The sequence below is a fragment of the Homo sapiens genome, chromosome Y (assembly GCF_000001405.40).
Source record: "Homo sapiens chromosome Y, GRCh38.p14 Primary Assembly".
Taxonomy (NCBI): Eukaryota; Metazoa; Chordata; class Mammalia; order Primates; family Hominidae; genus Homo; species Homo sapiens.
This window is the reverse complement of record NC_000024.10, coordinates 18,265,689-18,337,777: the sequence shown is the minus strand read 5'-3', so window position 1 is coordinate 18,337,777 and position 72,089 is coordinate 18,265,689. Positions and strand designations below refer to the sequence as shown.

General features: G+C 43.2%; 1 long non-coding RNA gene and 2 pseudogenes across 1 annotated transcript; 1 reads left to right on the top strand and 2 right to left on the bottom strand.

The window, feature by feature from the left end:
- Window positions 1–6,950: 6,950 nt before the first annotated feature.
- FAM224A (family with sequence similarity 224 member A) lies at window positions 6,951–11,245 on the bottom strand. Its single transcript, NR_002161.1, has 3 exons — window positions 11,088–11,245; window positions 8,470–8,587; window positions 6,951–7,134 (listed from the first exon to the last, which is right to left on the bottom strand). It is a non-coding gene; the product is annotated as a family with sequence similarity 224 member A (long non-coding RNA).
- CLUHP2 (clustered mitochondria homolog pseudogene 2) lies at window positions 55,633–56,194 on the bottom strand (annotated as a pseudogene).
- Window positions 60,283–61,498, top strand: TAF9P2 (TATA-box binding protein associated factor 9 pseudogene 2; annotated as a pseudogene).

The following is a 72,089-nucleotide window of genomic DNA, read 5'->3' as shown; positions in this document are numbered from 1 at the left end:
GCAACAACCACAGGAAGCCAGAGCAAAGGTGCCCGCTGTGTCAGAGGACCCCACCAATCTTCTTGAAGTCACGAGGCTCAAGGCGTGAGGGCAGCGAGGTCACCGCAAATTCCCTGCCCCATGCCTCCCAACACACTACCCGTGAGTGGGGAAGAGAGACAAGGGGCCCGACAAGCAGAAGAAGAAGAACTCTTCCATTAACTGTGTATTTCCATCCTTTGCTTCTCGTGGCTTACTCCCAGCCTGGGAGAGCGTAAAGTCACCACATCCATCGTGAAAAGCCCAATAATGGGCGGTGGTTGAGCTGGGGTCAGTCTTGAAGAAACTGATGAGCATAACAGCCCAGCCAGGCTCACTCCGGGATAGGGACAGCAGACAATTTAAGGTGGAATGCCTGACATTCACAGCGAAGAGCCAACAGAGTGGGGTTGTTCTGACCACCCTGTGCCCGCAGCCGGGAGCACACTGGTCACGGGAGCCCGAGCTGCCTTCCCTGCCAGGGTCAAAGGCCCAGAAACCTGGGGCACCACGGACAGTTATGACACTAGGATGCGTGAGAGCAGGCACACAGGTCCCAGCAATCAGCTAAAACTGGAACAGGGCCGGTTAGCTGGGTTACCAGTATACCAGAGCTTCACACGCATCTAGAGGCCCAATGTAATTGCCAGGCAGCGTGTCAGCAACAACCTGGTGGCCCAAAATGTCGACTCAGAGTGAAAGATATACCTTGCCTGGTGGAGGGGTGTCGAGTCAGTGACCACACCACCTGAGCAGAAACGCGTGACCTGGACATCTTTCCCAAAAAAAGGCCACCATGGCAGCCAGACACGGAACACCCAGGGCCCTCTGGTTGACCCCAGGACACACACAGGAGCAGCACTGGGCCAGGGACAAACTCCTGGTTACCCGTACAATGCAGGGGCTGGCCCATTTTTCCAGAGCTAGACTGGGAGTTATTTTTGGCTGGCCCCTAGCATGACTGGATCACATGAGGGACCAAAGCCTGGCCAGGTGCCACCTCTTGGACCACATGCATGCTCAGGGACCGCTCTCCAACTCTGCATGGGGACTTCAAAAAAAAGATCAGGGCAGAGGGACTAGGGCTTGGCAGGTGCATCAGACCTGCACTGGCCTGCCACTGGGCCGGGAAGGGCATCCCCAGCCACCAGCGCCATGCCCAATACGTCCTTGTGGATCTCGGGCCAAGCCTCAGGAGTTGTGGCATGCTGTTCGACCAGCCAGGGCAGCCCCACACTGCCCTGGGGCACGGAAGCACCGCGACAGCCTCCCCCAGCAAAGCCCTGGACTGCCAGCTCTGACTCACAAGTGACGCGCCAGAGTCCCAGATGGCAGGGCAGCCCATGACTGGGAAACCCAAACCATGAGTCGAAGTCTTTTTGAGGCCGAAAACGCAGCCCCTCCTCCCCAACTTCACAGAAACCGTTCTCCAAACGTGTCTCTGCATAGACTGCGACTGAGTCAAAAGACAACCCGTGGCGCATGAGAGTTTGAAGATGCATCTCGGACTGAGAAAGAAGAAATGGGACTTGGTTGCAGGTCGGTTAGGACACAGTAAGATACAGAATGAGGAGAGTCTTCTAGAATCCAGACAAAGACGGAGGAAGGGAGGGAGAGAGGGAATGGAGAAAAGAGACAGACGGAGGAAAGCAAGGAGGGAGGGAAGGGAGCAGCGAGGGAGGGCGGAAAGAAGGAAATGAGAACCAGAGAGAGAGAGGATTTTTAAAATCTAGACAAAGAAATATAAAGAAAGAGAGAGGCCGGGCGCGGTGGCTCACGCCTGTAATCCCAGCACTTTGGGAGGCAGGGGCGGGTGGATCACAAGGTGAGGAGATTGAGACCATCCTGGCTAACAAGGTGAAACCCCGTCTCTACTAAAAATACAAAAAAATTAGCCGGACGCCATGGCAGGCGCCTGTAGTCCCAGCTACCCTGGAGGCTGAAGCAGGAGAATGGCGTGAACCCGGGAGGTGGAGCTTGCAGTGAGTAGAGATCCCACCACGCATGCCACTGCACTCCAGCCTGGGCGACAGAGACTCCGTCAAAAAAAAAAAAAAAAAAAAAAAAAAAAAAGAGAAAGAGACATAGCAAGGGAAGAAAAATGAAAGAGATGAAGAAGGAGGAAATAAATGAAGGAAAGCCAGGCGGAAAAAACAGAGAGAGGAAAGAAAAAAGAAAGAAGAAAATGTAAAAGAACAAAAGACAGAGAAGAAGAATGAAAGAAAAAGAAAGAAAGAAAGAAAGAAAGAAAGAAAGAAAGAAAGAAAGAAAGGAAAGAAAGAAAGAAAGAAAACTGGAGAAATAAACTTTAAGAAAGAAATGAAAGGAGAAAGATAGATGAAAAAAACTAAAAAAATAGTAAAACTATTTTTCTAAAAAACTCTAAAAAACTCTAAAAAAATAGCCGAGGGCGGTGGGGGGCGGGGTGGGTGGGGGATCGGTGGCTATGATGCACTTTCCACTTTACCAATATGCTGGCTGGGGAAAGACAAATATTAAACATAACTTAACGGTAAAAACTGACTATGGCGGCTTAGCCAAGGTACTTGAGTTTCCCTAAGGAGGGAGGGAGAGAGGAAGAGGAAAGCTGCCGGCATGAAGGAGAGAAACCGAGGTGAGGGGGAGGGGACAAAACAGGACGGGGAAGGGAAGGAGGCACAGTAGTTCACTCTGGAATGTTTTCTAGCCTGGGGTGGGTGGGGGGACACGGAGGGCAACTCAGGAAACAAGCTGATTCTGGAAAAGACACCGAATTCATAGTGTTGCCATCCCTGCTTTGAAAGGTGTGAAGTGCATGCTGCTTCCTCCACACTCATTCAGTTAATCCTGAGAAATGTCTTTTAGTCCCAAACGCCTGACATCTACCTGCTTTCACAACATCTGGGGAGAATCAGAAAAGTCCCCACTAAAGAAAAGGCCTAGGGTGGAACTGCCGTCTGTAAAACCCAGGCAGAAGAGTCCACGCGGGTCAAACACACAAAGAATAGGAAGCAACTGATGAAGAAGATCAACAATCTGGCCCAGCCAGAATCTCCAGAGGTTTTCTAGGCAACGATGGAGGGGATGAACGGATGGAGGTAGGGCGGGCCTCTGAGGGTTGGGGTAGGACTGAGGGGAGCAGAGAGAAGACACACTCACCCCTTACCATGGGCGGGCGGCCACGGCATCCTGTGAGCCTCCTAGACTTCAAAAACGGTGACAGCTAGATGACACGAGACGACAACGGATGGAAGTGTCAGCCCGGCGCCCTTTCAGGAGCTCCCAACAACTAATCCACCACAGCCCTTGCGGGGGAAGAAGCACCATGGCTCGGGAAAACATGGAGAAACACATGTGCCTATGCACGTGCACACGCACACCATATCCCACAATATAGACACGTTTATACCGTGATAATGAGAGAGCCCATTTCTAGTGCAAAAGAAGCAGTCTGGGCTTGGCGGCCCAAGCCAGTAACCCCAGCACTTTGGGAGGCCAAGGCGGGAAGAACACCTGAGGTCAAGAGTTCCAAACCAGTCTGGTCAACATGGCAAAACCCCGTCTTTAAGAAAAACGCAAAAATTAGATGAGCATGGTGGTGGGCACCTGTAATCCCAGCTCCTCAGGAGGCTGAGGCAAGATACTCACTTGAACTCAGGAGGTGGAGGTTGCAGTGAGCTGAGATCTCACAACTGCACTCCAGCCTGGGCAACAGAGGAAGACTCCATCGCAAAAAAAAAAAAAATAATAATAAATAATAAATAAATAAATAAATAAATTGATTCCACCTTTAAATGTATGCACTGTTAAGATTACGCAGATAGCTTAGAAGGTATATAAGCTTTATACACATTTGTAATTTTGAGTCAATCTGGTGATATTATCAGGCCGTCTCCCTGTAAGTGGTCACAGAAATAAAAACTCCCTTTTTTTAGTTCATCTGTATGTCATTATCAGGTCGGGAGAATAAGCAGCCCCACCCTCAGTTTGGTCTGGGAACAATTACACTCCAGCCTGGGTGACAGAGGGAGATTTTGTCTCAGAAAAGAAACAAGAAAACCATTTTTTAAAAAATCGAAGATAATTAGCGGGGCATTGTGCTGTGCTGTGGCTCATTCCCATGCCTGTAGGCCCAGCTACTCTGGAGGCTGAGGCAGAGGAATATTGCTTTGAGCCTAGCAGTTCAAGGTCACAGTAAGCTATGGTCCTACCACTGCATTCCAGCCTCGGCGACACAGGAAGGCCCCGTTTCTAAAAAATACATGAATAAATGAATAGATGAATGTAAAAAAATGCAAGGAGGTGGCAGAGCACGGGAAGGCTTGACTCATTCCTAAACACTAGAGCAGAAAAACAGGACCATCCATGTGAGACATAAGCTATTCCAAATCACAGTGGAATAAGCAAGTGGAAGAGCAAGGCCCTGCCATTATCTGCAGATAACCATTCTTTCTATCCAGCTAGCCTCTGGCTATTAGTAGAAACCAAATGCCCAACCATGGGGCCACGAAGTTACCATGTGAGCTGAGCCGCTCATCACACACTGGGCGTAAGTGGGTGTGCACAGCAGCACTCCAGCATGACACAGAAATGCTGTGGACCTGATTGGGTCCGAACAGATCCTGAAGCACAAGTAAGTTCCATGAGAAAGTGGCCCAAATGCCCATGATGCCTAGTCAAGAAATGAGCCGAGTTAAGAAATTACACATAGCCGGGCGCAGTGGCTCATGCCTGTAATCTTATCACTTTGTGTTGGGGAAACCAGCCCTACACCAGCCAGCAGGTACCACGAGTCCAGCAGAGACAAAGGAGTTGTAAAGAGAAAAAAATAAATGTTTAAAAGGCGGGTCCAGGGGACCGGAGCATCTGAGGCTTGTTCACAGCCCAGAGCTCTCGAGCTCTGCTGAATTTGTTGGTTTACAAGCTCTTTGTTCTTAGGGCAGATGGGAGGGGTAGAAAGGGATAAGGTAGAGGATTAATCAGTGTCACTCAATAAGATGTGTAGCAGCAGTTTTTTGTGAATTTCCTTGAGCAAAGGCGTGTGTCTAAACTACTCAAGATCTTTAACTTATCAGGACTGAAATGGGTGTGAGTGGGTTTCAGGAGGAGCCAACACGTTTGGTTATACTCCACTGCTTCAAAGGAGGTATCTCCCTTGCCAACCTGTGGAATGCCTCTGAGCTGTTATGCTTTCAGGGCATAAAGACATGAAGGCAATAAGGAGATATTTCTCCTCAGAGGCCACCCATGGCTCCACATGGATGTCTCATACAGGGGAGACCAACCCATCTGGCACCCCAGAAACTCTCACACTTTGAGAGGCTGAGATGGGTGGATCACTTGAGGTCAGGAGTTTGAGACCAGCCTGGTGACCACAGCAAAACCCTGTCTCTACTAAAAATACAAAAATTAGTCAGGTGCAGTGATGCCAGCCAATAGTCCCTGCTACTCGGGAGGCTAAGGCAGGAAAATCGCTTGAACCTGGGAGGTAGAGTTTGCAGTGAGCCACAAGTGCACCACTGTGCTCCAGCCTGGGTGACACAGTGAGACTTTGTCTCAAAACCAACAAAAACTTAATTTAATTTAATTAAAAAAAGAAAGTACACGTAAAATTATACATAGCTGGGTGCAGTGGCTCACACCTGTAATCTCAGCAATTAGGGAGCCTGAGACAGGTGGATCAGTTTGTAGCATCATTGCTGCCTTGAAAGGACAGAGAAGTATGTTTATGTCACTGTTGGTTTTATTTTTTTTTCCTTTTTTACCGGAAACACTTACTTTTTATATTATTATTATTATTATCATTATTATTATTTTGGATAGGGAGTTTCGCTCTTGTTGCCCAGGCTGGAGAGTAACGGTGCAATGTTAGCTCACTGAAACCTCTGTCTCCCGGGTTCAAGTAATTCCCTTTCCTTGGCCTCCCGAGTAGCTGGGATTACAGGCAAGTGCCACTATGCCCAGCTAACTTGGTATTTTTAGTAGAGACAGGGTTTCTCCATGTTGGTCAGGCTAATCTCGAACGTCCAACGTCAGGAATGTCCGGTGATTCGCCTGCATCAGACTCCATAAATGCTAGGATTACAGGCATCAGCCACTGCATCTGGCCTCTTTTTTTTTTTTTTTTAAGATGGAGTCTCACTCTGTTGCCCAGGCTGGAATGTAGTGGTGCTATCTCAGCTCACTGCAAGCTTCATCTCACAGTTTCAATCAATTCTCCTGCCTCAGCCTCCCAAGTAGCTGGGATTACAGGCGCACACCACCATGCCTGGCTAATTTTTTGTATTTTTAGTAGAGATACGTTTTCACCACATCGGCCAGGCTGGACTTGAACTCCTGATCTCTTGATCCACCTGCCTCTGCCTCCCAAAGTGCTGGGATTACAGGCATGAGCCACAGTGCCCGGCATGTATATTCATTTTTTTAACTGATCAAAGAACAATCAGAACCACTCATCAGGGTGGCAATTCCCTTGGCAACAAGGGAGGGAGAAACTTGGAGGTGGGGGTGGGGGCAGTGGAGAAGACACAGCTGCCTTGGGCTGTGCCCAGGTGCCATGAGCTTTCTTCCTCCTTGAGGCCTCGGTTTTCAGAGTAACAATGGCTGCTAGGTGATGCCCATTAGGTGAATAGGGTGGCATATGCCAATGAGAGTGTCAGCCCGCAATGAATTGGCATCACCCGGAGTGGGGAAAGGAGGGGAAGGATGGAAGTCCCCACAGTACACTGGGTCACAGCACCCTCGCAGGCAGTCCCCATAACTAATCAACCAGGGCCCCTGGGGGGGGGACACAGCCTAAGTCCCCACCCATCAGATCATCTGGAACTTCCATCCAAATACCGACTGGAAATTCTCTCAGTCAAGCTCCAAACCTAAAAGAATCACTGCCACACCCACCAGGACTAACACAACTTTTAAAAGAATCATTTCTGTGTTTTAGGTGCATCCGTGTATTTCTGTACAACAAAATTATTTATTTTAAATGTTACTAGTTTTTTGCTTCTTACGTGTACAGTCTCATGATAGATAGACAAGGGGACTCTTCAGTCCAGAGTCCATGAGGCCAGAAGCTGACATCCTCAGTTCTTATTCAGAATGAATTTAAACAAGCCAGCCAAGCGCCCTGCCATGAAACTCCTGGAAAGACAAGCGATTAAGAAAAGAAAAGAAAAACAAAGTAAAAAACAAACAAACAAACAAAAAACAATGCCGTCAGGAGCAGTAGCTCATGCCTTTAATCCCCGCACTTTGGGAGCCTGAGAGCGGGTGGATTCCTTGATTCCAGGCAATCAAGACCAGCCTTGGCAACATGGTGAAACCTCATCTCTTCAAAAATACAAAAATTAGCTGGCTTCATAATTTGGACTCAAAATTAATAAATAAATAGTTTGAAATTTAAAATGTAAAAATATCTTAATTGCTGTATTCTGTTATTTTTGCATCCTATCGTGAGAAGGACATAATATAGGTATTATCTGTCTCTCTGTTTGCAACAGGGTCTCGCTCTGTCTGTAGCCCAGGATGGAGTGCAGTGACATCATCATGGCTCACTGCAGCCTCAACCACCCCAGGGTCAGGTGATTCTCCCACTTCAGCCTCCTGAGTAGCTAAGACCCCAGGCATGCACCTCAGGTTTTGGCTGTGTTGTCCAAGGCTTGTCTCGAGCTCCCAGGCTCAAGAGATCCTGCCGCCTTGGCCTCCCAAAGTGTTGGGGTTTCAGGCTTGAGTCGCCGCACCCAGCCTGACTTAATACATCTGGTCTCACTACGTCCTGACTACATGCCCTTGAAGAACTCAAGAGAGTTAGCAAGAGACTTTCAGCATTCTCTCCATAAACCAGTGAGGTGGATGGCGGCTGAGTGTCCTGGGCTCCTGTGGTTTTAGGTGGCCATGCGTAGAGGATAGATTTCAAATGTTTCCAGAGAGGTGGGAGCCACAGTCATTCGGGGCATCCAAGCTTGGGATACAGTTTCTGACAGCATCTTAAGGGCCAGGAAGGGCCAGGATCTGCCAAGGCTGGTGTTCCACGGTGGGGACAATGGAACCCAAGGTAGAGGGAGCCATCCATCCACACTGAGCTCCAGCCCTAGACCCCACCATGCAGATTAAGTCAGAAGGAACAGTCCTTCCTCCTACACGCCACATCCCTCCACTCAACTTGGGAGCAGATCTGTTTTCCAAACATGAGGTGACTCTCTGTTTGAAATGAATCACAAGGGGCCCAGCTTTCTTGAGTCGGCAGGATAAAGAAGTCATTCTGTGACATAGAATGAGATATGCCTCGAATCTAGACTCTCCAGTTAAAACCAATGATGGTGGCCAGGTGCAGTGCCTCATGACTGTCATCCCAGCACTTCGGGAGGTCAAGGCTGGCAGATCACGAAGTCAGGATTGTGAGATCAGCCTGGCCAATATGGTGAAATCCTGTATTTACTAAAAAAACAAAGGTTAGCTGGATAGGGTAGCACGCACCTGTAATTTCTGCTACTCGGGGGGCTGAGGCAGGAGAATCGCTGGAAGCAAGGAGGTGGAGATTGCAGCCAGCCGAGACCATGCCACCGCCTTGGCGACAGAAGGAGACACCATTTACCTAGAGGGATAAAAGAACAACAGGGTCCGCACCAGGATGGAAGTTCCCTAGGCAGTGAGGGAGAGAGGGAGGGGCCTCCAGAAGGGAAGGAGAGAAAGCAGTTGCCCCAGGCTCTGTGAAGTGGCCAGGCGGCCCTCAGTGCCACCTTTAAATAACAGTGGCCACTTTCAATAACAGTGGCCTTTCAATAACAGTGGTCACTAGGTGATGACCTACTTTTAAAAAAAGCAAAACAAAACATTTATTTTGAAAAATTGCAATTTAGGCTGGGCGCGGTGACTCACACCTGTTATCCCAGCACTTTGGGAGACTGAGGCAGGCAGATCCCTGAAGGTCAGCCTGGGCAACATGGTGAAACCCTGTCTCTACTAAAAAAACAAAAGTTAGGTGAGCAGGGTGGCATACACCTGTAATCCCAGCTACTCAGGAGGCTGTGGCAGGAGAATTGCTGGAACCAGGGAGGTGGAGATTGCAGCCAGCCAAAAAAACCCCACAGCCTGGGCTACAGAACAAGACTCTATTTAAAATAAATTAGTAAATAAATAAGTGAACGAATATATGTAAAAAGAAAAATGCAAGGAAATGGCGGAACTCGGGAAGGCTCCCCTCATTCCTAAAGACCAGAGCAGAAAAACAGGACCATCAAGTTCAGACACAGGCCATTTTGAATCTGTTGTCACCATGCTCAATTGGTGCCAAAGAAGGGTAGGCTTCTGTGCCACCCATCTGTCATCACCACCCTTGTCAAATATAATTGCAGGGTCACGACTGCACAGAGATCTCTCAACCCACTGAATGCATCCGTATTTTTATGAGCCCCGTTGGGAGAATAAACAGGATATTTAGAAAAGTACTCATCGTGCGTTATTTGGTCTCCCATGTCTCTTGTGAAACCAAACAAATTTATGGGCCATTTTTTTTTCTTTCCAGCACTTGACCATCCATACAGTACCTAAATAAAAGAAGAATGAATGCATTTTATGAAACAAGGAGAAAAACAACGAAGCGAAAGTCTCAGAGGCTTGTGATACACAGGGGTATACAGAATGAGGAGACTTCCAGAATCCAAACAAAGACAGACGGAGGGATGGGAGGAAACGAATTGAGAAAAGAGACACACAAAAAGATGAAGAAAAATAAATGCAAAGAAAAAGAGACAGAGATGTAAAGGGAAGAAAGATAAAGAAAATAGAAAGACAGAGAAACAGAAAAAGAGAATAAGAAATGACAGAAAGAAGGGAGGAAGAAAAAGAGAGAGAAGAAAGAGAAAGAAAAGAAAGAAAATGAAAGAAAGAAAGAGGAAGAAAAAAGAAAAATAAAGGAAATAAAAAAGAGAGAAGTGCATCAAGGTTTACACCTGTAATCCCAACACTTTGGGAGTTTGACATGGAAGAATTGTTTGAACCCACCATTTTGAGACCAGCCCTGACAATACAGTGAGACCATGCCTCTACTTAAATAAAATAAAATAAAATAAAATAAAATAAAATAAAATAAAATAAAATAAAATAAAATAAAATATAATAATGTTAGCCGGGCATGATGGCAGGCGCCTGTACTTTCAGCTCCTTTGGAGCCTGAGGTGGGAGCATCCCTTGGGCTCGGGAGGTGGAGGCTGCGTTGGGCCTTGGTCAGGTAATGCACTGCAGCGTGTTGTCCAGGCTGGTCTTGAACTCCTGAACTCTAGCCAACTGCCTGCCTCAGCCTCCGAAATTGCACCTGCCATATTCAACGGCCCTGGGGGTATCAGTGACAGACTTTAGTAAGCATGGTTGTTATGCCATATTGCCCAGGTTGGTCTTGAACTTGAACCCGGGAATTTGAGGCTACGGTGAGCCAAGGTCATGCCACTGTACTGCAGTCTGGGTGATAAAGCAAGACCCCATCTCTAAATATCTAATTAATAAAAACAATAACAATAATATAAACAATAATACAAATAAATAACAAACAACAGCAATAATAATAAACAAACTAGTGAGAGTGAAAAATATAAAAATAAAAAAGGTAATTTAGATCACAATTAATTGCAGTAATTTCAAGGAGTTATTTCTTTAACCTGTCTCTCTTACTTTCTGAAACAGGGTCTTTCTCTGTCACTCAGGCTGGAGGGCAATGGCGTGATCATGGCTCACTGCAGCTTCGACATCCCAGAATCAAGCTATTCCTGCAATCTCAGCCACTTGGAAGGCTGAGATGGCAAGAACACCTGCGGGAGCCCAGGAAGGTTGAGGCTGTGATGAGCCGAGAATGCAATCTCACACTCCAACTTTTCAAAAAAAAGAAAAGAAGAATTAGAAGGAGAAGAAGTAAACATAAAACAACAGCAACTTCAGTGTGTAGAAAGGGGAGTAAGAAAAGTAAAAGGAAAAAGAAAAACAAAATGAAGAGCAGCTGAAAATACTGTGGAAACAGTTGGAGAGGAAGAAATGACGTGGTGAAAGAGCAGCCTCTAGTGGATGCAGGTGGTAGTGCTGCTGACCAGAGTTACCCGTTCTACCTTAACAATCCCAAGTTGACGGTCAAGTCCAGCGCTCGCCGATGACATCTTATGGACCCAGGGCTCGCGGAAGGACCCAGTTGGAACTTTATCACACCAAGCCGGCCCACCTTTGCTGCCATCTAACTCCGCCGACCTGCCCGCAGTTCCCCACTCTCCGCTGGTTGACCGGGGCAGCGGAGAGAGGAGGAAAGCACAAAGGCAGTGACTGGTTCATATCCCATCGCCGCGCGCCTGGGGTGGGGAGAGGGGCCGTGACCCCATCGGCCACCACTGGGCACGCGTGAACACTACTCGGACAGGAACCGCAGGGCACACCCTCGGACAACCACTCCTGAGTCATTCTCACCAGGCTCGGTGAATCCAATCTCAGCCCCTGGAGGAGTTCCCAGCGGGGTGCGAGGAGGAGGTGGAATCGGAGAGGTGGAAGGAGGAGCAGGGGAGCCACCTCTACCTCAGCAACCCCTGGCGCGGCACCTTGGAAAGCCCGAGGGTGGGGACGTGAGCCTCCCAATGCACAGCGGGCGCCGATGAGCTCTCGCGAGAGACACCCACTGCGTGATCCGGGGCTCAGGGGTGGGTGGGCATGAGCGGGCCAGGGAAGAGGTTCTCGGGAACAGGAGAAAGGAAGGAAGGTATATGTCAAGGGCTGAATTACACAGGACACACCACATCACACACCACATCACCAGGTCCTCCGCACACGGGTGCAGAGAGCCTTGTGTGGAGGTCTGACTTTCAATAGATAGCAGCGAGGGAGCTGCTCTGCTCCATGGAAAACCCTGACCCAGAAGCAGGACGTCTGCGAATAGTTTAGCATCAGGTTCCCCACAAACACGTTATGTGATGGGTCAGGGGGTGACCGCCTTTCTGGCAGCAGCCCGTTTCCCAGGATGGGGGTTTCTCTGCACCGGATCCCGGTTTCCGGAGCACGGCAGGACATGCGCCCAGCGCGGGGCGGAGCGGCACACCGGAGGGGACTGCAGAAGACTGCCTACCCGAGGCCAACAAAGGTTCCGTGGCGCTGCCTTATCATTCCTCATGGGCGGGATTCTTAGAGTCCTTCAGTCCTAATCCCGCTTATAGTAGCTTTACCCCATTGGCTCCTCAGACAAGGACATACACCAAATGTCTGAACCTGTGATTTCTCTACTAATGAGCAGGATTACCATGGGAACAACACATGGGCAACAACACATGGGGAACACACGCAGTAAAACTAACCTGTCTCACATGGGTCTAACCATAATGCTTTCCAGGGCATGCGCACCGCTCTCAGGTGAATCCATTCCAGTCTGCCTTGTCCTTCGCAAAGAAAAGAGAGCTCTGCAGGGGCGGTGGCTCATGCCTGTAATCCCAGCAATTTGGGAGGTTGAGGAGGGCCGATCATCTGAGATCAGGAGTTCAAGATCAGCTTGGCCAACATAGTGAAACCCTGTCTCTATAAAAATACAAAAATTAGCCGGGCATGATGGCGGGTGCCTGTAATCCCAGCTACCCAGGAGGCTGAAGTGGGAGAATCGCTTGAACCCGGGGAGGCGGATGCCTCCCGCTTGAACCCGGCAGGCGCACATGCCACCATGCTGGGCTAATTTTTGTATTTTTAGTAGAAACAGGGTTTCACCATGTTGGCCAGGCTGGTTTTGAACTCCTGACCTCAAGCAATCTGCCTGCGTTAGCCTCCCAAAGTGTTGGGATTACAGGCGTGAGCCACCGCACCCAGCGTATGTGTATAGAGCTCCTCGAGAGGAAAGCCTCTATTATTACCATTGCAACAGTAGAAAAAGTAAAGCTTTTTTTTTTTCTTTTGAGTAAGAGTTTCACTCTTGTTGCCCAGAATGCAGTGCAATGGCCTGATCTCAGCTTACTGAAACCTCTGCCTCCCAGGTTCAAGCTATTCTCCGGCGTTGGCCTCTCAGGAAGGTGGGATTACAGGCATGTGCCACCACACCTGGCTAATTTTGTATTTTTAGGAGAGACAGAGTTTCACCATGTTGGTCAGGCTATTCTCGAACTCCTGACCTCAGGTGATACACCTGCCTCGGTCTCCCAAAATGCTGGGATCACAGGCATGAGCCACTGTGTCTAGCTTTTTTTTCTTTTCTTTTTTTTTGAAATAGTGTCTCCATCTATTTCCTAGGCTGGAACACAGGGACATAATCCTAGTTCACTGCAGCATCAAACTCCTAGAGCTCAAGCAATCCTCCAGTCTCAGCCTCCCAAGGGCTAGGATTATAGGTGCACGCCACTACACCTAGGTATTTTTTGTTTTTTGTTTTTTTTCTTTTTCTACACAAAAATGTCTCAACATGGATTTTTTTTTTTTCTTTTTTGGCAGAGATGCTGTCTCACTATGTTGCCCAGGGTGGTCTCAAACTCCCCGCCTCAAACCATCCTTCCACCTAAGCCTCTATAAGTGCTAGGATTACAGGCATGAGCCACTGAACCCAGCCCCAATAATTTTTATTTTATTTTATTTTATTTTATTTTATTTTTTTTTTGAGGCAGAGTCTTGCTCTGTCAACCAGGCTTGTGTGCAGTGGTGTACTCTCAGCTCACTGCAACCTCTGCCTCCCAGGTTCAAACAGTCCTCCTGCCTCAGCCTCTTGAGTAACTAGAATTACTCACGCATGCCACCACACCTGGCTAATTTTTTTTATTTTTAGTAGAGACGGGGTTTCACCATGTGGGCCAAGCTGGTCTCAAACTCCTGACCTCAAGTGATCCACCTGCCGTGGCCTCTCAAAGTGCTGGGATTATGGGTGTGAGCCACCACACGTGGCTCCCAAGAACTCTCTAAAGGCACCTAGTGTCACAAGAACAGATAGCTAAACTGTATCTGAAAAAGTGGCTCAAGTGGGGAAATTTTTGGCAGATTTGGGGAAACTTAGGGCAAATTTTAAACATGAGGCCTTTTGTCAGATCACCTACATTCTTTGGATTCAATGTGGGTTTGTCACAGATGCTTGGTGTGACAAATTGCATGGCTTCTACCACTTCATTTGATCAGCCTCCTATTGACTTTCAGCTAAGTGCTGCAGAATTGCTTCTCAGATTGTATCTTTCCGCAAGACAAAGCTATTTCACAGTCTCTAACTGTCCCATTTTGTGGCTGTTAATTTATACTTACATGTTTTTCAACTACTTATTCTGGTTTTCTGTTTATGAAAGCTTTAACCTGTGCTATTTTGAGGGAAATACTGATGCATATCTAAACTTTAAGAGTGTTTTTCACCCTGGCTGCAGACACTTGGTGAATAATTTTTCAGGTGATAGAAAAACCCATCATCATGAGAATGTAGCAACTTTTATTTTGCAGTAACTGTTAAAACTGTAGCTGTGGTGCTCAGTAAAATGGGACCTTTCCCTTGTAGGTGTTTGGGGAGGAGTGAAGTCCTGTCCTCCATTTTGTTAGTAACCTGCTTATGGGTGGGCCATTATCACCCAGAAAGGAAAGGGATACCATGGTATGCAGTTACACGGAGCTGCAGCAAGAGCAAAAAAAAGAAATTCCCTCATGTCTCCAATGCAGAGCTGGCATTTATACCTCTAACCCAGGCAGGGCCCACAAATCTCTGGCAGCTGTGAGCACCTGTTTTGTTTCTGCCTTCTTCCAGTTGGCAATTTTGGCTTTTGGGTTTTGGGTTTTTTTGTTTTTTTCTTTTTTGAGACAGAGTCTCACTCTGTTGCCCAGTCTGGAGTGTAGTGTAGTGATCTGGGCTCACTTCAAGCTCTGTCTCCCGGGTTCACGCCATTATCCTGCCTCAGCCTCCTAAGTAGCTGGGACTATAGGCACTCACCACCACGCCCAGCTAATTTTTTTTTTTTTTTTTTTTTTTGTATTTTTAGTAGAGACGGGATTTCACCATGTTAGCCAGGATGATCTCAATCTTCTGACCTCATGATCCACCTGCCTCAGCCTCCCAAAGTGTTGGGATTACAGGCGTGAGCCACTGCACCCAGCCTTTTTTTTTTTTTTTTTTAGACAGACTTTCACTTCGTCACCGGGCTGGAGTGCAGTGGTGTGATCTTGGCTCACTGCAGCCTCTGCCTCCTGGGTCCAAGTAATCCTCTTGTTTCAGCCTCCCAATTAGCTGGGATTAAGTTGCGCACCACCACAGACAGCTGATTTTTGTATTTTTAGTAGAGATGGGGTTTTGCCGTGCTGCCCAGGCTAATCTCGACTTCGTGATCTCAAGTGATCCGCCCACCTCAGCCCACCTCAAAGTGCTGTGACTACAGGTGTCAGTCACCTTGCCTGGTCTGTTGACAATATGGGGGGCATGTAAAATATCTGCAGCCCTTTAGCCAGTAAAACACAGAAGACTGTAGTATGTGGCTTCTCCATTCTCCCTCTTTCTCTGCTCTCCTAAATATTAAAGGGTTCTCCTTTTGCCAAGCCCAGTGGCAAAGCCTCAGGAAGGGTGGAGGTATCAGAAGCATCCAAAGGGATCCCATCAAGTAGCTCTAAGTCACTCTCATTCACCCCATTGGAAGTTCCTGCCATCCTGTATGCCCTGGAAGCTTCCTAATGCAGGCAGATAATATCCTTGGTGTGCTGTTAGTGTGGAGACTCCCTCATCTTTGCTCTTCTGCTTGAGAAAAAAAACTGACTGGTTACGGTGGCTCATGCCTGTAATCTCAACAATTTGGGAGGCCGAGGCAGGTGGATCACTTAAGGTCAGGAGTTCGAGACCAGCCTGACCAACATGGTGAAACCCCATCTCTACTAAAAATACAAAGGTTAGCCAGGCATGGTGGCAGATGCCTGTAATCCCAGCAACTCAAGAGGCTGAGGCAGAAGAATCACTCAAACCCGGGAGGCAGAGGTTGCCATGAGCCAAGATCACATCACTGCATTCCAGCCTGGGCAACAGAACAAGACTCTGCCTAAAAATATATAGAAATATAATATAACATACAAATATATTATATTTATATATATAAATTTTTAAATAAATGAATAGAATTCATCACCTAACTTCTAAAGCTACTTCTCTGGATGAAATTCTGGGCACTTAGGAGTCAGCAGTGGTATATTGAGTGTATGGCTCTTGCTCACAGGTGCTTCTTTTCTGTCCCATGGCAGGCAGCACAAAATGAAGGCTCCTGCAAAGCTAAGAGCTCCTTTTGCCCACGGATCAGGAGCAAAGTTTGCAGCTACACTGTCGGCTGTGTTTGGATGTTAGCAGTTAGTTTAGCTTTGCGTCTTCAGAACGATTGTTCTTAGCTACTTTAAAAAAAAAAAAAAGAAGAAAATGAAAGAAAAGAAAACTTAAAATGTTCTTCATTGATCATTCAGGAGCATACTGTTTAATTTCCATGTAATTGTACAATTTCAAAAGTTCGCCTTGTTGTTGACTTCTAGTTTTATTCCACTGTGGTCAGGAAAGATACTCAATATAATTTCAATAATTTTAAATTTGTTGAGACTTGTTTTGTGGCCTAACATATGGTAGAATAGACCAGAATAGGGAGAATATCTCTTGTGCTGATGAAGGAATGTGTTTTCTGCATCTGTTGGATGAAATGTTTTGTAAATATCTCTTTGTTAGCCTAAAATGTAGTTGCTTTTTTTGTTTTTCTTTGAGACAGAGTCTCTGCTGCCCAGGCTGGAGAGCAGTAGCATGATCTTGACTCAGTGCAACCTCCAGCTCCCACGTTCAAGCAATTCTCATGCCTCAGCCTCCCAAGTAGCTGGAATTACAGATGCCCGCCACCACACCCAGCTAATTTTTGTACTTTTAGTAGAGACAGTGTTTTACCATGTTGGCCACGCTGGTCTCAAAATACACAAAAAATATATATATTTTTTCCTTTCTTCCCCTCTTAATTGTTCATCCTTGTAATTTGGTGGATTTGTGTAGTGATAAAGTTTGATTCTTGTCTCTTTCTCCTTTGTGTATGTGTTCTACCGTTGAGTTTTATACTTTTTTTGTGTGTTTTCTTGATAGTAATTATCATTTCACTTGCAGATGTGGGACTCCCTTGAGAATTTCTTGTAAAGCTGGTCTAGTGGTGATGAATTCTGTCAGTTTTTGCTTGTCTGAGACATTTCAGGCCTTTAGCTTCAGGAACTGATTCTAGTTCCCTGTCCTGTGGCGACAAATAGAAACAGATCCCTGGTACCATTCTTAGGTACAAAGCCAGCTAGATATGAGCAGATAAGAAAATCAAATCCTTCTATTTTGCCAGGGATTAATTCATTCCCAGGATTGTAAATATTACATTTCACTTTTCATCTCACAGAACCGTGAGACTGGAAGTTGAGCTGGGCAGCCTGCCCAGCAAGACATTATGATGTATGCAACACAATGAACTACTAAAGAAGTGTCTTTAAAGGTATTTACAGCACATAGCTTTTTTTTCTTTTAATTTTGCTGCTCTTTATTTGCAGTAGCAGGTAAGGAATTAAGAAAGCAAAAATAAGTGCTTTGACTAGGTCTTTTGCCTTTGAAAGTAGCATTCGTAAAATCCCCTCTTCTTTTTTATTCGTATAAACTTCACCCAATTCAATCTGCCCCTCCCCCCAGCCCATCTGTGTTCACATGCTGTTCTTGCTGCTCTCAGTTTTTAAAAGCTTATTCCAAAATTACATGAAAGTAACCACATTTTGACAAAATCAGAATTCTGGTAGGAATGGCTTACCACAAGGCTGTTGAAAGACGCCCAGCAAAACTTTAGTACTTTTTATTTCAACCTCTCTCGGTTAAACCTACAATTTGGTAGTTGATATTATTACCTCCCTTTGGCAGGCCTGTGTCTCTGCCTTGGAGAAATAACAAAGTCCAAAGTAGTCTTCTCATTCAAAGATGTGGCAAATGAAGGCTGTTTTGATCTTTATGTATTAGCATTTGGGTTTTAATCTTTCTGGGGCTCCTGACAGACTATTCCTTTAAATTTATTATATAATTCTAAAATATTGGACACATTTGTTTCAAGCATCTGTCAATATCCTTACTATTTTCATTCCACTTCCCACTGCCCTCAATAGTCATTAGGTCCTACTGATTTTTATCTCCTAAGTATTTGTCAAATCTGTCTTCTCTGTATGTATTGTTCCTTATATAACTGCATCTCCATTGTCACTGTGCTGCTTTGGACTATCTTTTCTTGTCTAGATCAGTGCCTGAATTATATTATGAGCTTCGTAAAGTTGTATCAATGAATGAATGATTCATAATCTGGGCACTGCATTCTAACACTTAACTGAAAAAAAATCTTAGATCTATCTTCCATGTAAAAGCATATCTAAAATGCAAATCTTAATTTGATAATCTCCAGCTTAATAAAACTCTTAGATGGCTCCCAGACGTCCCCCAAACCATCTCTCATTTCACTGATCAAAAAAAATTTAAAATTTTAAAACTAAAAAAAAATTGAACACTTTATTGGTCAAAAAACAAAAACAAAAATGATCTCGGAGCGTACCTCACTCACACCCCACCCTGCTCTGTTCCCCTCTCCCACCCCCAGCCTACAGGGACCATCCAATAACCCCTTCTTTGCTACATAACCCTTACCCTCCTTCTTCAATACTCATACTTTCTCCTTAGAAACCTCCCCCCCACTTCCGGGCAACAGTAGATTCTTTCTTGCTTATGTTTTTTGTAATGACATCAGCCATTTAGAACTCATGATGTGCCTAGGCCCCACTATCTGCCTCTCCACAGATCTTGCTCAGACAATTCTTCAGGATTTAGTCACAGATCCAAAGTAAGGAGCTAGAAGGGAGCTTCAGGCTTGGTTTTTTTGGGTTGAAGCTAGAAAGCTAATCTATGTTGAATGCAAAACAAACCAAGTAATAGCCAACCTATACATCCTAGGAATATCGATTGCTTTTTATTTTTGCTCCCAGCCATTCTCTCCACAGGACTCTCTCCTTCTTTACATTTCTTTTAAACACAGTATATTAACACAACACTGTGTGAGAAATGGGATTCAGAAAACCAAGATACAGGTCTCCTTCCGCTATGCTATGAGTCAGCCATGAAAACTCTCTGGGCCTCACTGACTGAATTGTAATATCTGACTTTAATGAGGATTATATTCATTGAACTCTGAGGTCCTGTCCATTTCTTACACCCTGATGCAAAGACCGCAGAGAACTTCTAACCCAGATGTTTTTAACTAGGCTTCTTGTATGTCTGGGAAGATGATGAAAGAACTTCAAGGGGATCACGAGCTCCTTAAATTCTATCTAAAATCCAAGGCCAGGTGCCGTGCCTCACGCCTATAATCCCAGCACTTTGGGAGACCGAGATGGGTGGATTGCTTGAGCTCAGGAGTTCAAGACCAGCCTGGGAAATATGGTGAAACCCCTTATCTATTAAAATACAAAATAATCAGCCTAGTGTAGTGGTGCATGCCTGTAGTCCCAACTACTCAGGAGGTTGAGACACAAGAATTGCTTGAACCCTGGAGGTGGAGAACGTTGCAGTGAGCTGAGATCATGCCACTGCACTCCAGCCTGGGAGACAAACAGAAACTCTGTCCAAAAAATAAATAAATGAATGAATGAATGAATAAATAAATAAGTAAAATTAATTATATGTAAAATCCTATGTCAGATGGCTGCATCACCTTGGCCCACGGAGGGGGTTTTCTTTTCTTTTTTTCTCTTCCAAGGTAATGATAGTCTATAGCTCACTGCTGCCTTGGCCGCCTGGGCTCAAGCAGTCATCCCACCTCAGCCTCCTGAGTAGCTAGGATAAAAAGCACACTCCACCCTGCCCAGTGAATTAAAAAAAAAAAAAATGAAGCTGGGCACAGTGGTTCATGCCGTGAATCCCAGAATTTTGAGTGGCCAAGTCAAGAAGACTGATTGGGTCCAGGAGTTCAAGAAGCTGAGAAATATACAGACCCCATTTCTACTAGTAAAAAAATAAAAAATAAAAACATTAGTTGGGCCCAGTGGCATTCACCTGTAGTGCCAGCCACTTATGAGTCTGAGGCAGAGGATTACTTGAACTGAGCAGTTCAAGGCTGCATTGAGCTATGATTGTGGCTTTGGACTGAGCCTTGGTGACACCACAAGACTCTGTCAAAAAAAAAAAAAAAAAAAGAGGCTACAGGTAAGAAAGTACTTGGATAACACTAAAAAGTTAAACTCGTGACATTGGACCTTATGAAATGTGTGTTACCCAGAGCTGTTTATAGTATGATAGGTCCCTCCTAGATAGTATTCAAGGTTTAATACAGAAACAGAGCAAGACTCTGTTTCAGAAATAAAATAAAGTAAAATAGCTGGCCATCGTGGCTTGCACCTGCAGTACCAGCTGCTCAGGAGGTTGAGGCAGGAGGATGTCTTGAGCCCAGAGAGTTAGGGGCTACAGTGAGCTATGATCATGCCACTGTACTCCAGCCTACATGACAGAGGAAGACGCTGTCTCTAAAAAAAATGATAACAAAAGTAACTAAAAAAGAACTCTGGGCCCCACCTGAGAGATTCATATTCATTTGCTTTATCACAGGGTCATGGAACCTGTCCCAGTATCCTAAAAGCCGCCTCAGTGAGTTAACAAAAGTACTGGTATTGAAAGAGATGTCAACATGCTGTGACAAAGAGAAGTCTCCTCTGTGAGGCTGGGAAGTGGGGCCAAATGAGGTTTTTTTTTTTTTTTGAGGAGCTGATTTAGGACAACTAAAATGGTTGTCAGAGAGCACAAGAATCTAAGGAAGGCTTGAGACCATGAAACTGTGGTGGCCTCAGCTGGTGCTTCTGTGCGCTTTCTCCTCTCTCAGCATGGTGGAATCAGAAGCAGAGAAGGCAGATGGCGGGATGACTCAAAGTTCGGGTTTTATCAGAGAGGAGGAGTAGGAGGAGAGTGTGTAAGGCAGATCAAGGAGTGTTATTAAGGGGCTCAGGTCCTAGACCGTGGGCCTAGCAGGTAGGCCATGAGGGTCATGAGGGATGGGGAAGATGCATCGCAAAGGGCCCTGAGAACCAGGGGAATATGCAACACCAGGGGCCTGGCAGTTCCAGGAGAGTAGAAGGTCTAGCAAGAATGCCCATGCACCTGTGAAGGAGAGAAGCAAGGCTAGGAGGCTGCAGAGAGTGAATAATTTAGAGGTGAACTTTCTACTGGACAGCAAATCCCTCAATGCCATCCCAATGGAGAACTAAGATAAAAAATACTCTGCCGTGAAAATGCCTTACATGGTCATAATTATGAGTCGTAAAATTCCTTTTTCAGCTGAAAATGACCTGCAGCTTCATTTACCATTTTATGCTTTGGATGTCATGTTACATCTAGAAGCAATACCCTCTCCCATTGCAAGTCAAAGTAAAACTAGGAAATGTTCAGTGGAAAGGAAAAAAAAAAAAACACAGAAGACAAAAAAACAGCAATAAAATAAAGCTGCAAACCCAAAGCACTAGGAAAGGAAAGGGAAAAAAACCTTCAATATAGACAAGCTTTCATGTTGTGTGATCTGTGAAAATGTATAGAAATGCTTATCAGCTTAAGGAGATTTTGGGCTGAGACAATGGGGTTTTCTAGATATACAATCATGTCATCTGCAAACAGAGATAATTTGACTTCCTCTTTTCCGAATTAAATACCCTTTATTTCCTTCTCTTGCCTAATTGCCCTGGCCAGAACTTGCAACACTATGTTGAATAGGAGTGGTGAGAGAGGGAATCCCTGTCTTGTGCCAGTTTTCAAAGGGAATGCTTCCAGTTTTTGCCCATTCAGTAGGATATTGGCTGTGGGTTTGTCATAGATAGCTCTTATTAATTTGAGATCCATCCCATCAATACCAAATTTATTGAGAGATTTTAGCATGAAGCATTGTTGAATTTGGTCAAAGGCCTTTTCTGCATCTATTGAGATAATCACGTGGTTTTTGTCATTGGTTCTGTTTATATGCTGGATTACATTTATTGATTTGTGTATATTGAACCAGCCTTGCATCCCAGGGATGAAGCCCACTTGATCATGGGGGATAAGCTTTTTGATGGGCTGCTGGATTCAGTTTGCCAATATTTTAATGAAGATTTTTGCATCAATGTTCATCAAGGATATTGGTCTAAAATTCTCTTTTTTGGTTGTGTCTCTGCTCGGCTTTGGTATCAGGATGATGCTGGCCTCATAAAATGAGTTAGGGAGGATTCCTTCTTTTTCTATTGATTGGAATAGTTTCAGAAGGAAAGGTACCAATTCCTCCTTGTACCTCTAGTAGAATTTGGCTGTGAATCCATCTGGTCCTGGACTCTTTTTGGTTGGTAAGCTATTGATTATTGCCACAATTTCAGAGCCTGTTATTGGTCTATTCAGAGATTCAACTTCTTCCTGGTTTAGTCTCAGGATACAAAATCAATGTATACATCAATGTACAAAATCAATGTATAAAAATCACAAGCATTCTTATACACTAATAACAGACAAACAAAGAGCCAAATCATGAGTGAACTCCCATTCACAATTGCTTCAAAGAAAATAAAATACCTAGGAATCCAACTTCCAAGGGATGTGAAGGACCTCTTCAAGGAGAACTACAAACCACTGCTCAATGAAATAAAAGAGGATACAAACAAATGGAAGAACATTCCATGCTCATGGGAAGGAAGAATCAATATCCTGAAAATGGCCATACTGCCCAAGGTAATTTGTAGATTCAATGCCATCCCCATCAAGCTACCAGTGACTTTCTTCACAGAATTGGAAAAAATTACCTTAAAGTTCATATGGGACCAAAAAAGAGCCCGCATCACCAAGTCAATCCTAAGCCAGAAGAACAAAGCTCGATACATCACGCTACCTGACTTCAAACTCTACTACAAGGCTACAGTAACCAAAACAGCATGGTACTGGTACCAAAACAGAGATACAGATCAATGGAACAGAACAGAGCCCTCAGAAATAATGCCGTATATCTACAACTATCTGATCTTTGACAAACCTGAGAAAAATAAGCAATGGGGAAAGGATTCCCTATTTAATAAATGGTGCTGGGAAAATTGGCTAGCCATATGTAGAAAGCTGAAACTGCATCCCTTCTTTACACCTTATATGAAAATTAAATCAATATGGATTAAAGACTTAAACGTTAGACATAAAACCATAAAAACCCTAGAAGAAAACCTAGGCATTACTATTCAGGACATAGGCATGGGCAAGGACTTAATGTCTAAAACACCGAAAGCAATGGCAACAAAAGCCAAAATTGACAAATGGGATCTAATTAAACTAAAGAGCTTCTGCACAGCAAAAGAAACTACCATCAGCGTGAACAGGCAACCTACAAAATGGGAGAAAATTTTTGCAACCTACTCATCTGACAAAGGGCTAATACCCAGAATCTACAATGAACTCAAACAAATTTACAAGAAAAAAACAAACAACCCCATCAAAAACTGGGCGAAGGACATGAGCAGACACTTCTCAAAAGAAGACATTTATGCAGCCAAAAAACACATGAAAAAATGCTCACCATCACTGGACATCAGAGAAATGCAAATCAAAACCACAATGAGATACCATCTCACACCAGTTAGAATGGCAATCATGAAAAAGTCAGGAAACAACAGGTGCTGGAGAGGATGTGGAGAAATAGGAACAATTTTACACTGTTGGTGGGACTGTGAACTAGTTCAACCATTGTGGAAGTCAGTGTGGCGATTCCTCAGGGATCTAGAACTAGAAATACCATTTGACCCAGCCATCCCATTACTAGGTATATACCCAAAGGACCGTAAATCATGCTGCTATAAAGACACATGCACATGTGTGATTATTGTGGCACTATTCACAATAGCAAAGACTTGGAACCAACCCAAATGTCCAACAATGATAGACTGGATTAAGAAAATGTGGCACATATACACCATGGAATACTAGGCAGCCATAAAAAAATGATGAGTTCATGTCCTTTGTAGGGACATGGATGAAATTGGAAATCATCATTCTCAGTAAACTATCACAAGAACAAAAAACCAAACACTGCATATTCTCACTCATAGGTGGGAATTGAACAATGAGAACACAAGGACACAGGAAGGGGAACATCACACTCTGGGGACTGTGGTGGGGTGGGGGGGGGGGGGTGTGGGGAGGGATAGCATTAGGAGATATACCTAAAACTAAATGACGAGTTAATGGGTGCAGCACACCAGCATGGCACATGTATGCATATGTAACTAACCTGCACATTTTGCACATGTACCCTAAAACTTAAAGTATAATAATAAGAAGAAGAAAAAGAAAATGTATAGAATTGTTACCATACCAAAAAATTCCCAAAGTGCTTTACTTGCCAGCCACTGGAAGGAAGTAGAAATTCCCACTCAGGTTGTTACTTTTAATTGTCATTCCCTTTATGTTGTTTCCTAAAATACCAACAGGCATTCTAGAGATGATTTACCAAGATGGCTTAATGAGGTGTCAGATGAGTACCTGTACCCATGAGCCCCTTTACCTGAGGCCTCCTTATGCAAATTTGATGGACTCTTCTGAGCCCCACTAGATTAAAAAAACAGACATAATTGGAGCAGCTGGGCTGGAAGCACAGCTGGGCCATCCCCTTAAAGACCAGACTCTAGAACCACGTGCTCTTGCTTGCCCCAGGTTTCTCCCCACTGTTGATATTCATAGCTGCAGCCCACCTGGACCTGAGTCTTTTTCAGATGGTCTCCACATCAGTGCTTGTTAGCATTCATGTGCACACAGATCACCTGTGCAACTTGTGAAAATACAGATTCAGACTCAGTGGCTGGGGTGGAGACTCTGGATCAATGTGTCTAACAAGCCCCCGGGTGATGCATATGGTCGTCAGATGGTCCTAGTCCCACACTAGGAGGAGCTATTTAGAGCCTGTAAAATAGCTACTCCCCTATCCAGTGTTTGAGTCCCAGAATTCTGGATTCTGCCAGCACTCAGATGCTTCTGGGACATGATGCTTCCTGTTCATCTTGGGTCAACACGTCAGAAAGGATTTCCTATATTGAGCTGAGATCCGTCTACCTAGGACTCACATTCACATGGCCTACTTCTGGACCTTGGATTTTATGTAGCAGGCTTAAGGCCTTAGAAAGTGGCTGGAATGTCCCTCAAGTATTTTTTTCAGGCAAAACGTGCCAGGTCCTCTGGCTGTTATTTTTTAATTTTTTTTAGAGACTGGGTCTCATCATGTTTCCAGGCTGGTCTCAAATTCCTGGGCTTAAGTTATCCTCCTGCCTCACGCTCCCAAATTGCTGAGATTACAGGCATAAGCCACCATACCTGGTCTTGGCTAATCTTCTTATGCTATGGTTTGGTCATTCTGGTCATTTCTTTCTTTTCATTTTTATTAATTAATTTACTTATTTATTTATTTATTTTTTGAGATGGAGTTTCACTCTTGTTGCCCAGGCTGGAGTGCAATGGCATGATCTGGGCTCACTGCAACCTCCGCCTCCCAGATTCAAGCAATTCCCATGCCTCAGCCTCCCGAGTAGCCGGGATTACAGATGCCCAGAACCACCATTTTGTATTTTGGTAGAGACGGGGATTCACCATGTTGACCACGCTGGCCTCAAACTTCTGACTTCAGGCGATCCACCTGCCTCAGCCTCCAAAAGTGCTGTCATTACAGGCGTGAGTCACCACACCCAGCCATAGTCATTTCCTTCTGATCCTGCTCTGTGTGTCTTTAGGCCTCTCCTCTTGTGATATCTATGCTGCAAAAGTAGCTTGGAACTGTCACCACCTCTCACTTACAGACAGTCTTTATGTGACTCAGGTTGTACTTGCTGTCAGCCATCATCCTTAATGCCATTTTTACACATGCTGTGGATCAGCCACATTTCTTCCTAGTCAGTAAAAATTATAATAATTATACTTAACACTCATGAGAATTAGTATAGTAAGATGGTTAAGAACATAGGCTCTGGAATGAGACTGCCTAGTGGGAAGCACTGTGATTAGTACCATGTGTTATATATCACCATCATCATCATCATCATCATCATCATCTTCCATCACCATCACTATCACCACCATCATCATCACCATCACCATCACTATCACCACCATCAGCATCATCATCATCACCATCACCACCATCAAGATCATCACATCACCATCAACACCATCACCATCACCATCACCATCACTATCACTACCAGTATTACCATCACCATCATTACCATTGCTATAACCATCATACCAAAATCACCATCACCACCATCACCAACATCATCACCATAACCAATCATCACCATCATTTCCACCACCATCATTACCATAATGACGATCACCATCACCACCATCACCATCACCACCATCATCACTGTCACCACCATCATCATCACCATCACTGTAACCACCACATCATCATACCATCACCATCATCACTATCATCACTATCATCACCACCACCATCATCACCATCACCATAATCACCAGCACCATCACCATCACCCATCACCATCACCACCATCATCTTCATCACCACCTTCATACCATCACCATTATCACCACCACCACCACCACCATCATCATCACCATAAGTAAGCACTTTGCCTACATTAACTGATTTAATTCTCATAATAACGTCATAATGTTTTACAAGTGAGGAAGTGGGACTTCACAAGATTATGTTTTGTGCTGAGGGTAACATTGACAAGAATCTAAACCTTGGCAGGGTCCTTTGGTTGATTTTGTTTATGTTGTTGAGCAAAGTGCAAGATGGTATCTGTTCCTGCTATTCATAAATTTCATCTTTTAGTCAGCACTTTACCCTTATTTTACACTATCTTTTGGATTCCTGGTTCTGTCATCTCAAATGTTCCTGCTTCTAGCTTCATGCTCTCTGTCATATTGTAAGAAAAATATGTATCTTCACCTAGATCATACACAAGGTCAGAGGCCATGTGGCAACTCCTACAGATTCTGCTCACTGAGGCCAGATGGTGCACATCTCCTGAAGCTCCCTGAGCCTGCAGTCATGTAACCCACTCAGAGAAGCCTAGGGAGTGTTCAGGCATGATTTGTATTTGAACATTGCATTTGGTTCCTGGGAAACATATTTCCTCCCTGCTTTCAGGCCTCCATTCCAGAATATTTTCCAAGATGGACAGCTCCCTCCAAATTTATGTTTGCTGAAATCAATCCTCTGGGCAGGGCCAGATGTGAGGTACAAATAGAAAGCAGGGTCTGCAGAACACACATCCCAGAGGAGATAATGACCAGTTGATCTCTGTGAATAGTTAAATCTAGAAGACTATCTGTGGGCTTCAGGGCTCCCTGCCTCTGAATCCAGCAGTGCAAATGCAAGCCTCTATGGTCCCCCTAAACCATAGGTGGCTGAGTAGCCATGGGGTTGCCAGCATTTCTATAAAGGAAGAGCTCAGGGCAGCAATCTCATCAGAGGGGAGGCTGGGGCTGGCCTTGAATGTAAATTGTATGTATATTTGGGGCAATTTGCAAGGAGGGGGTGCCCTGTAAGAGATTACATGAGCTAAATTCCTCACATAAACCCATTTTGTGCCACTGCTGCTGTGCCAACTGACCAGAAAGCCTGGACTGATTTCTCCCCTCTCTCCTTTCCTTGTTGTGTTCTCTGACCCTGGGTGATTAATGTAACCTAGCTATGTTCAATTACCCATCCTTGTCACAATGTCAGGATGTCTGCCTCCTGTCCCTGGTGCTCTTCTTGGATTCCTGTGAGCCATGACAATGGGAGCCTCGCGAATTTGGAGGAGAGTAGTGGGCCCTGGGTCTGCCATCAGTCTGGGCTCCCTAATCACACGATTGTCACTGGAGCCTGCCTGAGCTCTGAAGTTCCAAAACAAGCTTGCAGGGAACATTCTTCCATCCCAATATATTTCCGTCATGAAATCGTCAAGCAAACCCTGAATGCTTTCTGTTGGTGCGGTCAGGGAGAAGTGCTGTCCCTCTAATACTAGAGCAGTCAGTGGCCATTTGCTGACTGAGACTAACAGCAGATCTAGAATGATTTGGAGAAGGCTGTCTTTGATCTCTTAGAACTGCATGTGGCCCTAGCAGTGTGCATGTTTTTGGGACAGTGGTTCCCCCACAAGCCATGAAAACTGAAGGGACAGGTGGGGGAGCTCCAGCCAGTAATGGGAAGTGTCTCAAACGTTAGCGAAGTTGTTGTGGGAAGTCAGGGACCCCAAATGGAGGGACCAGCTGAAGCCATGGCAGAAGAACACAGATTGTGAAGATTTCATGGACATTTATTAGTTCCCCAAATTAATACTTTTGTAATTTCTTATACCTGTCTTTACTGCAGTCTCTAAACATAAATTGTAAAGATTTCATGGACACTTATCACTTCCCCAATCAATACCCTTGTGATTTCCTATGCCTGTCATTATTTTAATCGCTTAATCCTGTCAGCTGAGGAGGATGTATATCACCTCAGGACCCTGTAATAATTGCATTAACTGCACAAATTGTACAGCATGTGTGTTTGAGCAATATGAAATTTGGGCACCTTGAAAAAAAGAACAGGATAAGAGCAATGTTCGGTGAGCCGGGTGGAACAGAGCCATATTTCTCTTCTTTCAAAGGCAAATGGGAGAAATAACACTGAATTCTTTTTCTCAGCAAGGAATATCCCTGAGAAAGAGAATGCGAACCTGGGGGTGGGTCTCTGAACTGGCCCCCCAGGCGTGGACATCTCTTATGGTCGAGACTGCAGGGAAAAAAATAGACCCCAGTCTCCCATAGTGCTCCCAGGCTCATTAGGAAGAGGAAATTCCTGCCTAATAAATTTTGGTCAGACCGGTTGATCTCAAAATCCTGTCTCCTGATAAGATGTTATCAATGACAATGGTGCCCGAATCTTCATTAGCTATTTTAATTTTGCCCCGGTCATGTGGTCCTGTGATCTCACCCTGCCTCCTACTTGCCTTGTGATATTCTATTACCTTGTAAAGTACTTGATTTCTGTGACCCACACCTATTCGCACACTCCCTCCCCTTTTGAAATTCCCTTATAAAAACTTGCTGGTTTTTGTGGCTTGTGGGATATCACAGAACCTACTGACATGTGATGTCTTCCCTGGATGCCCAGCTTTAAAATTTATTTTGTACTCTGTCCCTTTATTTCTCAAGCTGGATGAAACTTAAGGAAAATAGAAAAGAACCTACGTGAATATCAGGGCAGATTCCTCGATATGAAGTGATCTTGAATCTCTGATATACAGGGGCTGATATGGACACATTATTCTCAAGAAAACAATGGTTTAGGGCATGGTCTCAAGCTCTATCTAGGTTGAAATTTTGTCTGGCGTGTTGGCTCACATTTGTAATCCCAGTACTTTGGGAGGCCAAGGAAGGAGGATCGCTTGAGCTCAGAAGTTTGAGACCAGTCTGAGCAACATAGCAAGACACTATCTCTACAAAAAATTTAAAAATTAGTTGGGCATGGCGGCACTTACCTGTAGTCCCAAATACTGAGAAGGCTGAGGCAAAAGGATCACCTGATCCCAGGAGGTTGAGGTTGTGATGAGCTGTGATCATGCCACAGCACTCCAGCCTGGGTAACAGAGTAAGACCCTGCCTCAAAAAAAAAAAAAAAAAAAAAAAAAAAAATTACCAGCTCTATGATCTAGCACAATTTATTTGAGTTTTGCAGGCCTCAAAGATAATAATTGGACTTACCTTATTGGTTATGACAACTAAAAAAATAATACATGAAAAGTGCTTAAAACAGTTCCTGGCATTTAGTAAGAGCTTTGTAAGTATTAACTATTATTAGTACCATAATCATCTTTATTGCCACTATTTACTGGGTGTTTAATATGTACCAGACATGTTTAAGCACATACAGTACATTCATTATTAGCTTATTGAACGTCACTTTCTTTGACTGTTTGTTAGATTTTGCGGGGGGCGGGGGTTGTTGTTTTTTGAGATGGAGTCTCAATCTGTCACTCAGACAGGTATGCAGTGGTGTGATCTCAGCTCACTGCAGCACAGGTTCAAGCAGTTTTCCTTGTTCAGCCTCCCAAGTAGCTAGGACTACAGGTGTATGCCACCACACCTGGCTAATTTTTGTATTTTTAGTAGAGACAGGGTTTCACCATGTTGAACAGGCTGGTCTTTAACTCCTGACCTTAAATGATCAGCACACTTCAACCTCCCAAAGTGCTGGGATTACAGGCTTGAGACATTGTGCCTGGCTGAACTACACTTTGAAGTAGGGGTTAACCCCTTTGCTTCAGTTGAGGAAACTAAAAATGGGAGAGTTTAGTAACCTGCACAAAGTTAAACCTGCAAGTAATTGGAGTCAAAATCTGAATCAAGGGTTTTTTGTTAATTTTTTGTTTTGGAGACAGGACCTTGCCATGTTGCCCAGGCTGGAGTGCAGTGGTGCAATCACAACTCCCTTTAGCTTCAACCTCCTGGGCTCAAGTGATCCTCCTACCTCAGCCTCCTGAGTATCTGGGACAAGAAGCATGCACCAACACACCTGGCTAATTTTTTTTTAATAAAAAATAAAACAGGGTTTCATTATGTTGTCCTGGCTGGTCTCGAACTCCTGAGTTCAAGTGATCTGCCACCCACCTTGGCCTCCCAAAGTGCTGGGATTACCGGCATGAGCCACCATGTCTGGCATGGAATTGAGTTTTCCTAACTCCAGAGTTATGTTGTTATTGCCCTCTGCTATTGTCCATAGTAACAGCCATATTAATGAGTACTTCCCATTTGCTGAGTAGGGTGCTGAGCACTTTACATATCTCATTTCATTTAATGTTCACAATAATCCTATGAGGTAGATTCTCTTGTTAGTCCCATTTTACAGATGAGGTAACCAAGGTTCAGAGAAGCTAAGCAGCCTCCACAAATTTATACAGTGAAGAAAGCCAGCATTTAAATCCAGGCCTGCCTGACTCTAAAATCGGTTCTACTGAGTTTGGCTGGCAAACAGGTAAGCAGTATGCTCCCAGGAGGATGGTAACAGTGATTGGTGATCCATGACATCTGGGATCCACTGAAACTCGGGGCTAGAGTTTGCCTAATCAGCCCTATTTTCTGAGCTATCGTTAGGGACAATTTTCATTTTTTTCAGATGCTTCATTTCCTTGCAGCTTCTGAAAGCTGCTGATTTGCTCAGATTAAGACCAGCTTCTGTGCCTTTCACATCTCAGATTGTTGTGTACGTGCTCAAGTGTATGGATGAATCATAAACAGTCCAGGAGGCCCTGGGGTACTATGCAAAGTTTTTGCCACATTGCTGTGGGAGGAATCTGTCTTTCTTGACTGAACACTTAAGGTTACGTGACTGCAAGATTCCAAATGTGCATTTCAACATCAGGTTGTGATGGGGCAACTTGTTTTGTGATGAATAGCACTATAGTAGAACATATTCTATAGACAAGGGATTCTTGGGCAGGGATGCATGGTGGGGCTTCAGAGGCTCTGGGAACATTCTGTATATGTGTGTGCATTTTACTGGAGAGAGAGCTCCTAATTTTTATAATATTCTCAAAGGACTTCATGACTCAAAAAAATCATTAAAAAGCCATTGTTCTCTGGCCAGGTGCAGTGGCTCTGACTGTAATCCCAGCACTTTGGGAGGCCGAGAAGGGCCGTTCACGTGAGACCAGACTGGCCTAAATAGTGAAACCCCATCTGCACTAAAAATACAATTTGCTGCATGTGGCTGCACATGCCTGTAATCCCAGCTACTCATGGGGCTGAGGCAGGAGAATAGCTGGAACTCGGGAGGTGGAGGTTGCAGTGAGCAGAGTTCAGGGCTCCCATCTGCTTTTGCAGAATCAGAAACTGTGATCACTGCAAGGGTTGAGGGGAGGGTGCAGGGGACCGAAGCGGGAGAGCCTAAGGCTGGAGGGACAATAGCTCACCCTGGAATGTTTTCAAATTTGGTGGAGATGACTCAGGAAACAAGTTGACTCTGAAAATGTCAACCATCATTCAGTGTTATTGTGTCTTTGAAAGGTGGGCGTTTCCTGGTTTTTCCTCCACACTCATCAGTATACTTCTAGGAAGTGCCACTTAGTTTCATACAATTTACATGTACCTAGTTTTGCTGCATCTGGAGAGATTCAGGGCAGTTCCTGTTAATGAGAAGTCCCAGGGTGGAGCTACAATGCACTCTCCATTGTGAACCCTAATAACTTGAGACAGGTCTCAGTGAATTTAGAAAGTATATTTGGCCAAGTTTGGGGACACATGCCTGTGACACAGTTTCAGGAGGTTCTGAGGACGTGTGCCTAAGGTCATCAGAACAGTTTGGTTTTATACATTCTAGGAACACAGGAGACATCAATCAATGTGTGCAAGATTAACATTGGTTTGGTCTGCAAAGGCAGGACAATTTGAAGCAAAAGCAGGAATTCTCAAAGTGAGGAGGGGACTTCTGGGTCATACGTAGTTGAGAAACAAATGGTTTCAATGACAAAATACTTATGATTGACTGCAGAACTGGAGGCAAAATCTTCATATTTATATTAGTTCTCCTTGTTCATACTATATCTTTTGGAGGGATTTCAAAAGGCTCAGATGCGCATTGCACATGTGGAAGATTTGTATCAGAGCCGAGCAAACTCAAGATTAAGAAACCTCAATCTTTTAGAAGTAGGTTACATGCAAACCTGTCCAACATTTGTCTCAGAGAGAAAACTGTCTTTTTTATATTGGATGAGTAATTTATCTGCCATTCACCTGAAAAGAAAAATTACTACCGTTTTCCCAGGCTATTTCTGTACAAAAATCTTTGAAAAATAACCTGGAAAAGGAGAGATATGTGACATAAAAATAGCAAAACAACAAACTCTAAAAGACTACTGGAGAATTATATCTCAGCAGCATGAATCCTTTCCATTAAATATTACACTAAGCAATCTTCTGATGTAAAAGATCCATTGAAGATTTTCAACATGAAGACTAACTTTGGTTGTTTTGTGTTGTGAGAATGTTAAAGATTGTAAGAGACAGGAATAAATACCATTACCAAAGACTTTAGGGACATTAGAGAAAGGAAAGTTGTTGGATATTTTTCTTTTTCCTTTCCTTTTTTTTTTTTTTTTTGAGATGGAGTTTCTCTGTCTCCTAGGCTGGAGTGCAATGGCACGATCTCAGCTCACTGCAACTTCAACTTCCACAGTTCAGCTGATTCTCCTGTATCATAGCTGGGACTACAGGCTCCTGCCACCCTGCCCAGCTAATTTTTGTTTTTTTTTTTCAGTAAAGACAGAGTTTCACCATGTTGGCGAGCCTTGTCTGAAACTCCTGATAGCAGGTGATCCACCTGCATTGGCCTCCCAAAATGCAGGGATTACTGGCATAAACCACTGCGCCACATACCAGAAATGAAAGTTCTATCTGTGAAGTGATGTAATTCTGGCTGGGTGAATGACAGGTGAGAAGAAATGAAAATAAAACACAATTGAACATATTTAGAATACAGTGAAATTAGTTGGCTTATTGGAAATAGTTAAATGACTACCAATGTAAATAGCATATTTATTGTGAATGAATTGCTAATCTAGATTTGAGAGATAAAATCATTATTTTTACAACACAGAAACATAAACTGCATTTCCATATACCAACAATAAATTTGAGAGTAAATTAAGAAAACAATTGTTTGCAACAACATTGAAATAACATAATGCTCAGCAATAAATTTAATAAGGAGGTACAAAACTTGTACAATGAAAAATACAAGATAAGAATATATATGAAATAAACTAAGAAATACTTAAATAAGTGGCAAGGAATTCCATGTTTATGGACTGGAAGCCTTAATAAAGTTAAAATGACAATATTAGCCAAAGTAGTGTACAGAGTATTGTAATCCCAATTTTTTATTTTTTCCAACTTTTCTTCTGCACAAACAGAATAGCCCATTCTAAAATTCATATGAAATTTGAAGGTGCTCTGAATATCCAAAATAATCTTGAAAAACAGAACAAAGCTAGGTGGCTCACATTTTAAACTTCAGAACATAAAAAGCTACTGTAATTAAAAGTTTGACACTGGCATAAAAGCAATGATAGAGATAAAATTAATAAATAGATAACTCTGAAAAAAATACCTTGCATAAATTGTTAATTGTCTTTTGACAAGGGTGCCTAAACCATTATGTAAAGGAAATGACAGTTTGTTCAACAAGTGATGCTGGGAAAACAAGTCCAAGTTTAAACCAGTAAGTTTAAATCTTTTCCACATTCCATGTAAAAAAATTAAACAAAAATAGATTCAAGACATAAAAACAACTGTTAAAACTTTAGTGGTTTCTGATAGTTGTTGTTATTTATGTGAGGTCAGTACTACCATGAACAACTTTATACACACAATGTGTAAAACTTAGAAGAGATAGGTGCATTCCTAGACACACACACACCCTCCCAAGACTAAGCTAGGAAGACACTGGTTTCCTAAATGGACCAATAACAAGTTTTGAAATTGAATCAGTAATACATAGCTTGTAAATCAAAAAAAGCCCTGGACCTTATGAATTTCCAGCCAAATTCTACCAAATGTACAGAGAAGAGCTGGTACAATTCCTACAGAAACCATCCCAAAAAAGGAGGAGAATTTCCTCCCCAACTCATTCTATGAGGCCAGCATTATCTTGACATGAAAACCTGACAGAGACACAAGTATAGAAAACTTTAGGCCAACGTTCTTGATGAACATCAACACAAAAGGTCTGAACAAAATATTTGTAAACTGAATCCAGCAGCACATCAAAAAGATAGTCATCATGGTCAAGTAGGCTGCCTTTCTAAGATGCAAGGTTGGTTCAGCATATGCAAATCAGTAAACGTAATGCATCACATAGACAGTATTAAAAAGAAAACATGATTATCTCAATATATGCAGGAAATAATAAGAGCCACCTATAACAAACCCACAGCCAACATTCTGCTGAATGGGCAAAAGCTGGGAGCATTCCCTTTGAAAACCAGTACAAGGCAAGAATGCCCTCTCTCACCATTTCTATTCAACATAGTATTGGAAGTCCTGACCAGAACAATCAGGCAACATAAAAAAAGTAAAGAGCATCCAAATAGGAAAAGAGAAAGTCAAACTATCTCTGTTTGCAGATAATAGGATTCTATATCTAGAAAACCCTGTAGTTACAACTCTAAAACTTCTTTAGTCAATAAACAACTTCAGCAAAGTTTCAAGATGCAAAATCAATGTGCAAAAATCACTAGCATTTCTCTCCACCAAAGATAGCAACCCTGACGCAAAATCAGAAAGGCCATCCCATTCACAACTGCCACAAAAATAATAAAATATCAAGGAATACAACTAACCAGGGAGGTGAAAGAGCTCTACAATGAGAATTGCAAAACACTGCTTGGAGAAATCAGAGAAGACACAAACAAAAGGAAAAACATCCCATGTTCATGGATAGGAAGATCCAATATGACTCAAATGGCTATACTGGACAAAGTAATTTACAGATTCAATGTTATTCCTTTCAAATTACCAATGAAATTATTTACAGAGCTAGACAAAACTATTTTAAAATTCATATAAAACCAAAAGACTGGGAGTGCTGCCTCACGCCTGTAATCCCAGCACTTTGGGAGGCCGAGGCAGGCGGATCATGACATCAGATTGAGACCATCCTGGCTAACACAGTGAAACTCCGTCTCTACTAAAAATACAAAAAATTACTGGGTATAGTGGTGGGCACCTGTAGTCCCAGTGACTCAGGAGGCTGAGGCAGGAAAATGGCATGAACCCAGGAGGTGGAGCTTGCAGTGAGCTGAGATCCTGAAATTCCACTCCAGCCTGGGCAACAGAGTAAGACTCTGTGGGAAAAAAACAAAACAAAACAGAACAAAAAAACCAGCACAAATAGATGAGGCAATTTTAAGCAAAAAGAGCAAAGCTGGAGGTATCACGTTACCTGACTTCAAACTACTCTACAAGGCTACAGGAACCAAAGCCGCATGATACTGATACAAATACAGGCACATAGAGAAATGGAACTGAATAGAGAACCCAGAAATAAGGCTGCACATCTGTGACCATGTGATAATCGACAAAGCTGACCAAAACAAGCAATAAGAAAAAGATTTCTTATTCAATAAACTGTGCTTTGATAACTGGTTAGCCATATGTGGAAGACTGAAGCCAGACCCCTTCTTTACACCATATACAATAAATAAAAAATGAATAAATAAATAAATAAATAAATAAATAAATAAATAAATTCAAGATTGATTGAAGACTTAAATATAAAACTGAAAAGTATAAAACCCCAGACGACAATCCAGGCAATACAATCCTGGATACAGGAACGTGCTAAGATTTCATGACAAAAACACCAAAAGCAATAGTAAGAAAAGCAAACATTGACAAGTAAGATCTAATTAAACTACAGAGCTTTTGCATAGCAGAAAATAAAACTATCAATGGAGTAAACAGAGAACCTAGTGAGTGGAAGAAAGCATTTGCAAGTTACACATCTGAAAAAGATCTACTATCTCAGCATCTATAAGGAATTTAAATTTACAATAAAAGAAACCTCATTAAAAAGTGGGCAAAGGACCTGAATAGACACTTTTCAAAAGAAGACAAACATATCGCCAACAAGTGTATTAAAAAAACCTCAGCATCACCGATCATTAGAGAAATGAAAATTAAAACCACAGTGAGACGGCCAGGTTCGGTGGCTCATGCCTGCAATCCCAGCACTTTGGAAGACTGAGGCAGGCAGATCACGAGGTCAAGAGATTGAGACCATCTTGACCAACATGGTGAATCCCTATCTCTACTAAAAATACAAAAATTAGTTGGGTGTGGTGGCATGCGCCTGTTGTCCCAGCTGTTCAGAAGGCTGAGGCAAGAGACTCGCTTGAACCTAGGAAACAGAGGTTGCAGTGAGCTGAGATCATGCCACTGCACTCCAGCCTGGTCACAGAGTGAGACTCCATCCCAAAAAAGAAAAAAAGAAAGAAAGAAAGAAACCACAATGAGATGTCATCTCACACTAGTCAGAATGGCTATAGTTAAAGGGTCAAACAATAAATGTGGGCAAGGTTGTAGAGAAAAGGGAACTTATACACTGTTGGTGCAAGTGTAAATTAGTTCAACCATTATGGAAAGCAGCTTGGCAATTCCTCAAAGAGCTAACAGCAGAACTTCCATTCAATAGTCCTGCTTGCAATCCCATTGCTGCGTATATTCCCAAAGAAATAGAAATTATCCCACCATAAAGACACCTACATGTAAATGTTCATTGCAGCTGTATTCACAATAGCAAAGATGGAATCAATCCAAATACTATCAGTAACAGATTAGATTAAGAAAATGCACCACATACATGTTATGGAATACTAAGCAGCCATAAAACAAAGAGATTATGTCATTTGCGGCAACATGGATGTAGCTGGAGGGTATTACCTTTAGCGAACAAACACAGGAACAGAGAACCAAATACTGCATGTTCACAGTTGTAAGTGGGAACTAAATAAGAACTTAGGAACTCAAAGAGGAAAACAAAAGACATTGGGGTCCATTTAAAGTTAGAGGGTTGGAGGAGGGTGAGAAACAGAAAAGATAGCTATATGGTACTGGGCTTAATACCTGGGTGATGAAATCATATGTACAGTGAACCCCTGTGACATATGTTTACTATGTAACAAACCTTCACGTCTACCCCCAAACCTACTGTAAAAGTTTTAAAAAGTTAAACTTAAAAAACTCTTAGGAAAAAGCATATGCAAAAATCTTATAACATTAAATTTGCTGATTGTTTCTTGACTGTTACACCAAAAGCATAGGCCACAAAATGAAAAACAGATAAATTGGACTTGATTAAAATGTCAATCCTTTATATTTTTTTGATATGAAAAACACCCTGTTGTTCATGTTTTCTGATACCAAAAAAACTCACTTCTACTAAAATTTGGTACAAAAAGCATGAACAACAAAGTGAAAAGACAATCAGCAAATAGGAGAAAAGATTTGCAAATCACATATCTGACTAGGTACATAAGGTATAATATAATGAGCAGAATATATAAAGAACTTCTAAGACTCAACAACAAAACAAAACAACAACAGTATTTATAAAAAGGGAGAGGACTTGAATCTATATTGGGTCAATAAGCCTACAGAAAAATGCTCAGCATCACCAGTCATGAAGGACATGCACATCAAAACCACAATAAGGTACCACGTTACATCTATTAAGGTGGCTATATTAAAACCAAAACAACAAAAATGAAAAAGAACAGGTACTGGCTAGGATGTGGGTGAAGTGGAACCCTGGTGCATGGCTGGTGAGAATGGTTTATCAACTGTGACCAGTGGTTTATCAACTGTGACCAATAGTTTGGCAGTATATCAGAAAGTTCTATATAGAATTACCGTATGTTTCAGCAACAGGTGGAACACTTCCATATGTTTCAACTACAGGTGTATTCAAAATAATTACATGCAAGGACGTAATCTGCAACCTCTGCCTCTGGGACTTAAGTGATTCTCGTCCCTCAGTTTCCCGAATAGCTGGGAACTACAAGGATGCACCACCATGCCCAGCTAATTTTTAAATTTTTAGTAGAGACAGGGTTTTGCCATGTTGCCCAGACTGGTCTTGAACTCCTGAGCTTAAGTGATATGCCCATCTCTACCTCCCAGACTTTCGGGATTACAGGTGTGAGCCACCATGCTAACACCTCTGTTATTCAATTTAAGAACTGCATGCACAGATGTGTTTGGGTTTTTCAATTTTATTCACTTATGGACTGATACTTTCACACCTATTTTTATAGCCACATCATTTACAGTATAAAAGGTAAAAACAAATCCAGATATCTTCTAAGAGATAAACACATAAAGAAAATGTGGTATAGATACACAACAGAATATTATTTAGCCTAAACATGAATGCAATCCTGCTGGGCATGGTGGCTTATGCTTATTATCTCAGGACTTTGGGAGGCAAAGATGAGAGGATGTCTTGAGCCTGGGAATTTCAGACCCGCCTGAGCAACATAGCAAAATTCCATCTCTACACGTAGTACAAAAATTTGCTGGCCTTGATGGTGTGTGCCTACAGTCCCAGACACAGGGGAAGTCCATGTGAATCAGAAGGATCACTTGAGCCTGGGGAGGTTGAAGCAGCAGTGAGTCACGATTGCATTGCTGTGCACTCCAGTTTGGGTGAAGAAAGAGACTCCATCTCAAAAAAAAAAAAAAAAATGCAATGCTGATACACGCTACAACATGGATGAAACTTGAAGACATTATACTATGTAAAACAAGCCAAATACAACAGGATAAATATTTAATGTCAAATTTTTTGTGTAGGGGAATGTCATATGAGGCTGGCCCATTCTGAGGAAGAGCAGACTGTTGGGATGTTAGAATACTGATGGCTCATGTTTACAAACCAGGTAATGGTTCGCAAAGCTGGAAGGCAAATTCTGCTGTGGTACCCATCCATCTCAATTGATTGTTCTGAGCCCTGGAGCTGTTATCTTGTGCTTTCCAAGGCTGAAGTTCTGTGCAGACATATTTCTATGCCTCATCTGGGGAGCAGAAAGTTGCATGGGGTATAAGGAGCAGCAGTGATGGCCAGAAATAGCTCTGAGTCTTCCAAGTCTGGCTGCCGGTTACTGTCTTTGCAGAGTTCCACACAGGAGATTGACACAGTGTTTTAATCGGGTCACACTCTGTTTCCTCTGGTGCAGGACAGAAGCTTGCTGTTGCCAACAAGGGCCAGCATTGAAATAAGGTGAGTGGAAGAACAGAGGGTTCTCTAAACCATACCAGAGATGGCTGAGAAAGGCCCCCTGTGCAGACACTGCCATGACAACCCAAAAGGGCTCTGTCCCATATATTAACACACATATAGATATTGATATAGAGGTAGATATTTGTTCTATTCCTTCTATTCCTCTGAATAAGTCTAATGCAAACTGTAACTAGCAAAAGACTGCGTAAATTACCAAAAACGTACTAACAAGAAAAGTCGAGAATCAGATGGCTTCACTGATGAATTGTTTTAAACATTAAAAGTTGTAAATCCAATTTTTCTCACTCTAACAATTGCAATTAGTCAATGCAATATACCAACTCAGTAGAATGAATTTTAGAAAAAAAAGATCATCTCAATTGATGAAGAAAAAATTTGAAACAATCCAAAACATTTTTATAAGAGCACCTGGTAAACTAGATATAGACTAAAACTTCCTCAACATAAAAAAAGGTACCTATAAAAAACTCAAAAGTACCATTATATGCAATGGTGAAAGACTAAAAACTTTCTCCTTAAGATCAGGAACAAGACAAGGATAGTTGCGTTCATCACTTCTGATCAAAATTGCAATACAAATCAGGTCAGAATAATTGAGCAATACAAGAAAAGAAACATTCCAAATGGAAAAGAAATAAGCTTATTTCTACATATAGATATTATAATTTTATGTATATAATTAAAATCCTAAGTAATAATAAAACTGTTAACACTAATAATCAAATTCTGCAAAGTTGTAGAATAGGAGGTCAATATATACACATTAATGGAATAGAATTAAGGGTCAGGAAATATATCCATACATGTAATTTTTTTTTTTTTTTTTTTTTGAGACGGAGTTTCACTCTTGTTGTCCAGACTGGAGTGCAATGGCGTGATATCAATTTATGGCAACCTCCACCTTCTGGGTTCAAGGATTATCCTGCCTCAGCCTCCCGAGTAGCTGGGATTACAGGCATGCACCACCATGCCCGGCTAATTTTATATTTTTAGTAGAGACAGGGTTTCACCATGTTGGTCAGGCTGGTCTGAATTCCCGACCTCAGGTGGTCTGGATGCCATGGCCTCCAAAATTGCTGGGATTACAGGCATGAGCCACCGTGCCCAGCCAACTCTAACCAATTCTTGAACTTGGCTTGCTTTCTTGTGTACCTTATAAAAGCCTTTCCTGCATGCTCCTTGGGTGGACTACAAATCACGGCTGGTTGCTTTCCATTTCACTAATCACTGTTTGCTCAAATAAACTGGTTAACGTTTTAATATGGATTCCCTTTATTTTTATTTTATTTTATTATTATTTTGAGATGGAGTCTCGCTCTGTTGCCCAGGCTGGAGTGCAGTGGCATGATCTCGGCTCACTGCAAGCTTCACCTCCCGGGTCATGACATTCTCCTGCCTCAGCCTCCCTAGTAGCTGGGAATACAGGCGCGCTGCCCGGGTAATTTTTTTTGTATTTTTAGTAGAGACGGGGTTTCACCGTGTTACCCAGCATGTTCTTGATCTCCTGACCTCTTGATCTGTCCACCTCATTGCCCCAAAGTGTTGGGATTATGGGTGTGAGCCTCTGCACCTGGCTGGACTCCCTTTAATTTTTAACAAGAGAGAATGGGGACCCCTCCAGCCGCAGCTCCTCCCACGCACACTCCAAGTCGGGTTTCTGCCCTTATGACCCACTCCTATCCCTGAACAATATGAAGAATACTCAGTGATTGGACTCCGGTGAAGACTCCAAGATGGCGATCGCCACCTTGGATACCCTGACTCAACATTTCTGGGTTCACCTTTCCTGTTCCCGCCACCCCGACGAATGTGCATGCCCACTAGGGCATGTCACACTCAGAAGTGCAAAACTCAACCGACCCCGCCCCTACTCCACCCACTCCTCACCCAGCATCCATAAAAGCGCGCTGCACCTTTGGCAAAGCATGACTTCCCTGGCCCTCCCACTGTGGGCCAGTGAACCTCACCCCAGAGCTCAATAAAGATTTTTGCCCTCTTTGTCTCGCCTCTCGGCCTTATTGATCCACGGTGTCCTTCCGTTGCCTTTCATTGGTGCCGAAACCCAGGAGGGGACAGCTCCTAAGCTCCCCCAGAGGCTCAGGGGGACTCCCCTCCTGGTCGGATCAGGCCTGTCCCTCAGTCAGGTCAGGCTTCTCCTACACGGCCATCCGTTCGTTTAGTCCGGTTACTTGCCGCCAGGTCACAGTTGCTGCAGCTACTCCAGTCCAATTTGGCTGACGCGAGGTGAGTACCTCTCCTTTTTCCTTTTGTCCCTTCGTCCCTGGCCGAGAGTCATGTGCATGACCAGGGAGAGTTTCCTTCCTCAAGGGAAGGCCAGTCCATCACCAGGTGACCCAAGTTTACTTCCCCAGGGGAAGTCCAAATCTGCACTGACGACTCTGAGACGTCTGTGTCTGAAGTAGCCGATCCGAGGCTCCAGGAACCACGTGGTCTGAGTGAACCCAGAAGGCCGCTTCTGCTGTCCCTCAGACCGCTGCCATAAAGGGAAGAGGATGGGGTCCACCCAGTCCAAAATCACGCAAAACACCCCCTTAGGGTGCCTCCTGCGCAACCTCCCAACTTTACAACTCGATCAAGATTTAAAACAAAAGCGACTAATTTTCTTCTGCACAGTTGCCTGGCCACAATACACCTTAGACAACCAATCTCGCTGGCCCCCTGAAGGCACACTCGACTTCAGTATCCTAAACGACCTCACCAATTTTGTCAGAGGTGAGGCAAACAGTCAAAAATCAAATTTGTTCAAAGGTTCTGGGACCTCTGCTCTCGTCGGACAGCTGCCGCCAAGTGTTTTCACTGGAGCAAGTCCATCTGGCTAGCCTTCCCCTTGAAGTCTGGCCAGCCTCTCTTGCCGTTAATCTTGTCTGTGGCCCCCATCTTAGTCTCTCCGCTGCCATCTCCTTCTGCACCGCCACCATCTTACTACCTGTTTCCTCACCTCCGCCATCTTACTTCCTTTTTTCTCTGCTGCCATTTTAGTTCTTCTGCCACCATTCAGCAGCCATTTTAATTCCCGTTCCCATTTGTTCTTTTAACCCTGCCCACCTAACTCCTTGGCTTCCGTCTTATCCCCATTCTTATTTCCACCTCCCCGTAGTGCCATACCAGTCCACTACATCTACTACTCCTAACACATTAGCTGTGGGCAGTGATATCCGCTAATCCTGGATGAGGCAGTGGAGGGCCCCCAAACCCCTATCCAGGACTTAGTAAAGCTGGCGTTCAAAGTTTTTAATTCCTGAGAGGAGGCGGCTGAGGGACAATGACAGGCAAGACTGAAATAAAAAGTTCAGCTCCAAACCCAAGCCCTGGCAGCTGCCCTGCAACCGGCATTCCCTAAGAGCCCCAGCAGGAGAGGTAGCGGTACAATCTCCCGGGCCCCGTCTGGCACCTGCTTCAAGTGCTGCAACTCAGGACACTGGGCCAGCTGGTGCCCTAGCCAACAGCAACCATCCTGCCTGCCTTGCAACTGTTTCAAGTGTGGCAATCGAGGTCATTGGGCAAAACAGTGCCCAAACCCCAAGCCACCAATGTGCCTGTGCCCTAACTGCCAACAAATGGGGCACTGGAGGTCAGACTGCCCCAGCCTCAGAGTGGCCGCTGTGTCTCCACATGGCGACCCCTCCCCCGATGGCGAAGGTGCCCTCCAGCTCCTCCAACTGGACGACGACTGAAGAGGCCCAGGCTCGGGAACCCCTCTCACCCTTGCCGAGCCCAGGGTAATGCTTCAGGTAGCGGGTAAGTCCATTTCCTTTTTGCTAGACACAAGGGCTACCTACTCTGTTTTGCCATCTTTTAGCAGGTCCAGCTGCCCCTCCTCAATCTCTGTTATAAGGATTGATGGCACTCCCTCCACCTACCGCCAGACGCCTTCACTGCCCTGCCGCCTAGACCACTATATAACTTTCTTGAACTCATAATCTACCATCCTTCCTTTTATTCCTTACTAAAGCAAATACATCGAGTTATCTTCTTACTTTAGTAAACACTTTCTCAGGTTAGATTAAAGCCTGCCCTACCACTCATAAAACAGCAGAGGTAGTAGCTTCAACCCTCATTGAACAGATAATCCTGCGATTTGGCCTGCTTTTATCTCCAAAATAGTCAAACAGGTGGCAACCACACTTGGTGTTAACTAGAAGCTACACATTCCGTACCATCCGCAGTCTTCTGGAACAGTGAACACACCAATGGCCTTGTGAAAGAACACCTAATCAAATTGGCTCTTGAGACACGCCAATCATGGATAATCTTACTTCCCTTTGCCCTCGCGCGGCTCCAGGCAGCACCCTGAAGCCCCACAGGCCTTAGCCCCTTTGAACTCCTATACGGGCGCCCCTTCCTCTTTCAAGAGCTCCCTGTGAATACCCCACCTTTTGGCACATACCTGCCCTGCCTCACCCTGTTAAGGGAGTTGCTAAGAGAACATGCCAACCACAGCCTTCCAAAGCCCGGACGACTCAGCCCAGACAGTCTGGCCTAATAACCCCAGGAGATCAGGTACTAGTAAAAGACCTCCAGGCAAGAGGTCTCTCCCAACAGTGGAAAGGCCCCTATACGGTAATTCTTACAACACCAGTGGCAGCTAAACTTATAGGCCTTCCCTCCTGGTACCATATTTCCCATCTTAAGAGGGCACCTACACAACATCAGGCCACTTGGACTGTCACCTCCCTCTCCCCAACCAAACTGAAACTCTCTAAATCAAATACTGCATGAATTCTCTGCATGACAGGCTCCAACAATTTATGCAGGTTCTTTTCGAGGAAAGCTGGTCATTCCCTAGTTTTGCTAACACCCTTCGCTGGCCTGAAAATCTGTTGTCCTATATAGACGAACTGGTGTGGCAAGGCTCCCTCCAGAACTTTCACCAACATGAAGTTCGCTTTGACAAGCCCCCTCTCAGACTCCCTCTCACTGGGTTTTTTTCCCTCACTGAGAATTGGAGTTCCGGACAGGCAGTCTCCTCTAGACTAGTAGCCACAGCAGCATGCCTGCCAGCAGGGTGCCAGGCACCCATAGCTTTCCTAGGTCTAAAATTATCTTCCCTAGGCCCAGCTAGAAAAAAACCCTGCACTTTGCTTCCTGTATGATCAAAGTAACTCCAAATACAATACCAGCTGGGCCAAAGAAAATGTAGGCTGTCCGTGGCACTGGTGCAATATCCATGAGGCATTAACTCGTACTGAAAAAGGATCTGACCCAATGTTCTATGTCAATACCTCCACTGGAGGATGGGATGGCTTTAACGGATTTAACCTCCAAATCTCTGACCCTTGGGACCCCTGCTGGGCCTCCAGTGTAGATGGAGGACTATATGAGCACAGAACTTTTATGTATCCAGTAGCTAAGATCCGCATTGCCAGGACGCTTAAAACCACTGTCACATGTTTATCCGACTTAGCCTCCTCAATCCAGTCAGCCAAGAAAGAGCTTGCCACCCAGCTTCAACTGGCAGCTGACCAGGCCAAGTCCTCCCCCTTCTCATGGTTAACTTTAATCTCAGAAGGTGCACAATTGCTCTAATCCACAGGGGTACAAAACCTCTCCCACTGCTTCCTCTGTGCAGCCCTGAGAAGACCTCCCTTAGTAGCAGTTCCTCTCCCTACCCCCTTTAATTATACAAGAAATTCATCCACCCCTATACCACCGATCCCAAAAGGACAGGTCCCACTATTCTCAGCCCCTACAAGACACAAGTTCCCGTTCTGTTACTCTACTCCAAATGCCTCTTGGTGTAACCAGACCAGGATGCTTACCAGCACCCCAGCACCTCCCGGAGGCTACTTCTGATGTAACTCCATGCTAACTAAAGTTCTTAACTCAACTGGTAATCACACCTTGTGCTTATCCATCTCTCTCATCCCTAGCCTGACCCTATATAGTCAGGACGAACTTAGCCATCTGCTAGCCTGGACCGAGCCAAGGTCGTGAAATAAAAGCAAATGGGCTATTTTCCTACCCTTAGTACTAGGCATCTCCTTAGCCTCCTCCTTAGTGGCATCAGGGCTAGGAAAAGGAGCCCTCACCCACTCAATCCAAACATCTCAAGATCTGTCTACTCGCCTGCAGTTGGCCATTGAGGCATCAGCCGAGTCCCTGTCCTCCCTACAGTGACAGATCACTTCAGTAGCACAGGTCACGGCAAAGAACAGGTGGGCCTTAGACTTGCTTATGGCAGAAAAAGGAGGGACGTGTTTATTGTTACAGGAAGAATGCTGCTATTATCTCAATGAGTCAGGGGTAGTTGAGACCAATTTACAAACTTTAAAAAAAAAAAAGATCCAAGAGGAGTTAAAACACTCCTACGACCCTCTCTGCCCTGGTCTTTCTGGTAGTTTTCACCCGTGGTTCAACAGATGCTCCCTTTCTTTATCCCAATTATAATTCTCTGTATAATATGTGTTTTGCCCCAATTCTAGTACAGTTTCTCCACCAGCGGATACAAGAAATCACGAGGGTCGCTTTCAACCAGATATTACTTCACCCCTACATCCAACTGCCAACCTCTGATTTAGGCCCCCTCCCCAACGATGCCCCTTAACAGCAGGAAGTAGCCAGACGATTTTGTCATCCCTTTTCTATAACCAAAAAGAGGTTGGACTGATTGGACTCCAGTGAAGACTCCAAGATGGCGATCGCCACCTCGGATACTCTGACTCTGCATTTCCGGGTTCACCTTTCCTGTTCCCACCACCCCGACTAACGCGCATGCCCACTAGGGCATGTCACACTCAGAAGGGCAAAACTCAACCGACCCTGCCCCTTCCCCGCCCACTCCTCACCCAGCATCCATAAAAGCACACTGCACCTTTGGTACAGCATGACTTCCCTGGCCTTCCCCCTGCGGACCAGTGAACCTCGCCCGAGAGCTCAATAAAGAAGATTTTTGCCCTCTTTGTCTCGCCTCTCGGCCTTATTGATCCATGGTGCCCTTCCATTGCAGGGCTGTGGGAGCACAGCAGAACGCCACTCAGGGAGAGGACAGGACTGCACGAGGTGGGACGCAGGGATCCCCACTGCTGGCCCAGCCACCATCTTGTGGCCACAGGGGACTGACAGCCACGCTGCACAGGAGACTTGGAGCTGACCGTGGAGAGGCCAGTCCTGCCGGTTTTACAGGCTGCTCTCTTCTCTTGGGATGCCAAACCCCCATACTCTCCATTTCACAGCTTGCAGGATGTCCTGGTATCTTAGCTATGCGTTGGCAAGTACCTGCAGATTACAGGGCTATTAACAGAGACTGTGAGGAAGTCACCTGGAGCTCCCAACGTGGAGAAGGCGGAAGAGGAGAGATAGTTGCCAAGTTCCCAGCGCAAGGGAGAGAAAAAATTCCCGCCAAACACCAGAAGCCACGCCCTCCCTTCCTCTCCAACTGCTTGCCTGATTGGACGGTTCCCACGCCACTGCCAAGGATTAGATAAAGTTCCAGGGCCCACCCACTCCCGCCCCTACCCCCACTCCTGCCCCTACCCCCACTCCCCCTCAACCTTAGTGCCTTTCTGTTTTTTTTTTTTTTTTTTTTTTTTTTTTTTTAAATTAAGTTCTGGGATACATGTGCAAAACGTGCAGGTTTGTTCCATAGGTTTACATGTGCCATGGTGGTTTGCTGCACCTATCTCAAACTCCCGACCTCAGGTGATCCACCCCTCCACCTCCCAAAGTGCTGGGATTGCAGTCATGAGCCACCGTGCCCCTCTGCTGCACCTATCAACCCACCATCTCTGTTTTAAGCCACACACACTTTAGCTATTTCTCCTAATGCTCTCCCTCTTCTTGATGCCCATTCTCAGACAGGTCCGTGTGTGATGTTTCCCTCCTTGTGTCCATGTGTTTTCACTGTTCAACTTCCACTTATGAATGAGAACATGTGGTGTTGGATTTCCTGTTCCTGTGTTAGTTTGCTAAGGATGATGATTTCCAGTTTCATCCATGACCCTGCAAAGGACGGGAACTCATCTTTTTATGGCTACATAATATTCTGTGGTGTATATGTGCCTAATTTTCTTTCTCCAGGCTATCATTGATGGGCGTTTGGGTTGGTTCCAAGTCTTTGCTATTGTAAACAATGCTGCAATAAACATACGTGTGCATGTGTCTTTATAGTAGAACGATTTATAATGCTTTGGGTATATAACCAGTAATGGGATTGCTGGGTCAAATGATATTTCTGTTTCTAGATCCTTGAGGAATTGTCACACTGTCTTCTACAATGTTTGAACTAATTGACACTCCCACCAACAGTGTAAAAGTGTATCTATTTCTCCACAGCCTCACCAGCATCTGTTGGTTCCTGACTTTTTAATAATTGCCATTATAACTGGCATGAGATGGTATCTCATTGTGGTTTTGATTTGAATTTCTCTAACGACCAGTGAAAATGAGGTTTATGTTTTTTGGTCACATAAATTTTTTTTTTATTATTTATTTATTTATTGAGACAAAGTCTTGCTCTGTTACCCAAGCTGCAGTGCAGTGGCAGGGTCTCAGCTCACTGCAATATCTGCTTCCCAGCTTCAAGTGATTCTCCTGCCTCAACATCCTGATAAGCTGGGATTACAGGGGCCCACCCAAAGACCCAGCTAATTTTTTGTATTTCTAGTACAGACGAGGTTTCACCATGTTGGCCAGGCTGGTCTCATGATCCTCCTGCCTCAGCCTCCCAGAGTGCTGGGATTACAGGCCCGAAACACCTCACTCAGCCAAATGTCTTATTTTGAGAAGAGTCTGTTAATATCCCTTGCCACTTTCTCATGGTTTTCTTTTCTTTTTTTTTTCTTGGGAACTTATGTTCCTTCTAGATTCTGGATATTAGACCTTTGTCAGATGGATAGATTGCAAAAATTTTCTCCCATTCTGTAGGCTGCCTGTTCACTCTGATGACAGCTTCTTTTGCAGTGCAGAAGCTCTTTAGTTTAATTAGATCTCATTTGTCAATTTTTCTTTGTTGCAATTGCTTTCGGTGTTTTAGTGATGAAGTCTTTGTCCATGCCTATGTCCTGAATGGTATTGCCTAGGTTTTCTTCCAGGGTTTTTATGGTTTGGGTTTTTACATTTAAGACTTTAATCCAGCCAGGTGCAGTGGTTCACACCTGTAACCTGAGCACTGTAGGAGGCTGAGGCAAGCAAATCACAAGGTCTGGAGTTTGAGACCAGCCTGGCCAACATGGTGAAACTCCGTTTCTACTAAAAATACAAAAAATTATCTGGATGTAGTGGTGGGCACCTGTAATCTCAGCTGCTTAGGAGGCTGAGGCAAGAGAATTGCTAGAGAGGTATTTCCCTTTCTATTTGAAAATGGAGTTTCAGTGAGCCGAGATCAATCCACTGGACTCCAGCCTGGACAACAAAGTGGGACTCCATCTCAAAAAATAACCCGTGAAACAAAAATCTTTAATCCATCTTGAGTTAATGTTTGTATAAGATGTAAGGAAGGGATCCAGTTTCTGTTTTCTGCAAATGGCCAGCCAGGTTTTTCAGCACGATTTGTTAAATAGGGATTTTTTTTTCCCCTTTGCTTGTTTTGGTAAGGTTTATTAAAGATCAGATGCTTGTAGATGTGTGGTGTTATTTCTGAGATGTCTGTTCTGTTCCATTGGTCTGTATATCTGTTTTGTACCAGTAGTTGTTGTTTTGTATAGTTGTTTTGGCTGCTATAGCTTTGTAATATAGTTTGAAGTTGGGTAGCATGATGACTCAAGCTTTGCCATTTTTGCTTAGGATTGTCTTGGGTGAACAGGCAAACAGGCTCAAATAGTTGGAGTCACATGCCCAGAGTATCACAGCTAATTAAGAAGTGAGCTGAGACTTGAAATGCACTTGTTCTTTCCCTTTCCTGAGTCTGTTGTATAATGCATCTTAGCAGCTATTTAAAGGTAGGAAGTAGAACATTTGGAAACCTTTTTCACAACTTTTTAAGCATTTTGATAAGCAGGAAAGACCCTTGTCCCATCCCTGAGCCCCTCTCTCACAACACTGCACCCCACTGCTGACCACATCGTGAGGTGGCCATTAGGAATCAGGCAGGAAGCCAGGGCTGGGAATAAATAAGCAGGAATTATATTGCCCAAATTTGCTCATCTAAGAAAGGCTCCTCAACCATACTGTGTGAGGAGGTTATTCCAGGGTAGTTGTGCCCTGACTGTGCTGCATCTCAGGCTGACTTCTGTTTTTGAAAATCACTGTATTACTCTTATTAACGGGGGTAATTCTCTTTCTATTTGAAAATGACCGACTGTCCTCTGCAGGTGTCCTGATTTGATTTGCTAGTTTAGATTCTGAAGGTAGTGGTGAGAAAATATTCGGGCCACATTTAGAATATCTCATTCTCAGCTGGAGGACATATAGAAATTTCTTAATATCTAACCGTTTTCTCAATAACCATTATATTTAACTGTGATAGCTTGGAGGGCAGGGCTGGACACAGATGACACAATCTTCAAAGTTTAATTTGGTTGTATTTTTTTGTTTCATTTTGTTTGGATTTTGGATACTAGGTCTTGCTCTGGTGCCCAGGCTGGAGAGTGGTGGTGCACTCATAACTCATAATTTGATTGTAATGGTTCTTTAAATAACATATTTTTGGCTGAGTTTGGTAGCTCACACCTGCAATCTAAACACTTTGGGAGGCCAAGGTGGGATGATTGCTTGATCCCGGAAGTTCAAGACCAGTCTGGGCAACATAAGTTGTCTCAGTCTCTAGAAAAAGATTTACAAATTAACTGGGTGTAGCGTTGCTTGCCTGTAGTCCTAGCTACTTGAGAGGCTGAGATGGAAGCATCCCTTGAGCCTAAGAGCTTGAGGCTGCAGTGTCCCATGATTCAGCCACTGCACTGCAGCTTGGGTGACAGAGTGAGACCTGTATGTGTATGTATGTGTGTGTGTATGTGTGTATATATGTGTGTGTATGTGTGTATATATGTGTGTGTATATATGGGTGTGTGTGTATATATATACACCAGTATGTATGTTAAAAAATTCAAGCATGGGAGGTAAGTGAAAGCCCATGGTGGGGGATGTGGAGATAGGCGGGTATGGCTCCAGCAACTCAGTGAGACTTGGTTTTCCATCTTGAAGAATTGCCCATCCACACTGAAACCATACCCTAGCACAAACCAGTTCTCACACTACACCTGCTGGGATACGACTGTGTACTCTTTTTTTAAAAATAAAATCTTTCACCTAAGAGAAGGAGAGGAGAAAATGAGGGTTTCACATTCAAAGACTTCATTTTCTTTTTTTTTCTTTATGAAACAACAGCCGCTTGTCATTTGAGTTGTCCAAAGGTGACTGACAGCACTAATACACTTAAGGAATCAACCAAAGAAAATAGGCCTCTCAGGTGAGGAGGAGGCACAATGGTAACTAAACCCAATCCATTCTCAGCTTTGCATGGTGAAGGCATCTCAAGAAGTGGTGTTAGCCATGTGAGCCGTGTTCACTGGACAAGGCCAAGGGAAAGGAATTTCTAAGACATAGAGCACTCTCTAAACACTTCAAAAGACATTCAGCTATACACATGGCTGATGACCTGCCTGCTCTGCAGAGGGATTGCTGAGCATCAGCCACCAGCTGTAAAAGCTGTAAACTCTTCCTCTCATAGGGACAGGCCACCCCCACACACCTCCCCCACCGCGAGCCCATAGGCTCCGGTAGTAAGGTTCACCTGGGGGACTGCCTTCCTCCCATCTCATTAGCTCTCCAAGAGTGTCCAGATGACTCTAAAACCTAGCCCCACAGCCTGGCACCTCTCCCCCACCTAGCCTTCACACTGGCCTTTTCTCTTCTGTCACCAGTGTCAGGTGATGTTCACCAGAGCTACAGTCATGAGTCTGGTAAACGACAGGTGAGTAAACTCCACCTGAGTGCCTGTTAGTCCACCCTCTTATCACCCACACAAATGACATTATAAGCATAATTTTACCTTTGATCTAATTTATACATATTCTTCTTTTCATAAGATTACTGACAACAGCCCTCACAACCAAATGAGTCTGGGTTACAGAACACACGGGCGAGGCTGGTGTGGCAGGTTTCACTTACTTTATTCCAATGTGAAATGAAAATGTGATGGTTTAGAGACAAGAAAAAGTTATTTATCAAGTGTGGAGTTGCTGCACTTGCCAGTTCACCCTCACTTCCTTTGAAACAAGGTATCTGAACAGGCCATATTCAAAAGTAGCTCTTTGCAAAACCCCAGACAGAAGCCCCAGTCAGACACAGCTTCCTCAGGCTCAGAGGGCGGCAGCCTCCTCCTCCATGTTGGGCTCTGCCAACAGGAAAGGGAAAGAGCACAGACAGGACTGACAGGGAGTAGCCCAGGGTCTTAGGGATCCCCAAACTTGCCAAACCTGGTCTCTGCAGACGGGGCTGTGTGGCAAGGATCAGGAAGGGAGCTGGGCTCCACACAGAGGTGACAACCACTCCTGTATCTCTAAATTTCCACCAGGATCCATGATCCAGCCCTGCTTTCCCCCAGGCCCTTCACCTCCCCCCCGCCCCCCCACACACTGTGCGTTAGGCAGCTCAGGTCAAAATGGCAGAAGAATACATTCAGATTGTAGCTTTCAGGTATTCCCATCTGGCATGCAAGGAGTAGGGAGGCAAGTCAGGGCCTGTGGTGGTGCCTCTTGCTATGTCTGAGGGCAGGCGGGCCAGAGTTGGGCACATGGATGTCTACATGACCACCATTGCTGACTCCCTGCCCATCACTCAGAGCTGCAACCAGCCCAGGCCTATCACGATTAACAAAACCACTGCAGCTCTCATCATGTCACAAAACTAATGTGCACCCAGTGCCAGCCCTACACAGATCTCTGGCTTCCTATTCCAGGACACAGAAAAGCCTCCTATCTTTGCTATTTAAAATCCAGATTTTAAGCCATATTGAGCCTGGGGATAGTGGCAGCAAAAGCAGCAGCCAGATGTATACACTCCAGGTGTATATACTCATGGCTTGGGCACGTTCCACAGTTGTTGGAGGATGAGGCCTGAGAGGCACCTGTTTCTCAGCTGCTAACTGATGTCCACACACTCCATTCATGTGTCTTCATGTAGGCCTCTGCATCAAATATTCATTGAGCCATTGCAAACATATCTTTTTGGAGGCATCGTTAATTGCAGCACCAGCCCCCACTTGTTCTAGAGGCAGTCAGGAGCAATCTGGTCAGCTCCTAATCCCCTAGGACAAAGGTGCTGTCCTCTTGCCAGTGGTCACATCCAGCAGCACCATCTCAGGATGTTTTTTTCAAACACAAGCAGTGTGAGGTAGCAGGCATGGCATGACAGGCTCAGGACCATGGGCAGCTGACTGCTGGAGAAGAAGCACAGTGCAGATGCATCTGTGGGTGGTGCCATAACAAGCCAATGCAGCCACAGCCCCTGCCCCCCCCACAACCCCAGCCCAGATGGCATTCAATTCTTCCCAGATGGTATTGGGGTGCCCGATGCCTATCACTCGCCCACTAATTAGCACTGCCTTGTGTTGGTTACTCAGGAGAGGGGGTGGGGGGTGTAGATCCAGGTGGGCACCACCTCACAGCCAGAGTCCACCTGACTGCCGACCAGCAAGCAAGCCCAGGTAGCTCTGCTCTACACACTTGGCCTCATCACCTCTGGCTGCACTTTCTGTGTATACTTTGCACAAAGGTAGCAAAAAGAGGTCAACAGTAGCTGTTTTGACATGAAAGTCTATGCCCCCTTAAGATCTTCTAAAATATTGTTGTCTTAAGCCCTCTTTCTTCTAATACAATTTTTACCAATACACAAATACGAGACAGAAACTACTATAAATGAAATATTAGGATATTTAAAACTGATAAATAAACAGACAAACATGAAAACAGTCACTGTTTGGTTGCAGAGCACACCCTCAGGAAGCAATTATCAGATGAGCAGACAGGCCCCAGATCCCCCACCCAACGATGCTCTATCTCACTTTGCAGAGCTTCTGCGTTGGCCAGTCCTCAATGCTTTCTGGTGAGATGTCCAAGGTGAAGTGAATGTTGAAGGCTGTACAGCTGATGGAGCTGACTGCCTTGCACATGTTGTAAATCACCCCCTGGATCCAAGGGTCAGCTGTGGTGAAACCTCTTGATGGGAGGTAGTGCCAAGCCACCATCAGTGTGCCTGGGCTGCCCTGATCTATACACCCCAGCTCCTTGCTGGGATGTCTGCCTGCTTCTCTCAGGGGATGGGTCATGAGCCACCTCTGGCAAGGACCAGCTGGCTGGACAGGCTGGGTCCTCTCCCCCAACATCCTCAGCAGCCTTGCCTAAGCTGTCACCTGTGCCGATGATCTCCAAGGTAAGATTAGGGGAAATTTCTTAAGACAACTCTTTCCCCCTAATTTCTCTATCTTAATAACAGCAATGATAACTTTTAAGCCCTAGCAAGCTGAACCTGCAAGACAAATGAGCTCCTGCCTTAGAAGGGCCAAAGTTGGGCAGTGTGTGCCCAGGTGAGAGACCATTGGTTGTTACTGAAGGTGGGGAGCTGGCTGGCCCTGGACACTAAGCCTAGTGAAAAGTAGGGTCTTCTTCCAGAGAATCAAATTCTCGAAGGCCAGAAAAAGATGCTTGGGTCGTTTGCCAAGAAGCAGAAGGCTAGAAGGCCTTGCAGGGAACCCCAGGCAGCCTTCAGGGTGACTGAGAGGGCTGGGCTCATTCCTGCTTTCCTTGCTTTCATTCTGTCAGCAAGAAAACCTGCCTGCAGATGGTAGGTGGGCCTGAGGCTGCCACTCAGTCACTAGGGGCTGTAGGCACTTTCACTGTGGTTCTTTCTTGAAGCAGCCACTCAGGCCGTTCTTGCAGAGCAGTTCCCTCATTGTCTGCAGCTCCTTGTTTCAGTCCTGGGACCATAGAGGGACCAGGGAGGGAGGCAAGGGCTCAGCCTGTGCCCCACAACTTGCTCTGAGAAGTCTACCTTTTCTTTCTTTCTTTTTTTTTCCAGACGGAGGAGAAGTCTCTTTTGTTACCTCCCTATGGACAGCCTCAAACTTCCAAATGAACAGATCCAGCATGGAGCCTCCAGGAAAGTGCACAGAATTCTGTCTAGTACCCAGAGGAAGGGGGTTCCCACTGAGGGCAGGATGAGTCTGCCTGCCCCTGTTCAGGAAGGTTCTCCTCATAGTTCAGCCTCAAGGTGCGGGCATTCTCTGTGTGCACACAGTCCATGGCACAAACAGGAGAGAGGGAGATACAGAGCTGACCGAGCCAAGAACCTGGACATAGGCTTCTTCTCTGAGACTTCCATCTGCTCTAGGATCTTCTTGCCCTGAGAAGCTGCCCTGAGGTCAGATAGAAGCAAATGGCCACCACTTCCAGAGGTGCCCCCTGTCACACTGACAGCTCCCTAGAGGGGACTCAAGCAGTGGGGACAGATTGTTTGGGCGGAAACTCTGGAGTTTGGCCTGGCTGGTTCATCCAATAAGCCCCTGTAACATGACACAAGTCGGGGGAGATGAAACAGTGACTTTTATTTTATTTTACTATTTTATTTTATTTTATTTTATTTTATTATTTTATTTTATTTTTTGAGAAGAAGTCTCACTCTGTCACCCAGACTGGAGTGAATCAATGTGATCTCAGCTCACTGCAACCTTCACCTCCCGGGTTCAAGGAATTCTCCTGCCTCAGTCTCTGAGCAGCTGTGTCTACAGGGCATGCATCACCATGCCCAGCCATTTTTTGCATTTTTAGTAGAGATGGAGTTTCACCATATTGGCCAGGCTGGTCTCAAACTCCTGACCTCATGATCTGCCCTCCTTGGCCTTCCAAAGTGTTGGGATTACAGGCACGAGCCACCATGCCCGGCAGCCTTACCTTTTCTTTCATGGCATGACAAAGTGTTTTGTGAAGTTCAGGCTGTGGTACTTGAGCAGCTCCAGTGGCGAATGGCTTAGGAAGCAAAGGCTGGTGAGCTTGGGGTTGAGCAATAGGCTGTAGGCCTACAAGGAGGAAGTGGGCACTGAGCAAGTGTCCTGGTTGTCTGTCCACAGGCCCAGAACAAGTGACATACCAGGAGCCTGTGGGGAGCTGGCAGGGACTTACTGGATCCAGTAAAAGTCCCATGTGGATGCAGTGATGGGGCCCTTCGGGTCCTTGTCTGTAATTACAAAGAGGTACATGAGGTCCCCTTGCATCTTGCAGTTTCTAGGAAGTGGGTTCCAGCTGCTCATGCTGGGCACTTTTAGGCACTAAAGCCCTTCAGGAATGGTCAAGTAGAAATAAGCTCTTCACTTCACCAAGGACCCTCTTCTTTGCCCCCTTTGGGAGTTCCACCTTCCAGTCATGGCTCTGGAGACACAATGGTCCCTCTTGGGACCCTGGCAAGATGTACTCAGGTGGCAAACAGTCAATGAGGCTCATCTCCAAGCCATTCTTTCACTCCTACTGTTTGAGGAACTCGAGGCTGGTGGTCAGCACAGGGCAACCCAAGGCCAGCTGTCTCCACCTAAATTTGACCCTGGTTTGAGTGCCGCTAGGCCAGACCCCTCCAGGTGAGAAAACCTGGTCCTCAGCCTCTGGCTTCCATGCTCCCCTTCCCTCTTTTCAATCCTGGCCCCAATGTCTCCTCCACCTCTCAGGTCATTGGAGAATATGCTCGGGAAGAACAAGCAGCTTTAGTCAGCCCTGCTGAAGGCAGCAGATGGGTTCAGGCTCTTAAGCTGCTCTAGGACGTGGTTCATGTGGAAGCAGGCCTTGAGTAGTGTGTGTAGCTCTTTCAGGGAGAAGGAGTAGGATGTTACCAGGGCCTTGTATCCTAAAACATCGCATCTAGCACAGAAAATAGTTTGCAAGATGCTTTCATGGGTGATTTTAATTTTCAACTTTAGGCTTCCATTTTCAAATTCCATAATGAACACATAAGGTGGGGTTCTAATTTCAACACACACACACTCACACAAACACACACTCCTGTCTGCTAGTAGGCAGGGATCATTTCTTACAAAGAATCTCCTGCCAAATGCCTCTGAAGCACACGTGGGTCTTGAGCCGACAGGGCTAACTGCTTTTTCTGCACTAGTGTCTTGGGTTGAAGGAGCGTTTAGAGCTGCCTTTTTGGGCAGCCCTCATGAAGGGGTGTGCTGAGGACTCCCCAGGACCTCCTACTTCAGACGGTCTTCCAGTGTGTGTTTCACTGAAGTTTAATGGTGACGGTTTGGGGAAAGAGGAAAGTTCCTGTGATCAACTATGGGCACCATTGAGCTACAATTCTTTTCCACAATTGCTCTTAGCAAGCAGGTAGACCCTGGGAACATAAGTGGCTTTTCCCCAGAGAACATGAATACATGAGAGATTTTGCTTTACAACCAGGTGAATCTCACCACAGCAGTTGGTGCTGCACTGGACAGATTTCCCCACTCAAATACTGTGAAGCTTTTTAAGTTTTTTTTTTTCTAAGACATCATTTATTTTTATAGAATTTGATTGGGCTGATATCAAGCCTGGCTTTGTACTGCCTGAATTTTTTAGAATTACAACTCTGTTCTTACATTCACATGCTTATCTGTGACACAAAGACCTCTGAGGACTGGGGAAGTGCTGCCTGGCCCTTCTTTTTTGGGGCCCTCCCCAAGGCAGTCTACCCAACTTCCAAACCAGCCTTCCCTCATACACAGCCCTGAGCCCTCCTGCAGCTCCTCACTGTTTTGCCGCCCTGGGAAGTGGTTTGGCATGTTGCTAACCAGGTGCAGTGAGAAGGAGGTGCAGTGACACATTTCTTCATGGACCATCAGCACCGGCTAAATCTCCTGCAACATCTCCTTAAGGGACAACTGCAGGGAGAAGGCCCCAACAACTCTGATGAGAAACCACATGGATGGAAGCAAGGTCTTACTGTTTCCCCAGCCCAAAGTCCTGAGAATCATGCCCAAAATTCTCAGATTTCCACTTTTTGCATATTTAATTATTTTTAGAATCCCAGGCCCCCTCTATACATGCCACACCTACCTACACCTGACTGTGTGTGCAGAACAGAGTCTGGCCACACTGACTATTCCTGAAGACCAAGAAAAATCCCTATGCAGAGTAGGGGGAGATGGAACAACCAAGGTAGACAAAATGGCAGCTTTGCCTCATCCCTTGCCCAGTGCTAAGGTCCCCAGGGCAAACAGCTTTTGCCTTCAACTTCAAGTTAACAGCATACAAAATATATACATTTTTACTTCCCCCACTCTATTATTAATGTTACAAATTATATCTCTATATATTGTATGCATTTTCACAGAGATTTAAGAATTGTATGCACCATTATTATAACAATAGCAAATTTTGTATCTGTGTATATATTTATATTAACAGAGAGCTTTACATTTTCATATCATTTTATGATGCTGTCCAGCATCATTTAATGTTTCAACATAATTGACTGTCTTTTGCATTTTTTTCTAGGGTTATTCTAGTAGTAAGCAACCTTAGTTTTTTTATTTTAAACTTTGAAAGGCTTTATTTTTTTCTAATTTTTGAAGTACAGTTTTTTCCAGGTCCATTATTCTTGGTTGTTAGGATTTTTTGTTTCATTGCTGATATGTGTAAGGTTTCAGCATGCCCTCTTTTTCTCCCAGATAACATTTATGTCATTTTCTTCCCATATTCTTTTCATAAGACTCTTTCTCTGAATATATTGGTCTACTTGATAGTGTCCAGTAAGTCTCATATTTAACCCTTATTTCTTCCATTTTTTTCAAAAGTTAGTTTCCAGGCCTAAATATTTGTGAATAATATATATTTAATTTCCTGATTCTTTTTTTGCTCCAATGTTTGCTGTTGTGTCTCTGCAGTGAATTTGCAAATGCCAGTTATTGGATCCTTCAATGCCACAATTTCTGTTGGGTTTTTAGAAAAAAGGTTTCATCTCTTTGTTGATATCACATTTCGGTCATTTATTATTTTTAAATGTTATTCAATTTTCTATTTTTGTTTCATTTTTGTTCACTGAGAATGCTTAATTATTTTTAATTCTTTATCAGATATGCAAAAATCTTCATTTCTTAAGAGTCAACTTCTGGATATTTATTCTGTTTCTTCCAGTGAAGTATATTTTCCACCTTCTCCGTATGCCTTGTAATTTTTTTTATAAGATCTGGAAAATTACAAAATATCCATCAAATCTAGTATTTAAAGCCTGGCACGGCTGGGCACGGTAGCTCATGCCTGTAATCCCAGCACTTTGGGCAGCTGAGATGGGCAGATTACTGGAGGCCAGGAGTTTGAGACCAGCCTGGCTAACATAGCAAAGCCCGTCTCTACTGAAAATACAAAAAAATTAGCTGGGCGTTGTGGTGCACCTCTCGTCCCAGCCACTCAGGAGACTGAGACAATAGAATCACTTGAACCCGCGAGATGGAGGTTGCAGTGAGCTGAGATCACTCCACTGCACTCCAGCCTGGGCGACAAAGCAAAACTCTTTCTCAAGAAAACAACAACAACAACAACAACAACAACAACAACAACAACAAACTGGCTTAGTAAAGGGTGATATTGACAGCAATCAGCCAGGCTATAGATTCTGGGTGCTTCACAGATGCATTCTCAGATATGTCTTCTCTGGATCTTTGTGTATTTCTCAGTTAAAGAGAATTTGTTTCATTGTTTTTAGATTGATTAGCTATTTTCTTCCCCAGTTGACTGTCTGTGGTATTGCAGTTTCTCTAGTGCTGCAATTTTCTTTCTTGTCATCAGACACAACTGTCATCTGTATGAGTCCATCATGTCCTTCAGCACTCCATGTCAGGAAAGACAGAATCTAGTCATTAGGCAATATCTCAAAAAGACAAACATTTCAACACATAACTCTACAGCGTTAATTCTCTCCTGAGGAAGATGCTGAAAGTTGGGCATTTTCCGGTGAGCCCACTTACTATTGCGGGGAAGGGGAAAAAAAAAAAAAAAACTCTGGTGGAGAGTCTGTAGCAAAGAAAAAATTCCTGCAGTGTGAAAAGAGAGGAGGCAACAGCCATACACAAAGCAAGGTGAAAATAAATGAGCAGGTAACACATGGGAGAGGTCCAAAGGTCACAGAGAAAGACAGAGTTTAAATAGGGTTTGGTCATCTCTGTTGCAATGGAAATTGTTTTAGAAAAGCCTAATTTTATTTTTCTTGCTGTCACAGAGAAACATGTTCCTGTCCCATGCTTACTATGCTCTTCAATCTTCTATGGCTTCTTTTCTCCCTCCCAGAATCTTCCAGTGCATTCATACTGAAAACCAAAGTCCTCCCAGAATCTGTAAGAACCTACATGATCTGATTAGTGTTCATTAATTTTGGGAATCTGGGGAAATCTGTGCACATTTCTGGAGACCTCTACGTTATGCAATTTTTTAATAAATATGTGGTGCATCAAGTCAAAAGTGTGTGAAGGGAGTTGTGAAGGCATTGGGAGGCATTGGGAATTGGTTTAGAAATTCCAAGAACAGTAGTGTAAAGGTCATGTGAGCAAGGTGCTTGGAGCTGTTGCGGCAAGCCATCATTGCTTGTGAACATCCTGCTCACCGGTACGCCAGGGGTTGGAAAACCACACTTGGCAAAGAACTTGCATCGATATCAGGACTGAAATACATTGATGTGGGTGATTTACCTTGAGAAGAGCAATTGTGTGATGGCTATGATGAAGAGTATGATTGTCCCATTTTAGATGAAGACAGAGTACTTGATGAGTTAGATAACCAAACGAGAGAAAGTGGAGTTATTGTTGAATACCGCGGTTGTGATTTCTTCCCTAAAGGCTGGTTTCATACAGTTTTTTTTGCTGACGACAGATACCAACGTATTGTATGAAAGACTTGAAACAAGGAGCTATAATGAGAAGACTCTAACGACAATATTCAGTGTGAGATTATTCAAGTTCTTTATGAAGAAGCCACAACATCCCACAAGGAAGAAATTGTACATCAGTTGCCCAACAATATACCAGAAGAGCTAGAAAATAATGTAGATCAGATTGGCTGGGTGCAGTGACTCACGCCTGTAATCCCAGTAGTTTGGGAGGCCGAGGTGGGTGGATCACGAGGTCAAGAGATCAAGACTATCCTGGCTAACACGGTGTAACCCCATCTCTAGTAAAAATACCAAAAAAAAAAAAAAAAAAAAAAATTAGCCGGGGCATGGTGGTGGGTGCCTGCAGTCCTAGCTTCTCAGGAGGCTGAGGCAGAAGAATGGTGTGAACCTGGGATGTGTAGCTTGCAGTGAGCTGAGATCACACCACTGCACTCCGGTCTGGGTGACAGAGCAAGACTCCGTCTCAAAATAAATAAATAAATAAATACATAAATACATAAATAAATATAAATAAAAAGGAAAATAATCTAGATCAGATCTAGAAATGGATTGAACAGTGGATCAAATATCATAACTCTTGACTTATAAGGCCAGCTACTTTACAATCACTCTTGTTGATATTACTTTGCCGACATCATAGAAATTCTTCAAGGATCAGTAACACTTTATTGAAATCATGTTGCAGGACTAGCAGGTGGATAGTATAGAGGTGTATGCCTGTGTTTCTTTTTCTCCATGAGAAACCTAAACATCTGAAATATAATGAATATAGTATTACTAAGGATTGAGACAAAAACTGTAAGTTTAACACAAATTGCTAAGAAATAAATAATCTGACAAAATGGGTGGATATGTTTTAAGTTTATTACAGGAAAAAAGCAGATGATCTCTTAAAATAAAACTAAAGACTAAAGAGAAAGCATCACAGTATTCCTTTTTTCTTTCTTCAAATTAGAGAATAAGGGAAGTGTTGTACTCTATACAAAATTTAAAAGGTACAAAAGAGCATGTTGAAAAGTTAGGTCTCCCTTCCAGACCACAATATCCACAGTTGCTCTAGGATCCTTCACTTCAGGAAATAATGTTACTGGTTTCCCATATGTCTTTTGAGAGGCTTTATGCCTGGACAGTGTATACATATGTGTGTACAATTTTTTTAAGAATATAGTAGTATATTGCACACACTATTCTGTACCTCTCTTTTTTTACTTAATATATTTGGAGATTATATCATATCAGTACAGAACTCCCTGTTCTTTTTTTTTAGCCAAGATATACGTATCATACAATAAAATATACAATTTTGAAGTGTATAATCAGAACTAGATATGGTGGCTTGGGCCTGTAATCCCAGCAGCTGGGGAGGCTGAGGTGGAGAATTGCTTGAGGCTGGAGTTCAAGAACAGCCTAGACAACATAGTGAGACCTTCAAATCTAAAAACAAACATAAATGAAATATACAATCCATTTGTTTTTAGCTTATTAACAAGGTTATGACTGTCACCACTGTGGGGGAAGCAGGGATGATAAAGGGAAATCCTATACCCTTTATCAGTCACTCTCTATTCTTTCCTCCTCATCCCTTTGCAGTTACCAGTCTGCTTTCTGTCTCTATGGATTTGCATATTCTGGATATTTCATATAAATGGGATTATACAATAAAAAAAAGAAATTCCAGGAACACCAGAGAGAGAAGACACATGTTTTCTGCTTTATAATTTCATATCCTATGAAGGTTTAAAACATAATTCCACAAAAAATTTGATGGAAAATCTTTATGTGCAAAAGTATCTTGTTAAATATAAAAAAAAGTTTTATGGAGAATTATTTTTTCTTATCAAGACCTAATCTTAAAAATTTAAACTCTATATGCCAACAGTGTCTATTGTAGGGTGGTTTATTGTATGTACTCATTTTATGGATTCCTTACAAAAACTTTTCCCATAGGGGAAATTAGAACATTGCTGTACATACATTGAATTTCCAATTATTACCTTATTTCTCACTTATTATTTTGTGATTCTGTCTTCTTTAACAACAAGAATATCATGACAGCGTTTTCACTTTCTGAATTGTCATATGTCTGTAATTTGTCTGTAATCTTAGTTTCAGAAGTTCTACAATAGTATGTTCAAGGCCTGGCATGGTGGCTCACACATGTAATCCCAGCACTTTGGGAGGCAGAGGTGGGCAGATCACGAGGCCAGGAGTTTGAGACCAGCCTGGCCAACATAATGAAACTCCAACTCTACTAAAAGTACAACAATTGGCCAGGTGTGGTGGCATGCACCTGTAATCATAGTTACTCGGGAGGCTGAGGAAAGAGAACCACTTGAAACTGGGAGACAGAGTTTCAAGTGGTTGCAGTGAGCCAAGATCCTTCCACTGCACAACAGCCTGGGCAGCAGAGTGAGACTCCACCTCAAAAAATAAATACATAAATAAAATAATACAACATTCTCAAATGTATATGTTATATATAAATTATATAATTTATTAAAATATTTGTCTTGTATGTTTCATTGACTTTAGGAACAATGTGATTAGTAGCATTTTCTTCCAGTTTCCTCAATTTTTACCTGAATTGTAGCACAACTTATTCCCAGTATTACTTTATATATCAATTTTTATACTGTATTTAAAATATATATAGTTATTGTATTTAGAAATGTAAGACTTTTCTTCTAAAGGCTAGATTACAGCCTCACCACTTTGTAAGACAAGCAGCAATGGGCCGGGCATGGTGGCTAATGCCTGTAATCCCAGCACTTTGGGAGGCCAAGCCGGGCGGATCATCTGAGGTCAGAAGTTTGAGACAAGCAGCCTGACCAACATGGAGAAACCCCGTCTCTACTAAAAATACAAAATTAGCTGAGCGTGTTGGCACATGCCTCTAATTCCAGCTACTCAGGAGGCTGAGGCAGGAGAATAGCTTGAACCTGGGAGGCGGAGGTTGTGGTGAGCTGAGATCATGTCATTGCCCTCCAGCCTGGGAAACAAGAGTAAAACTCCGTCTCAAAAAAAAAAAAATAAATAAAAAATAAAAAATAAAGGAAAAACAAAGCAGCAATATATCAATGTATCAGTAGCATAATTTAGAAGTTTCTCTAGTATTACTTAAATGCTTATTTTTTAAAACTTTCTCATCAAAGCTTTATGAATAATTATAATATGTTTTCTTTGAAATGTTGTTGCCTTAACTGTATCAAACAATTAAAAATTCATGCTTTTCATGGATGCACAGTTAGAGTTGAAAATTGTAGTTATCTAGATTTTTTCTCTGTTTATTGAGGATTTTATGGGTTAAAGTTGCTCTTCATTAAGTTTTGTATTTTATATTTCTGTATTTTTCAGAGTAGGCTGCCTCACATCAATTGTGTTTCTAGCTTCTACCTATTTATTATGGTTTTGAATTGCAGCATTCAAATCAGAATTTTGGGGGTTAATGTTAATTTTAACTTTGTTTGCAATTTTGTGTCTGTTTGTTTCATTTTTTAGGGTAGGCCACCTTACATCAGTTTACTGTTTTTAGTTTTAATTTATATATTATAATTTTGTATGACAATTGTCAACTCTGTACATCTTAATACAGTGTGAGGCAAAAGTCAACTATGAATCAGCCCTACTTCCTTTTTCAATATAATTATCTAAGTGTTTGTTTGCTTGTATAAACGTTACGCCTATTTTGTTTATGATTTGTATATTTTTCTTCTTGGCTGGTGGCCAATAATTGATTCTGTCTAGGTGAGTATTCATGGAAATTGTCTTAATTTCAACACCTTTATCTTATAATATCTTAATGTGAAAGAAACTGTTTTGTGGTTTGAAGGTAGGTTAGATGTCTTATTTATTTTTAAGACAGAGTCTTGCTCTGTCACCCGAAGTGCAGTGGCACAATCTCGGCTCACTGCAACCTCCACCTCCCAGGTTAAGGCAATTCTCCTGCTTCAGCCTCCTGAATAGCTGGGATTAAAGACATGGACAACCATGCCTGGCTAAGTTTTGTATTTTTAGTAGAAATGGGGCCAGGCTTGTCCTGAATTCTTAATCTCAAGTTATCTGAACACCTTGGCCTCCCAGAGTGTTGGGATTACAGGCCTGCGCCACCTGCCCTCAGGTGTCATTGTTAATTTTAATTGTGGTAAAAATATGTAACATAAAATTGAGAATCTTAAATATTTTTTCTTATACAGTTTAGCCATGTTAAGTGTATTTACGTTGTTATGCAACATATCTGTAAAACTTTTTCTGTTGCAAAACTTAAAACTCAATATAAATTAATAATACCCATTTTTTTTTTTTTTTTTTTTTTTTACCACCAGGCTCCTGATGAAAACGATTCCATTTTCTGTTTTTAAAAGTTTCAATACTTTCGATATTACAAGTAAGTGGAATCATAAAGTATCTGTTTTACTGTGGATAAGTTTAGTTAGCATCATGTGCTTCAGGTTTATCTTTATTGTGGATGTTACAAGATTTTCTGCTTTTAAAGGCTGAGTAGTTTTCCATTACTTTTATATGACAAATTGTATTTATTCATTTATTTGGTGAAGAAAGTTTGTTTTGCTTTCAAATATTGGCCTTTTTGAATAATGTTTCAAAGAATATAGGTGTTCCATTAACTATTTGCCCACATGTGCAAGGTTTTCATCTGTGCTACATTGTGTTTTATTGGAAAACTTGTCTGTCTTTATGCCAGAACCAAACTGTTTTTATTACTGTAGCTTTGTAATGTGCTTCAAAATCAGAAAAGGTGACATCAATAACATTGTTTCTTTTTTTTTTTTTTTTTTAACATTTTTGGGCTCTTTTTTTGTCCCTGAGATTCCATATAATTGTTGGTTACTTTTCCTATTCCTGAAAAAAAAAAATTAATTTAAAAGGGATTGCATTGAATCTGTAGTTCACTAGGAAGTATGAACATTTTCACAATATTAAGTCTTACAACCCTTGAACACAAGCATGCTCAAAAGTGAGTTGTTTAATTTCCATATGTGCTGATATTTTTGTTTTCTTCTGTTATCAATTTCTAGTTTTATTCCATTTTGATCAGAAATAATAGTCTTTAAGATTTCTATTCTTAAAAAATTATTAAGTCTTGTTTTGTGGCCTAATAGGTTTTGTATCCAGGAGAATGTTTTATAAACTATTGAGAAAATTGTGTTCTTCTATTGTTGTGTATTCTGTATATTCTCATTAGATCTAATTTTTCTGTAGAGTTTTCAAAATTTCTGTTTCCTTATTAATATTTAGGCTAGCTTTACTATTCATTATTAAAAGTTTGAATTAAAGTATTCTACCATTTTTTTTGTCTATTGTAATAATTATTTCAATGTTTACTTTGTACATTTGGAAAGACTGGTGTGAAAAATTTATGTATCTATCTATCTATCTATCTATCTATATATATACACACATATATATAATAAAATTTCATAAGTTCTAAGTGAATGAGCCCTTTTATTATTATTTAATGCTCTTCTTTGTCTCCTGTGACAGTTTAGACTAAAAGTTTACTTTTATTTTTGAGGAGGAGTCTCCCTCTGCCGCCCAGGCTGGAGTGCAGTGGTACGACCTCAGCTCACTGCAAGCTCCGCCTCGTGGGTTCACCCCATTCTCCTGCCTCACCTCTCGAGTAGCTGGGACTACAGGTGCCCACCACTATTCCTAGCTACGTTTTTGTATTTTTAGTAGAGATAGGGTTTCACCGTGTTAGCCAGGATGGTTTCCATCTCCTGACCTTGTGATCCACCCACACTGGCCTTTCAAAGTGTTGGGATTACAGGCATGAGCCACCATGCCCAGCCTACTTAAAGTTTGTTTTATGAACTATGACTAAAATATATTTTGCCTAACACAGCTGTGACCAGCACTGCTCTCATAGGATTTCAATTTACATCAAAAGTCGATTTTGATCTTACTACTTTCAGTCTAGTTTTGACATTAGATCTAAAGTGAGTCACTTATGGAAAGGATAAAGTTGTTGTTGATTAATCCATCTATTCAATTTACATGGTTTGATTGAAAAGTTTAGTTCATAAATATTAAGATATCTTTTTGAAATTGAAGAACTTAATTTTGTCATTGTTTTCTCTGATTTTCATAGCTATGTGATCCCCTTTACCCACTCCTTTCAATCTTCCCTTCTGTGTTGATTTTTATAGTGGCATGCTTTAATGTATTTGTGTGTGTGTGTGTGTGTGTGTGTGTATCTCTGTAAATGTTTTTCTTGCAGTTACCATGGGGATTGCATAAAACCTTCTGTTTTTCTTTTGAGATGGATTCTGACACTGTCGCTCAGGTTGGAGTGCAGTGGTGCAATCTCAGCTCACAGCAACCTCTGCTTCCTGAGTTCAAATGATTCTCCTGCCTCAGACTCCCCAGGGGCTGGGATTACAGGGGACCACCACTATGCCCAGCTAATTTTTTGTATTTTTAGTAGAGATGGGGGGTTTCACCATGTTGACCAGGCTGGTGTCAATCTCCTGACTTCATGATTCTCCCGTCTCGGCCTCCTAAAGTGCTGTGATTACAGGCATGAGCCAACATGCCCAGCCAGCAACAAATTAATTTCAATTGCATACGAACATTCTTTCTCTTTCCATCTGCCTCAACTTAATATTATTGATGTCACTAATATCTTTTTATATTATATATCATTAACAAATGTTTTTGCGTATTTTTAGTCTTTTGTTTTTTGATTATATTACATAATTACGTATGTTTTCTGAACCATCATTTGAATTCATCAGAATTTTATTTTTGTGCTTGCATGTTTCTTTTCCAAAGAGTTATGTACTTTCATCTAATTTTGCAATGCTATTTAGCATGACTTTATTTTTCATGAGAAAATCTCTCTTTAGCATTTCTTGTAGTGCAGTCCTAGTGGTGATATGCTGTTGCAGTATGTGGTCATCATGAAAAGACTTTGCTTTTTCTTCATTGTGATAAATAGTGTATCTGGATATAGTATTGTTGCTTAAAATTTTTTGTTCTTTCAGCACATTGACAATATTACCCATGTCCCTTCTGGCCAGCAAGATTCCTGCAGGTAGATTCACTGATTATCTGACAGAAGAACCCATATAAATGACACATAGCTTTTCTTTTTTAGCTTTCAAGATCATCTACTAGTCTGTGACTTTCAAAACTTTGCTTATAATTTTTCTCATTATGAATCTTTTTGTGTTTATCTTAGTTAAAATTTGTTGAACATTTTAATTTTTATGTTTTTTTCTTAAGCTTGATAATTTCTCAGGCATTTTTTCTTTTTATATTCTTCAACTTCATAATTTGTTCTCTAATAGTTTTTATCTTATTGTGTTTGTTCTCATTTTCCTGATTTTATTTCGTTGTCTGTGCTCACATTTTGCTCACTCAGCACCATTTAGATAATTATTTTAAAATTTTTTAGGTAATTTATACTTCTCTATTTCTTTAGGGTAGATTTCTGGATATTTATCTTTTTTTTATTATTTTTCCGTATTGCCCTAATACTTTGTATATATTGTAATTTTTGGCTGATTATGTTATATTACATTATATATGTCCATTAAACTTGGCCATTTAAAATAATCACTGGTCACAGTTTTTACTTAGAGGCTTTGTTCTGAGAGAATCTGATACAAACTTGTTGGCCTAGAAATTCTGAAGTTCTCTCAAACCTTTTCTCAAGATTCATTTTCTTTTACTACGTTTGGTCTCAGCCAAACCAATCTGTCATTCAAAGTACACTACTATGTCTTTGAGCATTCTGAAGCCAGGAGTGGGGAGTCCACTCCTAGATGCACCATGCTGTATTGGGAAGGAGAAAGAACTGTGGTGTGTAAATGTAACAAACATTCCTTTTTTTTGTTTTTTTTTTTTCTGGGATATGGTTTCACTCTCATTGCCCAGGCTGGAGTGCAATGGCACAATCTCAGCTCACTGCAACTTCTGCCTCCCAGGTTCAAGTGATTCTCCTGCCTCAGCCTCCTGAGTAGCTTGGATTACAGGCATGCACCTCCATGCCCGACTAATTTTTCATTTTTAGTAGAAACAGGTTATGTCCATGTTGTTCAGACTACATTTGAACTCCTGACCTCAAGTATTCCACCTGACTTGGCCCCCCACAATGCTGGGATGACAGGCATGAGCCACTGCACCTGGCCACAGACATTCCTTCTTGTGAATGTGGAGGACATGCATGCCCCTGACAAAAAAAGCTTTAGAGTTTTTAAAAAATTTGATATGGGTTTGGGGGTAATCTAACCACTACTATAGCTACAAGAAATCCTCGTGTAATTTTGTCAACTGTGAAGCAACAGCATCCATCAGTATTAATAGCCTGTATGAAGTGCATTTTCCCACTGAGTTCTCCAAAAAAGTCCTCAGTGTAGAGATAGGAAAACACAGGCTTCGCAATTTCAAATGGCTGCTGAACAGCACATGGGTCAGAACTAAGAACCTTCCAGAGAGGGCTGCATGAAATTTCCTCTAAATTACCTGAAACACAGCAGCTTCTGACACTGAGTGCAAGAACCTGGAGAAGCCATATTTCCTCTGCATTTTGGAGACAGTGAACAGGGCAAGACAGCTTAGAAAGAATTAAAGCAACATTTTTTTCTTCCTTTTTTTTTTTTTTTTTTTTTTGAGACAGAGTCTCACACAGTCACCCAGGAGTGGAGTGCAGTGGCAGGATCTCGGCTCACTGCAAGCTCAGCCTCCTGGGTTCACGCCATTTTTCTGCCTCAGCTTCCTGAGTAGCTGGGACTACATGTGCGTGCCACCACATCCGGGTAATTTTTTTGTGTTTTTATTAGAGATGGGGTTTCACCGTGTTAGCAAGGATGGTCTCGATCTCCTGACCTCATGATTCACCCACTTCGGCCTCCAAAAGTGCTGGGGTTACAGGTGTGAGCCACTGTGACCGGCCCTTCTTTCTTTAATATTAAGGAAAGTCTTGAGAAAGAGACACAACATTTCCAGACCTGGTAAGAAGATAAATGCTGGGAGACTCCAGGATTAATGACAGAGTCAAAGATCTGAGGAGATAAATTGAGGAACAGAAAACCCATATCTATATTTAAAATAACAACTACCAAGTGACTTAAACACATCAGTTGGAAAAATGGAAATAAAAGGAAAAATATGTTTTTATTGTGCCCACAGACATGAGATTGTCAGAAAATTAAAAGAATGTTAATATCCAGGGGAGGCTGGGTTCAGAGAAGCAGCTTTATTCAGGGACTGTTGATGACAATGTACTTGCCACAGACCTTGTGGAAAGTCATCTGCCTGTAGCTTTGGAAATTTTACATATGTATATCATTTTACCCAGTAATCACTTTCCTGGCAATCTACCATTAATACATATCATGTTCCAAATTGTGTCCCTTCTCCCAAATTTATATGTTGCTATTCTAAAATTTATATGTTGACATTCTAAGGCATATATAATATAATTAGCCTCAAATTGTGAGTGAGTGTGTGTTTGGACATATCGCTTTTAAAGAGGTGACTATGATTAAGTAAGTTCAGTAAAGTGAACCCTAACCTAACATGACTGGAGTCCTTTCAAAAAGAGTAAAGACGCAGAGGCTCAAGAGAAGACACTCTGAAAACAGAAATAGAAGGTGGTCGATTAATCTCAAGTAGAAATATGCATTAGAGAAACCACTTCAGCCAATAGCTTGTTGTTCAATTTCTAGCCTCCAGAATTATGAGAAACTCAGTTTCCATTGAGATCTTCAGTACACGGTACTAGATTATGGAAGCCCAAGCAAACTGTTCCAGCCAATCATGACACACAGATAAATTTTCTTCATTACAGCTAAAATGAAAATAGAATGTTATCATGGCAGGCTCCACCAGCATTGAAAGGCTAAGCCACTCTGCGAAATTACCTTCTTGTATAGAACATTACGAAGACATGTGAAGGCACAGCTTCTACCCTGATGGGCTACAGGGATGAGTTCTCTGAGGTGCCACATTGCAGGCAAATGAAGGGAACAAAGTAACCTCTTTTTCACGTAACCTCTTCCCTATTTTTGTGTGAAAACCTTCTTAGTAATAGTGGTGGCTTTTAAGTATTGGAGAAAGTCTGGCAATACAGTGAAGCTGCCTGCTACAGAAGATACCTGGGCTAAATAGTTAATACAATACAAACTATAGCAACATGAATAAATACAGTCCAGTGTAAAGTAAAAACAACACAAAGGCCTCCTCTGGTATTTCTACAAGTACGTGAACAGGGACTTTACACCTAACCAAGTTGCCATTGGGACTAATGAAAGCCAGATTTTTGGCTGCAGAACTTTGGGTCACTCTGAGAAAAAAGCTCTAAGACAGAGCCCAGAGACAGTCCATATTTGGGTCTGGGTTTTGGACCCATCCTGGCATTGTCAGGCCCCAGTCTGTAGAGACTGCCATGTGCCTGCTCTCACCATAGCTCACTGGGCCCTGCTTGGTGGTATGGTGAACCTGCCCCTTGTCCAAGGAGATGGGGACTTGAACTCATCAAACAGCTGCTCATTGATTTTGATACAGCTCTGTAAAGAGAATGCCCAGCAGCCAAGCCAAGCCAAAAAAAAAAAAAAATGTTAATGGTCTCCCTTGTTTTTACCACAAGGTGACATCCCCATTAGAAATTCTGCTCCCGCCTGGGTGCGGTGCCTTATGCCTGTAATTCCAGCAGCTTGGGAGGCTGAGGCAGGTGGATCATGAGGTCAGGAGATCGAGACCATCCTGGCTAACATGGTGAAACCCCGTCTCTACTGAAAAAAAAAAATTAGCTGAATTTGGTGGCAGGAGACTGTAGTCCCAGCTACTCGGGAGGCTGAGGCAGGGGAACAACGTGAACCCAGGAAGAGAGTTTGCAGTGAGCAGAGATTGAGCCACTGCACTCCAGCCTGGGTGACAGAGTGAGATTCTGTCTCAAAAAAAAAAAAAAAAATTATGCTCCCCAGATCAGACACATAGGAGCATCTTCATAGATCCCCAGTGCATGAAGAAACCAGAGGACAGCTGAAGACCTTGAGATTCACATCTGAGTAGACACACTTGCTCTCCAACACTCAACTATTTATTCAACCAGCCATGACCTGGGTTTGAACATGACGGACTCACCAGAGTTCCAAAGCCTGACAACCTGCACCTGTCAGGAAAAGCCACCTCCTTTCCTGTTCCCCCTGAAACACATGGTTATGGTGGGCCAGATGGGGTTTCCCAGATTAGATGACAAGAGAGGCCTGGCATGGACAGACCTGCCCTGGACTACACTGCAGTTCCTGTGGGTGCCTCTTGCCAAATGGGCACAGGTATCAAGGATGTGGGCTCAGCCAACATCTGTATTATTTGAAAAGGCTCTCAACTTTGGACCTTTCTAAGGTAACAGCTTAGGAATATCACCACGAAATAAGAACATAGTGTTCTCTTAAGCATATCCCATGAAATGAGCTAGGTACAGGGCTGTCTCTAGAGTGTGGATGTCTAGTTTTCAAAGTTCTAAATTCTATCAGG